This window comes from Papio anubis, chromosome X, assembly GCF_008728515.1.
Source record: "Papio anubis isolate 15944 chromosome X, Panubis1.0, whole genome shotgun sequence".
NCBI classification, from domain to species: domain Eukaryota; kingdom Metazoa; phylum Chordata; class Mammalia; order Primates; family Cercopithecidae; genus Papio; species Papio anubis.
This window is the reverse complement of record NC_044996.1, coordinates 119969681-120041769: the sequence shown is the minus strand read 5'-3', so window position 1 is coordinate 120041769 and position 72089 is coordinate 119969681.

The following is a 72089-nucleotide window of genomic DNA, read 5'->3' as shown; positions in this document are numbered from 1 at the left end:
AAAATTCATTGTGTCATTCTTATGCCTTTGCATCCTCACAGCTTAACTTCCACTTATGAATGAGAGGATACGATGTTTGGTTTTCCATTTCTGAGTTATTTCACTTAGAATAGTAGTCTCCAATCTCATCCAGGTCACTGCAAATGCTGTTAATTCATTCCTTTTTATGACTGAGTCGTATTCCAACATATATATATATATATACACACACACACACACATATCTATATATATATGTATATATAGATATATATCTCTCACAGTTTCTTTATCCACTCATTGATTGATGGGCATTTGGGTTGGTTCCACGTTTTTGCAGTTGTGAACTGTGCTGCTATAAACATGCATGTGCAAGTATCTTGTTCGTATAATGACTTCTTTTCCTCTGGTTAGATACCCAGTAGTGAGATTGCTGGATCAAATGCTAGTTCTGCTTTTGGTTCTTTAAGGAGTCTTCACACTGTTTTCCATAGTGGTTGTACTAGTTTACATTCCCACCAGCAATGTAGAAGTGTTCCTTGTTCACCGCATCCATGCCAACATCTACGATTTTTGGACTTTTTGATTGTGGCCATTCTTGCAGGAGTAAGGTGGCATCACATTGTGGTTTTGATTTGCATTTCCCTGATCATTAGTGATTTTGAGCATTTTTTCATGTTTGTTGGCCATTAGTATATCTTCTTTTGAGAATTGTTTATTCAGGTCCTTAGCCCACTTCTTGATGAGATTATTTGTTTTTTTCTTGCTAATTTGTTTGCGTTTGTTGTAGATTCTGGATATTAGTCCTTTGTCAGATGTATAGATTGTGAAGACTTTTTCCCTCTCTGTAGGTTGTCTGTTTACTCTGCTGACTGTTCCTTTTGCTGTGTACAAGTTTTTTAGTTTAATTAAGTCCCAGCAATTTATCTTTGTTTTTATTGCATTTGCTTTTGGGTTCTTGGTCAATAAATCCTTGCCTAAGCCAATGTCTAGAAGAGTTATTCCAATGTTATCTTCTAGAATTTCTGTAGTTTCAGGTGTTATATTTAAGTCCTTGATCTATCTTGAGTTGATTTTTGTATAAGGTGAGAAATGAAGATCCAGTTTCATTCTCCTACATGTGGTTAGCCAAGTATCCCAGCACCATTTGTTGAAAAGGGTGTCCTGGCCGGGTGTGGTGACTCATACCTGTAATCCCAGCACTTTGGGAGGCTGAGGCGGGCGGATCATGATGTCAGGAGTTTGAGGCCAGCCTGGCCAACGTCGTGAAACCACATCTTTACTAAAAATACAAAAAATTAGCTGGGCGTGGTGGCAGGCACCTGTAATCCCAGCTACCCAGGAGGCTGAGGCAGGAGAATTGCTTGAATCTGGGAGGTGGAGGTTGCAGTGAGCCGAGGTTGCACCACTGCACTCCAGCCTGGGTGACAGAGCAAGACATTGTCTCAAAAAAAAAAAAAAAAGATAGAAAAGGGTGTCCTTTCCCCACTTTATGTTTTTGTTTGCTTTGTCAAGGATCAGTTGGCTATAAGTATTTGAGTTTATTTCTGGGTTCTCTATTCTTTTCCATTGGTCTATATGCCTGTTTTTTGTACCAGTACCATGATGTTTTGGTGACTATGGCCTTATAGTATAGTTTGAAATCAGGTAATGTGATGCCTCCAGATTTGTTCTTTTTGCTTAGTCTCGCTTTGGCTATGTGGGCTCTTTTTTGATTCCATATGAATTTTAGATTTTGTTTTAAATTCTGAGAAGAATGATGATGTTAGTTTGATGGGAATTGCACTGAATGTGTAGATAGCTTTTGGCAGTATGGTCATTGTCACAATATTGACTCTACCCATCCATGGGATGGTGATGGGTTCTATCAATGGATAGAATCAATGGCATGGGATGTGTTTCCGTTTGTTTGTGTCGTCTATGATTTCTTTCAGCAGTGTTTTGTAGTTTTCCTTCTAGAGGTCTTTCACCTCCTTGTTTAGGTATATTCCTAAGTATTTTATTTTTTATTTTTTGCAGCTATTTTAAAAGGGGTTGAGTTCTTGATTTAATTCTCTGCTTGATCGTTGTTGGTGTATAGAAGAGCTACTGATTTGTGTACGTTAATCTCGTATCTGGAAACTTTGCTGAATTCTTTTATCAGTTCTAGGAGCTTTCTTGAGGAGTCTTTGGGATTTTCTAGGTAAACAGTCATATCATCAGTAAACAGTGACAGTTTGACTTCCTCTTTACTGATTTGGATGCCCTTTATTTCTTTCTCTTGTCTGATTGCTCTGGCTAGGACTTCCAGTACTATATTGAATAGGAGTGGTGAGAGTGGGCATCTTTGTCTTTTTCTAGTTCTCAGAGGGAATGCTTTCAACTTTTCCCCATGCAGTATTATGTTGTCTGTGGGTTTGTCATAGATGGCTTTTACTATATTGGGGTATATCCCTTGTACGCTGGTTGTGCTGAGGGTTTTAATCATAAAGAGATGCTGGATTTTGTCGAATGATTTTTCAGCACTTATTGAGATGATCGTGTGATTTTTGTTTTAAATTCTGTTTATGTGGTATATCACATTTATTGACTTGCATATGTTAAGCCATCCCTGTATCCCTGGTATGAAAGCCACTTGATCATTGTGAATTATCTTTTTGATATGTTGTTGGATTCGGTTAGCTAGTATTTTGTTAAGGATTTTAGCATCTAAGTTCATCAGGGATATTGGTCTATAGTTTTCTTTTTTGGTTATATCCTTTCTTGGTTTTGGTATTAGGGTGATGCTGGCTTCATAGAATGAATTAGGGAAGGTTCCCTCTTTCTCTATCTTGTGTAATAGTGTCAATAGGATTGGTACCACTTCTTATTTGAATGTCTGGTAGAATTCTGCTGTGAATTTGTCTGGTTCTGGACTTTTTTGTTGGTAATTTTGTAATTACCATCTCAATCTCATGGCTTGTTATTGGTCTGTTAAGGGTATCTAATTCTTCCTGATTTAAGCTAGGAGGATTGTATCTTTCCAGTTATTTATCCATCTCTTCTAGGTTTTCTAGTTTATGTACACGAAGGTGTTCATAGTAGCCTTGAATGATCTTTTGTATTTCTGTGGTGTCAGTTGTAATATCTCCCATTTCATTTCTTATAGAGCTCATTTGGATTTTCTCTCTTCTTTTGTTGGTTAATCTTGCTAATGGTCTATCAATTTTATTATCTTTTCAAAGAACCAGCTTTTTGTTTCATTTATCTTTTGTGTTCCTCTTTTTTTGTTTGTTTCAATTTCATTTAGTTCTGATGTTGGTTATTTCCTTTCTTCTGCTGGGTTTGGGTTTGGTTTGTTTGTGTTTCTCTAGTTCCCTGAGGTATGACCTTAGATTGTCTGTGCTCTTTCAGACTTTTCAATGTAGGCATTTAGGACAATTAACTTTCCTCTTAACACCACCTTTGCTTTTTCCCAGAGGTTTTGATAGGTTGTGTCACTGTTGTTCAATTTGAAGAATTTTTAAATTTCCATCTTGATTTCATTTTTGACCCAATGCTCATTCAGGAGTAGGTTATTTAATTTCCATTTATTTGATGGTTTTGAAAGTTCCTTTTGGAGTTGATTTCCAGTTTTATTCCACTGTGGTCTGAGTAAGTGCTTAATATATTTTCAATTTTTAAAAAAAATTATTGAGACTAGTTTTGTGGCCTATCATATGGTCTCTCTTAGGGAAAGTTCCATGCACTCTTGGATGTATATTCTGCGGTTGTTGGATGGAATGTTCTGTATATATCTGTTAAGTCCATTTGTTTCAGGGTATAGTTTAAATCCATTGTTTCCTTGTTGACTTGCTGTCTTGATGACCTGTCTAGTGCTGTCAGTGGAGTATTGAAGTCCCCCACTATTGTTGTGTTGCTGTCCATCTCATTTCTTAGGTCTATTAGTCATTGTTTGATAAATTTGGGAACTCCAGTGTTAGGTACATATATGTTTAGGATTGTGATATTTTCCTGCTAGACAAGGCCTTTTATCATTATGTAATATTCCTCTTTGTCTTTTTAAACTGCTATTGCTTTAAAGTTTGTTTTTTTCTGATATAAGAATAGCTACTCCTGCTCGCTTTTGATGTCCATTTGCCTGAAATGTCTTTTTCCACCCCTTTACCTTAAGTTTGTATGAGTCCTTATGTGTTAGGTGAGTCTCTTGAAGGCAGCAGATAGTTGGTTGGTGAATTCTTATCCATTCTTCAATTCTGTATCTTTTAAGTGGAGCATTTAGGCCATTTACATTCAATGTTAGTATTGAGATGTGAGGTACCATTCCATTCATTGTGCTGTTTGTTGCCCGTATATCTTAGTTTCTTGTTTTTGTCTTTTAAATTGTATTTTTTGTTTTATAGGCCCTGTGAGACTTATGCTTTAAAGAGGTTCTGTTTTGATGTGTTTCCAGGATTTATTTCAATATTTAGAGCTCCTTTTAGCAGTTCTTGTAGTGGTGGGTTGGTAGTGGCAAATTCTCTCAGCATTTGTTTGTCTAAAAAAGACTGTATCTTTCTTTCTTATATGAAGCTTAGTTTCACTGGATACAAAATTCTTGACTGATAATGGTTTTGTTTGAAGAGGCCGAAGATAGGGCCTGAATCCCTTCTAGCTTGTAGGGTTTCTGCCGAGAAATCTGCTGTTAATCTGATAGGTTTTCCTCTGTACGTTGCCTGGTGCTCTTGTCTCACAGCTCTTGAAATTCTTTCCTTTGTCTTAACTTTAGATAACCTGATGACAATGTGCCTATAGGCGATGATCTTTTTGTGTTGAATTTCCCAGGTGTTCTTTTTGCTTCTCGTATTTGGATGTCTAGGTCTCTGGCAAGGCCGGGGAAATTTTCCTCGATTATTCCCCCAAATATGTTTTCCAAACATTCAGATTTTTCTCCTTCCTCAGAAACCCCAATTATTCTTAGGTTTGGTCATTTAACATAATCCTGGACTTCTTGGAGGCTTTGTTCATATTTTCTTATTTTTTTTTCTTTGACTTTGTTGGATTGGGTTAATTCAAATATCTCGTCTTTGTGCTCTGAATTTCTTTCTTCCACTTGTTCAGTTCTATTGCTGAGACTTTCCAGAGCATTTTGCATTTATGTAAGTGTGTCCATTGTTTCCTGAAATGTTGATTGCTTTTTTATTTAAGCTATCTATTTCCTTGAATATTTCTTCCTTCACTTCTTGTATCATTTTTTGTATTTCCCTACATTGGGCTTCACCTTTCTCTGGTGCCTCTCTGATTAGCTTAACAACTAACCTCCTGAATTCTTTTTCAGGTAAATCAGGGGTTTCTTCTTGGTTTGGGTCCATCGCTGGTGAGCTAGTGTGATTTTTTGGGAAGGTGTTAAAAAACCTTGTTTTGTCATATTACCAGAGTTGGTTTTCTGGTTCCTTCTCATTTGGGTAGGCTCTGTCAGAAGGAAGGTCTAGGACCCAAGGCTATTGTTCAGATTCTTTTGTTCCATGGTGTGTTCCCTTGATGTAGTACTTTCTCCCTTTTCCTATGGATGTGGCTTCCTGCGAGCCAAGCTGTATGATTGTTATCTCTCTTCTGGATCTAGCCACTGAGCAAGTCTACCAGGCTCTGGGCCAGTAGTGGGGATTGTCTGCACAGAGTCCTGTGATGTGAACTGTCTGTGGGTCTTTCAGCTGTGGATACCAGCACAGTATTTGGGGTGTCTCCCAGGTCCTGCAGGAGCAATCTGCTTCTTTCATGGGAACTGCGGGTCTTCTCCTCAGCATGTTTTCATATGCTTATTTGCCATTCACACTTCTTCTCAGGCAAAGAGTTCTTAGATTTGACCATAAAAGAAAAAAAAATTGGTAAATTGGGCTATATAAAAATTAGTAAATGTTTAGGTAGATATGAGAGGTGTATAATAGAGTGAGAAAATTTAGATTCTAGTAGCTACATCTATTAAATATTTTGGTGGCAACAGATGTTACCAGAAGGAATCTGCCTTTTCTTAGGACAGCAAAACATTAGACTGGAGAAGTAGGTAAGAAAAAGGAATGTTAGGGGAAACTGAGGGATGTAACAGTTTGAAGGACAGGAAAATGTAGATAGAGAAGGTAGTTACAAAGGTGGCATCAATGAGCTGGAGCAGAGTTCCAAGTGATGCCATTGCCTGTGAAATAGCCATGCTTGGTAGTAAATGCAGGGAAAGGAAGATGTTTTTAAAAATCGATACATCATATCTACACATAATTATGGGGTACATGTGATATTTTGTCACATGCATGGAATATGTAATGATCAAGTCAGGGTATTTAGGGTGTCCATCACTTTGAGTATTCATCACTTCCAGGTGTTGGAATTATTTCGTGTCTTCTAGCTATTTTGCAATATATAATACATTATTGTTAACTATAATCACCCTACTCTGCTACTGAACATTAGAACTTAGTCCTTCTATAAAACTGTATGTGTGTACCTATTAACCAACCTCTCTTCATCTCTCAACATACACACAACCTTCAGAGCCTCAAGTATCTATCATTGATCTCTCTACCCCATGAGATCAACTTTCTAAACTCCTACATATGAGTGAGAACATGCAATATTTGTCTTTCTGTGCTTGGCTTATTTCACTTAAGATAATGGCCTTCAGTCCCTATGTTGCTGCAAATGAAATGATTTCATTCTTTTTTATGGCCAAATAATATGTGTATCTTCATAGATGAAGTGTGTTTCTTGTTGACACAGATCAATGGGTCTCTTTTTTTATCCATTCGGGCAGTGTATGTCTTTTGATTGGAGAGTTTTGTTCGTTTAGATTCACTGTTATTATCGATAATAAGAACTTATGTCTGCCATCTTGTTGTTTGTTTTCTGGTTGTTTTGTGGTCTTCTCTTTCTTCTTTATTTCCTTCCTTTTCCCCAGTGATGGTGTTTTTTTTTTTTTTTTTCTGGTGATATGATTTAGTTTCTTGCTTTTTATTTGTTGTGCATCCATTTTTTTGTTTGAGATTACCATGAGGCTTGCAAATACTATCTTATAATGCATTATTTTAATCTGATAACAACTTATCACTATTTGCATAAATACACAAGCAAGCAAGCAAGCAAAAAAAAAAAAAAAAAAAAAAAAAAAAAAAAAAACTAGTAAAAACTCTACACCTTAACTTGGTTTCCTTGCTTTTGAACTTTCTGTTGTTTCTATTTATATCTTATTGTATTGACTATGTCTTGAAAAGTTGTTGTAGTTATTATTTTTGATTGGTTCATTGTTTAGTCTTTCTACTTAAGATAAGAGTAGTTTATACACCACAGTTACAGTTTTATAATATTCTGTGTTTTTCTGTGTACTTACTATTATCAGTGAGTTTTGTACCCTCTGGTGATTATTTATTGCTCATTAATATTCTTTTCTTTCTGATTGAAGTACTCTGTTTCACAAGGATTGGTCTGTGGTGCCTCATTTAATTCATTTGGTGAGGCCATGTTTTCCTGGATAGTTTTGATACTAGTATGTGAAGTGTATTTCTTGTGGTGTCTGTGCACTGAAGGGTTAGGCATTTATTGTAGTCTTCACTGCCTGGGCTTACTTGTAACCGTCCTTCTTGGCAAGGCTCCCCAGATATTCAAAAGGACTTGGGTGTTGTGATCTAAGCTGTATCTGCTTTAGTGGGCACCCCAAACCCAGTAATGCTTTGGTTTTTGCAGTGTCATAGAGGTACCACCTTGATGGTCTTAGACAAGATGTGGGAGAATTCTCTGGATTACTAGCCAGACTCTTGTTCGTTTACCTTACTTGCTCTTAAACATAGAATCTCTCTGTCTGTTCTGAGCCAACTAAAGCTGGGGGGTGGAGTGACATAAGCACCTCTGTGGCCACCACCACTATGACTGCATTGGGCCACATTGCAGGGTCTTGCCCAAGGCCTGCTATAACCACTGCCTGGCTATTGCCTATGTTTGCTCAAGGCCCTGGGGCTCTACAATCCGCATGTGGCAAAGCCAGCCAGGCCTTTGTCATTCCCTTCAGGGGAGTGAGGTTCCCTAAGCCCCAGGTGGGTCCAGAAGTCAGTGACTGGAGTTGGCGACTGGAGTCAATGGCTAGAGTCAAAAACCATAGAAGTCTAAGTGGGGTTCTATTGTAGTGTAGCTGAGCTGGCAATCAAACCACAGGACACAGTTCTTCCTACTCTTTCTTTTGCATTCCAAAGGCAGAGGAGCCTCACCCTGTAGCTACCACCATCCCCAGACCATGAGGGGTACTGCCAGATTACTGCTGATGTTCCCTTAAGACCCAAGGTCTCTTAAGTCAGCTTTGGCAGGTCCAGAAATATTGTCCAAGAGACAAGTCCTGAGATCGGGGACCCCAAGAGCTTGCTTGTTGCTCTACTCCTCTGTGGCAGTGCTGGTACCTGAGGCACAAGACGAAGTCTCCTTTACTTTTTCCTCTGCTTTTTTCAAGCAGAAGGAGTTTGCCCTGTAGCCACCACAGCTAGTTATGTGCTGAGTATCACCTGAAGCCAGCAAGCCTCAGAGGTTCACCCTAGGCCCTCGATGTGGTACCTGGGTATCACTGCTGGTTATTCAGGGTCCAAGGGCTCTTCAGTTAGCAGGTGACGAATGCTGACAGAAGTTGGTTCTTTCCTTCAAGGCAGTGGACTCCCTTCTGGCGCAAGGTGTGTCTAGAAATGTCTGGGAGTCAGGGCCTGGAACCAGGGCCTCATGACTCTGATCAGTGACCTATACTACTGTGGCTGGCCTGGTATCCTAGATGTAAGACACAGTCCTCCCCAGTCTTCCCTCACTTCTGCTCAAGCAGAAGGAAAGGGTCTCTTTTGGAGCCTAGATCTGTGGAGCCTGTGTTTAGGGGAGAGGTGATGCCAGCACTCTCTTGGCTGCCCCAGCTGGTGTCTAAATATGTTGCACCTGCACTGTACCCCTACCCCCTGCCTTGCCCCCCGACCTCCACCTCAGTTCACTGTCTTGGGCCTAGTTCAGCACTATGGCTCACCTAAGAGTTACAGTCCTTACATCCTAGACTGCCTTTCAAGATTACTTGGAGACCTGGAGAGCTGTAGTCCTTGGTAGTGAGGTTTGCAGGCACCAAGTTTGGACTGTTGGGATTGGCAATTCCCCTCTGGCCAGGGCTGGTTTAAATGCGCCTTCTGTGGCTGAGCACCAACTGAGTTTGATTTGGTTTTCCTTTCTGCTCTAACAGGGCATCATTGAGTTCACTACCTCACAATTGCTGTGTTTCTCCTTCCCTCAGTGCCCAGAGGTGCTCTGGGCACCATGCTGCTGCTGCCAGAGATGGGGGAGGGGTGGCATCCACAATTCAGGAATGTTTTTGTATCTATTCAGTGCCTCTTTCAGCGATATGAAGTTCAAACCTGGTACTATAAGTGCTCACTTGATTTTTGGATCTTATAAAGCTGTTTTTTTTGTTTGTTTTTTTTTTTGTTTGTTTTTTGTTTTTTTTCTGTGTAGATTATTGCTATCTTGGCGATCCTGTGGGGAGAATCATTGGTGGAGCTTTCTATACCACCATGTTGCTCCCTCTGCTCCCTTGATTTTTGTATGTTGATTTTGTATCATACAACTTTACTGAGTTTATCAGATTTAAGAGTTTTTTGGTGGAATCTTTAGGTTTTTCTTAATACAAGATCATGTCATCTGCAAAAAGGGATAATTTGACTTCTTCTTTTCTAATTTGGATGCTTTTTATTTGTTTGTCTTGCCTGATTGCTCTGGCTAGGACTTCTAGTAGTATGTTTAATCGAAATTTTGAAAGTGAACATCCGCCTATAATCCCAGCACTTTGGGAGGCTGAGGTGGGCGGATCACTTGAGGTCCAGAGTTCGAGACCAGCCTGGCCAACACAATGAAACCTAGTCTCTACTAAAAATACAAAAATCAGCTGGGTGTGGTGGTGCACACCTGTAATCTCAGCTACTCCGGAGGCTGAGGCAGGAGAATTGCTTGAACCCAGGAGGTGGAGGTTGCAGTGAGCGAGGTCAGCCACTGCACTCCAGCCTGGAGTGTTAAGTCGAGACTCCATCTAAAAAAAAAAAGAAAAAAAGAAAAAAAAAAGTGGACAACCTTTTTCTAGATCTTAGAGGATAGGCTTTCAGCTTTCTTCTAAACTGTATCTCTGTAGTATCAGTGTAATGTGTCTGTTTTTGTTGCTGATTTTATTTGTCTAGGTCTTCTCTCTTTGGTTAGCCTAGCTAGGAGTTTATTGATTTTGTTTATATTTTCAAAAAATCAACTTTTTGTTTCTTTGATCTTTAGTTTTTTTTTTTTTTTTTTTGAGACAGAGTCTTGCTCTGTTGCCCAGGCTGGAGTGCAGTGGTGCAATCTCAACTCACTGAAACCTCCGCCTTCTGGGTTCAAGTGATTCTCCTGCCTCAGCCTCCCAAGTAGCTGGGACTACAGGCATGTGCCACCACGCCTGGCTAATTTTTCATATTTTTAGTGGAGACAGAGTTTCACTGTGTTAGCCAGGATGGTCTCAATCTCCTGACCTTGTGATCCCCCTGCCTCATCCTCCCAAAGTGCTGAGATTACAGGTGTGAGCCACCGTGCCTGGCCTTGTGGTGTTTTTTAGTCTGTTTTATTTAGTCCTGCTCTGATCTTTGTTACTTCTTTTCTTCTCCTAATTTTGTTTTTTTCTTGCTTTTCTAGTTCCTTGAGGTACCTCTTAGATTGTGCATTAGAAATCTTTCTATTTTTTTTGATGTGGGCATTTGTTGCTATAAACTTTCCTTTGAACACTGCTTTTGCATTTTCACCCATAGGTTTAGGTATGTTGTGTTTTGATTCTCATTTGTTTTGAGAAATTTTTTTATTTCCTCCTTAGTTTTTTTCCTGACCCAGTAGTCATTCTGCACGTGTGGTACAGCAGTCGCCTCTTCTAATTGTTTGAATTTGCTTTTAGAAGGGAGTATTTTTTCCTGAAGCTGTATCTGTGTTGTTGGTTGGGCAGGGTGCTTTAGCTTTGATTCTGGGTTCATGCAGTAGCGTAGTCTTCATATGATTTCTTCAGCTGTAAACAGACTCAGTAGTGTTGGTAATTTCCTTGGGGGATTAGGGTATGCTTGTTAGTAGAGGCTGTGATAAACTTTTGCTGGGGATAGGGAGGCCAGGTGGTCCAGTCCTTTGGTCCTAGTTGTGGTGGTGGCAGGCCAACCATGCTTGTCCTTGAGCCTCAGGGCAACATATACTGGCCCCAGTGTTAATAGGCCTGGGTGGGCTGATTCTTGAGCCTCTAGGCAGCTTGTTTGGGTGCTGGGAATGGCAGAGGTGTGGGCTAGGTGGGTTGGTGGGTCCTTAGGCCCCTGGTCAGTGGGCATGGTTTGGGCAATGGCAGTAGCAGTGGTGGGACCCTGTGACTCCCAAGTGATCTTTGCTCATGTTGGTAGTGGCTATGACAGGCTAGATGGGCCAGTCCCCATGTCCACAAGTGGTGGGTGCAGGTGGGTGCCAGCTGTACTGGTAGCAGCAGGTTTGGTGGGCCTATCCTTAGGCTTCTGGGCTGAGTGCTCAGGTGCTGACGGTGATGGAAGGGGCGGGCAATCCCCAGAGGCTAGATAACATGCTTGAGCGTGGGGGGATGGGTGGAGCCAGGCCGGGGAGTCCTGTCCTCAGGTCCCCTAGTGGTGTGTGGGAGCATTGGCTGTGGTAGGCCAGAGCAGAGTGAGCCCAAGGCCTCTGGCAGAATGCTTAAGTGGGAGAAGCAGTGGCTGCACTGTGGCCCTGCTGTTCCGGAGAGTGAAGTTGCTTTTAGTGGCAGCAGTTGTAAACACGTGGCTAGGGAGTGCTTGCTTCAGCCCCAGGTGGTGTGTATAAACAAGGTAGCCTTTCTTCAGTGCACTTTTAAATGTGTGACAGCCCTGTTATTAGGGTGGCAGGTTTACTGCTAATGGTTCAATGCTTCGGCCCTGGCAACAGCAGCCAGCAGTGATACCTGCATGTGGGCAATGCCAGTGGGGCTCCAGGGATGTGGTGATGCAGGGACTATTGGGCCCCAGAGCAGGATGTAGTCTGCTGGGGGCTTGTCTCTCAAAACGGTGCCTTGCTGCAGCTGCACAGGACTTGGGGTATGTGTGGAACCTGGCATGAGCTCCCCCTTTAGAGTAATGCAGTTGCACAGTGTCCAGGCAGCTCACTATATTAACCTCACAGCCTGCATGTGTTGAGGGTTTTCATGTGGCTAAGATTGCAGGAGTCCAAGGTGGGAATGTGGACCACAGTGGTGGGGAGGTCACTCACTTACCCTTTCCCCAGATTGTGGAGCCTCTCCAGGCTCACAGCTGATTCCAGCCTAGCAGGTTGCCTTGCTTCCCTCTCCTTCCTTGCTTTAGGCATTTCTTTGTTATTTCCCTGTTGAATTCTAGTATTTTCTCTTAGGTGATCTATTTGATGTGTGACTATCTGCTGCTATTTTGGTTCTTCTTTGTGGAGGAAAGGAGTATCAGATATCTCTAGTCAGCCATCTTGAAGCCCCTCTGAGATAAGTAAGTTTAAGACTTAGGAGATCCAGGATTCTAAGGCCAGGGGGTAAAATGGTTAAATAATATGAAGATGAAGAACCCACAGATGTGAGCAGAGAGCAAAGTGGGTAGATTATAAAGCAGATGTTGAACCATTGAGGATGCTGGGTTATTGTTTCTGCCACATGTGGGAGTGAACCACAGATATCCAGTCTGCATACTCCCCTTAACCCGTGCTTGTCTTCTTCCTCAAATGTTCCCTTTTTGTTTATACATATATTTTCACAGAAGCAGAGACACTCAACGCAACAACCCTAGGAAGGATTAATACTTCTATTCCCCATATTTGGCAGTATTCTATACAGTGGAAATTGAAATCTCTTCCAAGACTGACTCTAGGCAGCATATTGAAAATTGAATATTGATATTCATATCATTGAACACCAGACATCTGTACCAGAAAAGCTTGACATTATTGTTCTCCCAGCCTTACTGCCTTAGGTTGTCCTGTCTCTTGTTTTTTTAAGAGCTGGATGTCTGTACAGAGAATGTTATTTATCATATTACTGTGATCAATATTATCATCAGACATATAAACACCTAAATGAATCAACTGGAAGATGCATTTAAAGATGTATATTTTGTAAAACTTTGCGATACATATTTTTTCATTTTATACTTTATCATCCTGAAACAACATGTCACAATCCATCAGTAAACTGATTCTGCACTGTATTAATGTTTTGTTTTATAAAGTGAAGTTTATCTTGTGTGATTCTGTTTGGCAGCCATTTTTATTAAGGAGAGATGTCACCTTTCATGTATGTTTGTCTATAGTTTGTCCAGATCTGTGCCAGGTAGTGTGAAGGGATACAATACACTGTTCTTGGAGGATTGCAGTCTAGTTGGGGAGAAATAATAGATGCTGGAGGCAGCTAGATTTAGTACCATAGGTTTTAAACATTAATTATACACTGTCATATCATTTTTAATCATTTTGTGGGTGTTGGAGGCAGTGTATGAACTGGACAAACACTGAAGTATCTGTGGAAAGTTTCTCGTGGAACTTTGATGTAAATAACTTGGGACAAGGGAGAAGTTCTTAGGATGGAAGAACTAAAAAGAAAACACATAAAGAAAAATATGTGTGTTTACGGAGGAAGCAAGTGAGAAAGTAATGGCAGAAGGGGTAGAAGAGAAAGGATTTGAGAGCCTGGATGTCATAAAGAGTTTCAGCGCAAGTTCAGTGGGAAGGAGGGTGAGGTGAGGAGAGAGAAAGTTTAATTTAAAGGAAGTATTTTGTTGTTCAGGATAAAATCCTGAGAGAAACAGTGATTTGTATTGAGGAAGTCCAAGCTCACATTTATAAGCTCACATTACAAGCTCAAATGTTACAAGCTCACATTTCCTTCATGGCTAGCTCACAGGTTTACCTCCTTTAACATATCTTCAGATCAAGCTCTGGATGTTCCCTTTTTCTGAATGGTGTTTATGTTTGAGTGTACATTGACTTAGCATCCAGTGATTTAAAGTATGTTTATTTCTGCTGGGTGCAGTGGCTAGTGCCTGTAATCCCAGCACTTTGGGAGGCCGAGGCGGATGGATCACCTGATGTCAGGAGTTCCACACCAGCTGGCCAACATGGCGAAACCCCGTCTCTACTAAAGATACAAAAGTAGCCAGGTGCAATCCCAGCTACTGGGGAGGCTGAGGCAGGAGAATCGCTTGAACCTGGAAGGCGGAGGTTGCAATGAGCTGAGATCGCACCATTGCACTCCAGCCAGGGCAACAAGAGTGAAACTCTGTCTCGGGGGGAAAAAAAAAAAAAAAAAGTTTATTTCATCTCTCCAAATATATTTAAGGATTATATGTTCTATTTTAAGTACAGCAGACTACTATTGAAATTTGATTCAGAAAACTGATTTAGAAGCCATCTAGTCCAGTATCTTCCTCTGTAGTGGCTACTGATCTCTACCCAGAATGGTGTCTCTTCCACAGTTTGGGTGTCTTTGTGATTTTCAAAGCCTCCACTTGTGATTTTCTTTAGAGGAAAGGCCTTGGGCTACTAGTCACTTTGTCCAGACATAGAGAGCTGGAAGCGCCTGGGAGTATAGTGTTACCGTCTCCAGCCCTGTCCTTGTACCAACCAATGACTGACAGGTGTGAGTATGAAAGCACAACTCCTTTGACTCAAGTTGGGACAGTGTTGAGGCTAGGCTTTATATGTGTGATCCAGATCCTGATCAGGCTCAGGCTGGGACTTCAGCTGAAATCACACCCTTGTTTGGCTTTCTCTCTCTCTGTCTTCCCTCCCCCTCACCCACACTCTCTCTGTTCTTTCTTTACTTAATAAACCAGTTGCACATGAATCCTCATCTTAAGGTTCATTGAGATTACTGACCTACAACATCCTCATTTTACTATGGGGAAACTGAGGCCTACTGTGGTTCACCCATTTGTCTAGTCATGCAGAGCCTAATTTTCAATCCAAATCTCTTGATTTCCATTTCTATGCTCTTTTAGCTTCTCCTTAGTAGTTCTATGTATTCAGTAGACATAGAATAATTGTCTATTGAGTTGGTGAATAAATGATGAATGCATAGGCATTTTACTGGATACTGGAGGTATGAATTTAAGATGTAATTCTTACTCTCCAGAAACTTAAAAACAAGAGAAGGGATATGACTAATATTTATTAAACCAAATAAGAAGGCAAGTTGCTATTAGATTTAGAAGAACAAGGGACAAACAGAGAATGCATGATTAGAGAAGGCAGAGAGAGAGAGAGAGAGAGAGAGAGAGAGAGAGAGAGAGAGAGAGAGTCAGCTTCAAAAACAGTGTAGCATCTGCATTGCGGCTGAGAATGGTTAAATTTAAACAAAATTTGTTTCAAAGTTGTTGGCATTTTAAAACCTGGTATAGCTTTGTGTCCTAATGTTTTCATCGCACTTTGGGTACATTTCCATATTATCATGAATTGGGCTTTAAAATCACTCTTTAAGAGAGACCCAGAATTTAATGGCATATAGATATGTTGAATATATTTAACGATGCTCTTATTTTTGAATACTTAGATTTCTGATAATGGAATGACACTGCACTGAAGATCTTTGTAGGTAAATATTAGTCTACATTCTGAGATTATACATGGAGAGTAAATTACTATGTAACTACTGGGTTAGAGGGTAGAAAGTTTTTTAAGCATTTCTGAGACATATTGCCAAACTGCTTTCCAGAAAAGATTTCCAATGCTAGTACTTCACTTCTCAATGGCACATGGCTGTGGCTTCTCCAGAAGCTCTAGTCATTTCTTTATTTATTTATTAATTCACTAAATATTTGTTGAGCTCTGACTACATGGGAAACCACATGCTAAGTTGTTCTACATTATTATGTTCTACCTGATAATGTAGAATCTTTATTGAGTTTTCCTCTTCTACTCTACCTTTTTTCCTCCACTTACAATATTCATAGCCCAGAATTGAGCATAAAGTAGGTGCTCAATATGTGCTTGTTCATTGATTGAAATGTGAACAATAGTCAAATTTTGCTATTTCTGTGCCGTACCAGACCACGAACACATTGGTTTCCTTTTTCTATTATTTTCTGAGATCTAGCCAGGAATTATTTCATTATATGTTGTCCTATTATCATTGTTCATCCTATTCTTTTTCAAGGTTGCACTATCTTCTCTTATCCCTCTGAGGATATTAATGACAATTTTGAGGATTTTTTTCTTTTTCACCCTTCACACTTTCTGTTTCTCCCAGCAACTATTTTCCTGTTTGTTTTGATTTCTATCTTTAATATTAAGACTTACCTTAACCACTTAGTTTTTCTTGTCTGATTACATTCAAGGATGGGCATACATAATAATAACAGTTAACAACTATATGAAGCTTACTCTATGCCAAGCTTTGTTCTAAGAGGTTTACATTTAATTCTCACAGTAACCCCATAAAACAGGTTCTCTTATTATTTCCATTTGGTAGATTAAGTAGAAAAGGTTAATAACTTGCCAAAGGCTTCACGTCTAATAAATAGCAGAGCTAGCATTGCACCTGAGAGAGTTTGGATCCATAGTCTGTGCATATTACCATCATGCCGTAGCGTCTGCTTACAGACTTTATGCAGAGTGGTTGCAGGTCAGGCTGGTTCTTGATGTCTTTTTATCTTGGTTTGATTAGACTTTCCTATGCAGATCCCACCTGGCAGCCAGGGTTCTGGAATCTAAAGGGGAAAGAAGGCTGAGTGTCTTAACATACAGAACATGAATTTTCCCTTAATCCAATCCCCCTGTTTTCACTACAACACTTGCCTTTGGTTGACTGTTCAGAGGCCTGCAGGTATATCCTCACCAAAGAACATGTCTCTGATCTTTTGAAGAGGTGGAAAGGGGTCAGTGGACTGCGTGTGTTGAGTAGAGGAGGATATCTGGGAATGTAACTCTTTTTTTTTTTTTTTTTAAGTAGCTTCATTGAGATATACTGGTTTCAAAAGTAAAACTCAATGGTTTCTAGTATATTCAAAGAATTGTGCAAACACCACCACAATCAATTTTAGAACCTTTTGTTTCCCTCAAACAAAATCCTGTACCCATTAACAGACATTCCTCATGTTTGTGGGAATTGGGGTAATTCTTTGATTTCTAATACTTTTCTGTTTTGCTTGTTTTTTAGAAAAATAATAAGCACAGGTCATTTTTGTAAAAATTATAAAATCGTTATGTAAACAGCCCAATGTCTTAAAAGTTAAAGGAGTAGGATGTCTCAAAGAGAGCATGAATAATAACATCAAATAGAAAGAAGTTGAAGGGGACAAAGATGGAAAGGGATCATTCTTCCTCCAGTTGTGGGCACTGCATTCTTGTTTTCATTTGGCAGCTTTAATTTTGAACTCAGAGGATGATGTAGTTTGGCTCTGTGTCCCCACCCAAATCTTACCTGGAATTGTCATCCCCATAATCCCCATGTGTCAAGGGTGGGACCAGGTGGAGGTAATTGAATCACGGGGGGTGGCTTCCCCCATGCCGTTCTTATGATAATGAGTGAGTCTCACGAGATCTGGTCATTTTATAAGCATCTGGCATTTCCCCTGCTTGCACTCATTCTCTCTCCTGCCACCCTGTGAAGAGGTGCCTTCCATCATGATTGTAAGTTTCCTGAGGCCTCCCCAGCCATGTGGAACCGTGAGTCAATTAAACTTCTTTTCTTTATAAATTACCCAGTCTCGGGTATTTCTTTATAGCAACATGAGGACGGACTAATACAGTAAATTGGTACCCAGAATGGGGTACTGCCATAAAGATACCCGAAAATGTGGAAGCGACTTTGGAACTGGGTAACAGGCAGAAGTTGGAACAGTTTGGAGGGCTCAGAAGAAGACAGGAAAATGTGGGAAAGTTTGGAACTTCCTAGAGACTTGGAGGGTTCAGAAGACAGGAAGATGTGGGCAAGTTTGGAACTTCCTAGAGACTGTTGAATGCCTTTGACCAAAATGCTGATAATGATAAGGACAATGAAGTCCAGGCTGAGGTCATCTCAGATGGAGATGAGGAACTTGTTGGGAACTGGAGTAGAGGTCACTCTTGCTATGTTTTAGCAAAGAGATTGGTGACATTTTGCCCCTGCCCTAGAGACCTATAGAACTTTGACCTTGAGAGAGATAATTTAGGGTATCTGGCAGAAGAAATTTCTAAGTGGCAAAGTATTCAAGAGGAAGCAGAGCATAAAACTTTGGAAAATTTGCAGCCTGACAATGTGATAGAAAAGAAAAAACAATTTTCTGGGGAGGAATTCAAGCCAGCTGTAGGAATTTGCATAAGTAATGAGGAGCTGAATGTTAATCACCAAGACAGTGGGGAAAAATGTCTCCAGGGCATGTCAGGGACCTTCAAGGCAGCCCCTACCATCACAAGCCTAGAGGCCTAGGAGAAAAAAGTGGTTTTGTGGGCCAGGCCCAGGCCCTCATACCCCCTGTTGTGTGTATCCTAGGGACTTGGTGCTCTGCGTCCCAGCCATTCCAGCTGTGGCTAAAAGGGGCTAAGATATAGCTTGGGCCGTGGCTTCAGAGGATGCAAGCCCCAAGCCTTGGTAGCTTCCTCATGGTGTTGAGCCTGTGCGTGCACAGAAGTCAAGAATTGAGGTTTGGGAACCTCTGCCTAGATTTCAGAGGCTGTATGGAAACTCCTGGATGTCTAGGCAGAAGTTTGCTGCAGGGGCAAAGCCTTCATGGAAAACCTCTGCTAGGGCAGTGCAGGAGGGAAATGTGGGATTAGAGCCCTCACACAGAGTCCCCACTGCCTAGTGGTGCTGTGAGAAGAGGGCCACCATCCTCCAGACCCCAGAATGGTAGATCCACTGACAGCTTGCATCATGCACGTGGAAAAGCCACAGGCATTCAATGCCAGCCTGTGAAGGCAGCTGGGAGGGGGGCTGCACCCTGCAAAGCCACAGGGGCAGAGCTGCCCAAGGTTGTGGGAGCCCACCTCTTGCATCAGCATAACCTGAATGTGAGACACGGAGTCAAAGGAGACCATTTTGGAACTTTAAGGTTTAATGACTGCCCTATTGGATTTCAGACTTGCATGGGGCCTGTGGCCCCTTTGTTTTGGCCAATTTCTCCCATTTGGAAAGGGCGTATTTTCCCAATGCCTGTACCTCCATCATGTCTAGGAAGTAACTAACTTGCTTTTGATTTTACAGGCTCATAGGCAGAAGGGACTTGCTTTGTCTCACATGGGACTTTGGACTTGGACTTTTGAGTTAATGGTGGAATGAGTTAAGACTTTGGGGGACTGTTGGGAAAGCATGATTGTGTTTTGAAATGTGAGGACATGAGATTTGGGAGGCGCTAGGGGTGGAATGATATGGTTTGGCTGTGTCCCCACTCAAATCTCATCTTGAATTGTAGTTCTCATAATCCCCATGTGTTGTGGGAGGGACCTGGTAGGAGGTAATCGAATCATGGGGGCAGTTACCTCCATGCTGTTCTTGTGATAGTGAGTGAGTTCTCATGAGATCTGATGGTTTTTTAAGGGACTTTCCCCACCTTTGCTCTGCACTTCTCCTTGCTGCCATCATGTGAAGAAGGACGTGTTAGCTTCCCTTTCCAACACGATTGTAAGTTTCCTGAGACCCACCTAGCCCTGTGGAACTATGAGTCAATTAAACCTCTCTCCTTTATAAATTACCAGTCTTGGGTATTTCTTCATAGCAGCATGAAAACAGACTAACATACAGGGCAACAAATTTATAACATATACCATGTCATGCTTAAAAAATAATAATTAGATACATATTGATATCTCTAGAGACACATGTGCAACTCTCTCTGAGGTTAATGAGAACTGTATTTTAAAAACTAAAGCTATAATTTGGCCTAATTTCTCAGGATAGCATAAAAATCACAGAGAAAAATTTCTCACCTAAAACTCTCGGTATTGTCAATATGACAAATCTCAGTATGTAAACATGCATGTGTTGAACATACTATGTCAACAGATAAATGTTACTTGGGAGGAGAAATCTATTACTACCCATTCATGAAGCTTTCTGTGTCCCAAGGGCAGGGTGAACTGGAGTTTAATAAGAGAAGGAAATAAATGAGTACAGAGACATTTTGTTAAGGATACATTTCACCCTTTAAATTGGGCTAGTGTGTAGAATCACAACTCCCTAGTTCTGAGTCTTAGGCCTAGGAAGCAAATAATCTCATCACCTCCCAGTGGAAAGTCAAAGGTAGAAATTCCTTGCCATGTACACAGCCTGAGATCCAAATCCTTATATTGTTCACCCTGAATAAGAGCAAACCAACTTCTCTCTTCTTTTCTTCCTTCCATTTTTCTTTCTTTGTTTTCTTCATGTGGGCTTCATCACCATCTTTCCTTACAATTATAATTCCAATTCCTACACATCAGTTAAATAAGTTGTCATCTATGACAGTGCAGAAAGGGAGATGCAGGAATACCAGAATCAACTTCACTTGGGACCTTTAAGAAATACATATTGTCGGGCTTCACTCCAGACCTACTAAATCAAATCTCTGAGGTGGGGCTCAGGAATATGCATGTTTATTAGTTCTCCAGATGAGAACCAGCAGTCTATAAGACATTTGGGGTCTCTGGTGAAAATATTTTCCTGAATAACATTGGGAGAAAATTTTCCGGTGAGTCTCTTGCATTTTTGTACATCTTGTGAGCAGAGGCACTGATTGGCCTTTGTTCTGGATTATTTTCTAAGGTATGTATATGCCAAATGGTCTTGGAAGATAGAGATTCAAAGCCTCTTGAGAGGAAGGCATATATGCTTACTGTCCAGTATAATAACTTCACCCAATAGGGCAAAGGGCAGGCATGCTAACTGCCTACTATAGAAGATTCAGATTCCCTAAGCTCGTGGTTTCTTAGCTGTGATGCACACCCACTGAAGGTGCAGTATCCACTGGGGCCCCACTTGGTCACCCTAAGGGACACGTGGGGTAAGTGAAAATTGACACAAACATGGTACTCATGCTGCTGACTGTCCTGAGAGTAACAGTCATTTGTCTCTGATCCAGGAGTCTCCTGTTCTCTGCCAGCATCTGTGAAACTATGGCAGGCTAGTTTGTCAGCTTGTAAGCAGGGTAAGAGTTCAGACTCTTCACAGTTCTTGATAAATAGTTCTTCACTGACCTGAGTGGTACAAGGCATTTTTTTTTGTTTTGGAAACCTATTGCTTTAGGTTAGGATATTCAATCTCCAGAGGTTCTCTGTTGAAATATACCAGCCGGGAAGTATGGCCTTAGCCATCTGTCTTACTTAATTTTATCAGATGAACTAGCAGGTCTTGAGAAAATGAAACACGATTTGAAAGAGTTGAGAAGCTTACATGTCTTGAACAGATGTGTAAAGGAGATGGTTAGCCTCAAAGAGATGGCCTAGAGTGGGAAAGGCCCAGAAGATACAGTTTTGTGCTCCGAAATTTTGCCTGGAGCCTGCTCTGCCAGTATCCATCTCAGCTGGACATACAATGCACAGTGATTTCCTGTAATTCCCTTCCTCATTCACAGTGAATCAAGGGCATCTGCTGGCAACACTGTGGATTCTGTTGTTTGCAAACAGCAAGTAAACATCATCCATTGTCTGAGCTTTTTGGAATGGAAGTTGTTATAACATAGGCAAAAGAAGGTTTACCATGCAGTGAGAGAAGTAGAAGAAAAATGAGCTAATAAAACTGAGAAAAGAACAATAGGGGAATTTCTGCCATTGCCAACTTGTGCTGAAGCAAAGTTGGACCAAATCCATTCTTGGGAATTCCCTCATTTTGTTTGACAAATCCACATATTAAGTGATACACAGGTGATACAGAAATATTTATTTTAAAGCACAAATCAGATACTTAAGTTTAGAAGTACAATCTCAATGACAGAGAATGGAGCTTCAAGTTCATTGCACATTTTAACTAACTGAAGATTCACAATTAAATATAAAGACCAAAATCTTTGCATCCTAAATTGGGATATATGGTTTGAAAAATACATGCCTACTTATATAATTATTGGAAATATAAAATTGAGATAGTCCTGGGAAAGCCAGAATGGTTACTATACAGTTAAATTATACACACTTTAACAATGTTAACAGCATTAGATAAAATGTATTTAGTATTAAAATACAGAACACAATTTATCTGTTGATTCAAATACCTCAGGGTCATAGGAACACCAATTAAAATTTTTTTGGAATCTTAAGCTCTTTTACTTTATATCAATTCAGGATAAATGTTTCTTCATACTTGCTGTCTGAATGATTCTCTGAGAAATGATAAAGATTTTCATTGGAAAGCTTTCTACTACATTTAAGGGGTTAGTCTCACATTCTTATTTCTAATTAGGAGTCTGTAGCACATGGATTTCCAAGGTAACCTGTATAATAATAGTAGTGATAATAATAATAGTAAAAATAATACAGGATTGATTGTCAGTGAGAATAGAGATGAAAGTATCCTGTCTACATATTCTCTCTCCATTTTGTCCACCTGTTGTCCAGCCCTACAGTAGTTACACTCACCAAACTTGGGCTTTTTGGGGGAAGTTATCAAGTAGCAAAATTCCTGACTTATTATAATTACCCTGGTGGTAGTAAACATGGAAAACTTCAACAGGATCCTTCTGACTGAATTCATTCGGTCCACAGAGGACTCTACGGGAAGCCTAATAGCCCAGGAAAAAAGCTTCAGATATGTGTAAAGTTTAAAAGCAACACCTTTTATTATGTTTAAGGTTCATGAGTTTCTAAGGTTGGTATTCTGAACTTCAGAGGACTGTGGTATTTCAGAATAATGCTTAAATGTTTATGTATTTATATACACATCAATAAATTTATTCATTTGCCTAGTCAACAAATATTTATTAGATTCCTACTATGTGCAACACTTGATCGACATTAGAGACAAAAGGATTAATAAGACAAAAATTCCTGCTTCTTAGTAGCTCAAAAATTTGTCGGGAAAACAATTATATAAAGAAATTATTACTATACACAATGGTAAATGCTACAATAATAATATAGACAAAGTTCTGTGAAACTAAAGAGAGGATGATTAATTCAGCCTAGAGGTAGGATTCACAGAGGAAGTGACATCTGATGTCTGAAAAGGGAACAATGTTCAGGATCATCCTACGAAGTGTAAATTACTCCTTCTTGTAGCAGCAGGAGTAAAAGTAGCAAGAATATCAAGAGTAGCTATTAGTTACAGGGCATTTACTAACTGCCAGGCAAAACACCAAACAATGGATATGGATTATCTTCTCATATCTACCAACCAAAATACTAAATCTTGTTATTACCATTTTTCAGAGGAACAGACCAAAACTTTAGGAAGTGAAATAATCTGCCCAAGATTACAGAGATAGGAAACAGGACATTTTTGATGAATGAGTGAATGAAATCATACATATTAATAAATCTAGAATTGAATTATCTAACCATCAAATTATAATATCCTAAGAGAGATTATGTGAGTGGTATAACATTGTCTAAACAACTGTCATGCCATAAGCAATTTCAACTTTCCTTTGGAAGGAATCAGGAGCTCTTCATCCTGGTCTTCCTTCAGGAAAGTTAGCATTTAGCATTATAAAGCATTCATTTCTATCCATTACACCAACTTCTCCTCACAAGGCCCTAATCTCTTGCATGGGATGAAGACACCTTCACTTACCTACATTGCTCAAATAAAAATAGGCTTTGTTCTCTTGGACCTGAATATCACTTTTCTACTTTTGAGAATAGGGTTTTGAATGTAAATAACCCCTCTTTTTTGCACATAGGCTAGTTCCATAAACATTATAAAATGGCCACTTCCTATTTCCTTACTTTGTAAATTTCATTCCTGGCAGTATTACATTTTTACAACTCATATTTCATTAAATGTTTGGTTATGTCCCATGTACCTCATTCAGTAGACATATGTTGAACTCTTAGATTGTCACATCTATTATAATTCTCTTTTGTTCTTTAAAATAACTTTCTGGGATGTGTATCTTGTTTACTGTGTGGGATACCTGGGCTTGGTCAGTTTGGCGTATGGTTCAAGGTCACATTTGTCCAAGGTCATAGAGTCAGCAGAGCAAATATGAGAATTCAACTACTTTGACACCATGTCTCTTGTTTGTTCCACAAGACCAGAGGGTTTCTTTATAAATGGATGAAACTATCCCTCCTGTGGCATGGTCAACATAAAACTGGAACACATTAAACAATTCAAGATAGGCAATATCTTACTGTGTCAAAAGGATTGGCTTAGCAAAGAAGTGTTATAGGGGTAAAGTGAATGTGGGATATAGTAATCTAGGATTGAATTTGACTAGGGGAGTGGAATGAGAGGAAAAGGGAGGCTTGCTTGACTGGAGGAAAAGCATCAGCAAATATGTTGAGTTGTGGCTAAGCATGTGATCTGGGGACAAATAAGAAATCTTCCTAATGTAAATCATTGGAATTATTTCATAGATAAGTTTTTCAATGCTTTTAGCATTGCCTTGAATACTTTCTGGACTAAGATGGCATGCAAATAACCAAACAAAGCCTATAATGGAAACCTGAAGACATTTAAAAAATCGTGTTAATGTGCAGAAAACCAGGATGTTGCTACTTGACAGTTGACTATGTACATATAAAAACACAGAGTTATGGACTTAATGCAGGTTAAGCAAGGTGTATTTGATGGCATGTATACATCATAAAATATGATCTTACCTTGTTTTTAATTCTATCTTGGTGAATACAAGCATAAATATTCCACTTGCAATCATTTTTCTCAGCAGTTCATCCATTGACATGCACACACACGCATGTGAGCAGATGTTTTCTAGTACCTTTGGCAGAAGAATTTAGTGCCTTGTACACATCACACCTGCCATGTCATGCTTATTGATTGAGTGATTCAGCTCACTGAAAGGTACTGGGTTAGATATTAATTTTAAAATGAAAGCCTTCACATCTGCTAATGCCTGCCAGTCTCTGGAGTGAATGTGCCATTGAAGCCAACGGAAGTGGGCAGAAGCAGCCTTCATGGGTAGGGCTGTCAAGTTATTTTGAGTCTACTGAATTACCTTTATTGTTGCCCCATACTTATAGGCAGACCTCTCCTTCCATTAAACTCCTTCATTCACAGTACTTCTGAAAATAGCTCTGGTGGTTTGGAACTGGTCTTCCTGGATTTTCACGCAAATGGAATATTTGTGGTAGTTGAGTGATAAATGGTGAGATAATGGTGTTTTACAGGCAGTGAAATGACAAGGTCAGTTTTAATTAAGCTGAGATCAACCTCAGTCTGTATTGCACACTTCTGATTAGGTTATTTCAAATTAACATAAGTTTTTGGAGACTTCGCTGAAGTCAGTGGTGTTAAACACCAGCTGTGCTGGCAGAGAAGCGTGGGATATGAGAAGGAGATAGCATTCACATTGAAATTAGCACTTGGCACAATATAATTCTCTGATTGCAAACTATGTGGAGTTGCCTGTGCTAATTGGTTGATTTTATTTGAAGCAGATGTTGTTAGCTTTCCCACTAATGATCTGGAGAGAAATTCTTTTGAAAGACATGCCATGTTAGGATCTCTGCAGTATAATAAGCTAATTACAACTTTAAGTACTTGCAGTAATTAGCACAATGTGTATAAAGTGTTCCTGATCTTTTCACCCTGCCGCATTATTGTCAGGGCAGCTTGAAAAACAAAAAGGAATGCTAGCTGGATTGAGTCTCCCTGGTCTAGCCTCTTCGTTTCCCAGACTTCTGCACTAAAGAGATAATGAACTCGACTTAAATCCTTCTCTTTCAAGCATGCCAAAAAAGGTTTAGGACCAACCCCCACCCTACAATGCCCAAAAAATGGAGAGTGAAATTTGCCAAACTAAATGTTGCTTCAAACACATATGCCTTTAAGAGGCAGTGAAGTCTTCAAACATTAGCAAACCGAGACCGTTAGCATATTTATTTCATGTTCACTTATTTTATTGTTTACCAATTTGGTCCAGGGATCAAACCTATATTTTATTTGGGAACATTATACCATCACACCTCCAAGTTAAACCTCTAACTTTCCTGTATAGATACCTTCAAGTGTTTCTGTAAGCCTAAAATTCAGTCTCTCCATACTTTTAGACACCAAGTCGTTACAGATACATATTTTGCTTATGCTAATTATGAGAGTGAAGACATGGGAGTAGATGTGGCTCCCCACATCTTCCTATGTGAGAAAAATGGAGAAAAAAATGAATGGGGAAGAAAATAAGTGATAGAGACAAATTCTTTTTTATTATTATTATTATACTTTAAGTTCTAGGGTACATGTGCACAACGTGCAGGTTTGTTACATATGTATACATGTGCCATGTTGGTGTGCTGTACCCATTAACTCATCATTTACATTAGGTATATCTCCTAATGCTATCCTTCCCCCCTCCCCACTCCCCACAATAGGACCCTGTGTGTGATGTTCCCCTTCCTGTGTCCAAGTGATCTCATTGTTCAATTCCCACCTATGAGTGAGAACATGCGGTATTTGGTTTTCTGTTCTTGCGATAGTTTGCTGAGAATGATGGTTTCCAGCTGCATAGCAAGCAAAGTCCACAAAGGGTAAGTGCTATTGTAGAAGTGAATCTTGACAGTTGAGGCTGATGACTACAATTCTAGTACCTCTAAAAAGAGGCTAAGCTGATCAGTAGAAAATAATTTAAAGTAAAATGTCACAATTTCAATAATTCTTTGTGACCTTTTAAAGGTAGTTTGAAATTTGGAATTTGAAGACCTAATATTCAAGACAGACATTTAAGAGTAAAAACGCAGTCATTCATAACAAAGTCTACTGGAACAGGTGAATGTATCGAGCTTTTATATTTTCTCATGACTTCTTTGGTTTCAAGATAGTTCTGGAAGAGGCAGAGACTGGACAAATTCTCTTTTTAAAGTACCTTAGAAGATGTGGGCTGGCTCTTGCCCCTTGGCTCTGATTTCCAAAAGTAGGCAGCCTGATCTCATATTCTGAACTGCTTGCAGAAACATGGTAGAAAATTCTCTTATCTGCATCTCTTGTGCTGTTGTGTCTTTGGTTGTTCTGGAATGGAAAGCTGGGATTTCTGTGGTTGCTGGATTTATATCTATTTGTAGAATTTCTCGAGGTAAAAATGAGACTTCTGATAACTTCAACTGGTTATATCTTAAAGTGAGGAGGAGTCAAAAATATCACACTTATTTTAGAAAAGCAAAGATAGGGCTGATAGAGATTTGCCCTCTCAAATTATTAAAAGAAAGGAAGGTTGTAGGTTTGAGGGGGATCCCAATACTTGAAACATTCTTTGTAAATAAACACTTTATGGTTATGAAAATTTATTGATACAAGTAATGAAAATTAAGCAGAAAATACTTTGTGTTTTCTTACATCTACAGAGCTTCAAATGCTCAATGGAACTCAATAAGAAGAGTAATTATGTTCAAGCAAAACATTCAAAGATAGAGTTTAGACCTAGCGCTGACATTTTACGCCTGAGAACGTGTCTGCCATGTGTTAGGCATGTGATAAATGGTGAATGGATGAATGTGTTTTGGTTAAAAGTTAATAACGAATTCTCTGTCACTTCCATGAGGTTTGGTGTATTTCCACACCTCTGGAAGTATCATGAATGGAAACTACTCAAAGTGCCATATATCATTATTTGTCTAAACAGTCTCAAGAGGCTTATGGTGCTTTAGTATGAAAGATTAAAGGCACACACTGAACATTTGGAGTTTTGACATCTAGCATCCTTATTGATATAATTTAAAAGTTTTATTTGGATACAGAAAGGATTCACCCACCTGGTAATGGAGCATCTGTTAGAGTAACATACACTTGTTTGACAGTAAACTAATAGATTTACATTGTTTTGTCAATAAGAATCCTTTGATGTTGTTTTTGTTTACTTAAACTCAAAGTTTCTATAACTTACTCTTAATATAATAACTTGGTCATAGAATTATAAACTAGATTCCTAATGGTATTTTTTTGTTCTCACTATAAATAGTCTGCACTTTCCTAAGTTTGAGAAAACTAGAAGTTGTCAAGCTATTGCTTGATGCTTGAGATATAATACTATATATGATGAATATTATATTAGATATTATGTTAGATATAAAAGTATGTATAACATATATATACCATGATATATTATGCTATAAATTATCATATAAGTTTTTAATATTCATCTGTGTACATATCTGTCATCTTTCAAGAGAGGTCACTGTTGAAAAGACTATAACCAAATGATAACTTTTATAATCTTATTATGTTCTGATAACAGTTATTTGGAAAGAGTTAATAGCTAATCCATTATTTTTTTTCTCTATACTTTTTCTTGAAAAGAAAATAGTCTGACATACATAAAGACAAACTAACTTTTTAAACCTTTTAGCTTTCTACGGCTGAAAAATTTTCCTAAAGCGAAGGTCCCCAGCTTTCTGGGGAATCAGCAGATTGAGAGATGACCTTTTGTAATGCATCTGCCCACTGCCAGTCCTCTCTGTTCCAACACGGCACTCTTGTGTCCTGTCAGGGTCTGATGAAGCATGCAATCCCATGTGCCTTCTTCCTGAGATGCCAGCAGAAATAATCATTTCTTTTACTTCCAAATGTGCAAAGTGGGGATAAGAGACCCTTCTTTGATTGTTGGAAAAAATTAAAAACTATAGATTTTTACATCAAAGAACTGGGGTTTGATCTTTAGAGCATACAGCAATTACATTTGAAAATCTCTTTTATATAAGATTAAAAAAATTCAATCTCATGCCTTCATTTTTGTATGCCATAGATTTCTGGACTAGGGGTAAATAATATCATTTTGAAGAACAGATCTTTTCTCCATTTTCCAATACATGTTTCTTTTACCATAAAAAGCTTGAAAAACAAACTCCCTGAGGTACCAGAAGCAGGAGCAAGCAGGGTGGTTTGGCTGCAGACCAGAGCAGCACAATGGGTTTCTGCTTCCTTTCTGTTCATCGCTTCCCCTGTCCCTCCAAAGCACACACAAAGCTCTGCATGACTCTCTGGTTTCAGGCTCCAGTTTGGCAATTTTTTCCACTGTGTGTTGGGAAGAAATTGAAATGCAAAATTATATCCTCTGAAACAATCATATTGTTTTGGGAGCATAGGAAGAAGGAGAGATATAGGGATGAAGTTTTTTTCTTAAGAAGGGGGTTGGGAGGCTGCTATGAGCCACAATACCCATTGTTTGCTGCTCTATGAACCTTTCAGATTTTTTTATAGCTCTTACTTAATTTTGCAAAAGAGTATCTTAACCACTGAGAAAATTGTGCAGAGGAAGAAAATTTCTTCCTGATGAGGGATTATGCTCAGCAGAGATGCAGTAGTGTACTGTGTCGCTTGCTTCTGTTTGCTATTTTCTCTCCTCTGGGCACACCTCATTTCACATATACAACCAGTAAGTCATTGGGTTCAGAGTTTAGCAGACCCAGAAGTGCAGAAGGGGTGATTTCAGTTCTAGCCATGGCAGGTAATGGAGCTGGGAAAGAAGGCTTCAATATTGCTTCAAGAAAGTTGAAAATGACTAATGTGATGACTAACAGTAATATCTAAAACAAAAGTATAGCTCTGCACTACAGTAAGAATGAGTGACCTTGGCTTGGAGGAAGAGTCAAGAGGGCGGAGGAATATTTAGGAGAAACAAATAGACCTATAATGTTGGTATTTAAATGCAATTTACTCACTCGCTTCAGCAGATAAAATCTTAATATGTATGTCATCTGTGGGCAGAGCCTGAAGAATTATAAGTATTTGTTTAATTTGAAAAAGAACAGTTTTATTAAACACTACAGTCATCTAAGTAAAATTTTAAAATAAATCTCTTTATCTCTCATAAAGTATTTTGTGCCTACAGATTTATTTACTTATTTTATAGGGTTTATGTTTTAAAGCAGTTTTAGGTTCACAGCAAAATTGAGTGGAAGGCACAGAGGTTTTCCAATGACTCCTTGCCCCCACATGCAGACTCTCCCACTGTCAACACTCGCGACTGGAGTGGTACATTTGTTACAGCTGATGAAGCTATATGAATGCATCATTATCACCCAAAGCTCACAGTTTACATTGGGGTTCACTCTTGGGTTATACGTTTTATGGGTTTAGACAAATGCATGACATGTATCCACCATTATAGTATCACACCCAATATTTTCACTGCCCTAAACATCTTCTGTGCAGCAATGGTTGCCTCAACATCAACTATGCTTCTTCAAATGCTGGAGCCAAGGGAACTGTGTTCCTTAAGTCTGGATATGCTCCCACCCAAGTGCCTGCCCCTATGTTATAGGTTTGCAATGTAGATCTCAAATGAGCTAGGTATGATATAAAAATCCCTATGGACCCACATTTTTCTATGATTCTGTCTAGTGTCAGGCCTTCTATGAGACGAAATAGACTCATTATTTGGATGTATCAATGTTTTGCTCTGTTTTCCTGGAAACTTACTTCAGTGAAACCGTGTCATCTCTAGTATAAGAATTAACGTTTTACGACTATCAGTTTAGAGCAGGCATTCTTATTAGAGATTCAAAGATGAAAATTTCTAATAATTGTTGATACTTTGTTAATGTAATGTGCATAATTATGGGAATAGGGTCAGTCCATAACTTTTCCTCAACATTTATGCATTAAGAAGCATAGTATTTGATTCTGATAATAAATCTGAGACAAAGGTAAATTTTCAGTACTATTTTATACCTGACTTCACTGAGGTTCATCAAAATGTAGTCACAAGTCACAGGTATTTAAGCCGGTTACTTTTCTCTAGGTGATCAAGCTTACTACTTTCATTGTTTGTTTTTTAACCTAAAAAGAATTTTTATTTTATTCAGGTTTGTTGAGGTATAATTTATATGCAATAAAATTCACCAATTGCAAGTGTATAATTGATAAGATGGATTTTGACCATGAAGTTATCATTATCATAATCATATATAGACCATTTTCATGACCTCAGAAAGTTGGGTCCCTTTCCTGCCCCTGGCCGCAGGCAACCACTGATCTGATTTCTGTTGCTATAGCTTTGTTTTTTCTACAATTTCATATAAATAGAATTATTCAGCATGTGGCTTTTTGTATCTGGCTGCTTTCATTTAGCACAATGCACTGAAATTCATTCAGGTTAGTACATGTTTGTTCCTTTATATTCATATATCATATGAATATAGTGTTATTTCATCATATGAATATACCACAATTTGTTTATGTATTCATCAATCAATAGATGTTTGGGTAGTTCCCAGTTTTAAGATAGGAATAAAGCTCCTATGAACGTGTGAGTACAAGTTTTTATGTGAAAATACGTTTTCATTTCTCTTGATAAACACCTAGGAGTGGAATGCCTTGGTTATATGTTAAAGGTAGTTTTATAAGAAACTGCCAAAGTGCTTCCCAAAGTAGTTGTACTATTTTTCATTCCTAACAGCAGTTTATGGGAGTGCCAGTTGCTCCACATTTTTTTTTTTTTTTTAGTTATTATTATACTTTAAGTTCTAGGGTACATGTGCACAACGTGCAGGTTTGTTACATATGTATACATGTGCCATGTTGGTGTGCTGCACCCATTAACTCGTCATTTACATTAGGTATATCTCCTAATGCTATCCCTCCCCTCTCCCCCTACCCCACGAAAGGCCCCAGTGTGTGATGTTCCCCTTCCTGTGTCCAAGTATTCTCACTGTTCAATTCCCACCTATGAGTGAGAACATGCAGTGTTTGGTTTTCTGTCCTTGTGATAGTTTGCTGAGAATGATTTTTTCCAGCTTCATCCATGTCCCTTCAAAGGACATGAACTCATCCTTCTTTATGGCTGCATAGTATTCCATGGTGTAAATATTATCTTAATCCAGTCTATCATTCATGGGCATTTGGGTTGGTTCCAACTCTTTGCTATTGTGAATAGTGCTGCAATAAACATACGTGTGCATGTGTCTTTAGAGTAGCATGATTTATAATCCTTTGGGTATATAGCCAGTAATGGGATGGCTGGGTCAAATGGTATTTCTAGTTCTAGATCCTTGAGGAATCGCCACACTGTCTTCCACAATGATTGAACTAGTTTACAGTCCCACCAACAGTGTAAAAGTGTTCCTATTTCTCCACATTCTCTCAGCATCTGTTGTTTCCTGACTTTTTAATGATCGTCATTCTAACTGGTGTGAGATGGTATCTCATTGTGGTTTTGATTTGTGCTTCTCTAATGGCCAGTGATGATGAGCATTTTTTCTTATGTTTGTTGGCTGCATAAATGTCTTCTTTTGAGAACTGTCTGTTTACATCTTTTGCCCAATTTTGATGGGGTTGTTTGATTTTTTCTTGTAAATTTGTTTAAGTTCTTTGTAGATTCTGGATATTAGCCCTTTGTTAGATGGGTAGATTGTAAAATTTTTCTTCCATTCTGTAGGCTGCCTGCTCACTCTGATGGTAGTTTCTTTTGCTGTGCAGAAGCTCTTTAGTTTAATTAGATCCCATTGGTCAATTTTGGCTTTTATTGCCATTGCTTTTGGTGTTTTAGACATGAAGTCCTTGACCATGCCTATGTCCTGAATGGTATTGCCTAGGTTTTCTTCTAGGGTTTTTAAGGTTTTAGGTCTAACATTTAAGTCTTTAATACAACTTGAATTAATTTTTGTATAAGGAGTAAGGAAGGGATCCACTTTCAGCTTTCTATGTATGGCTAGCCAGTTTTCCCAGCACCATTTATTAAATAGGGATTCCTTTCCCCATTTCTTGTTTTTGTCAGGTTTGTCAAAGATCAGATGGTTGTAGATATGTGGTATTATTTCTGAGGGCTCTGCTCTGTTCCATTGGTCTATATCTCTGTTTTGATACCAGTAACATGCTGTTTTGGTACCAGTACCATGCTGTTTTGGTTACTGTAGCCTTGTAGTATAGTTTGAAGTCAGGTAGCGTGATGCCTCTAGCTTTGTTCTTTTGGCTTAGGATTGTCTTGACAATGCGGACTCTTTTTTGTTTCCATATGAACTTTAAAGTAGTTTTTTCCAATTCTGTGAAGAAATTCATTGGTAGCTTGATGGGGATGGCATTGAATCTATAAATTACCTTGGGCAGTATGGCCATTTTCATGATATTGATTCTTCCTATCCATGAGCATGGAATGTTGTTCCATTTGTTTGTGTCCTCTTTTATTTCGTTGAGCAGTGGTTTGTAGTTCTCCTTGAAGAGGTCCTTCACATCCCTTGTAAGTTGGATTCCTAGGTATATTTATTCCTAGGTATATTCTGTTGATTTGGGGTGGAGAGTTCTTTAGATGTCTATTAGGTCCGCTTGGGGCAAAGGTGAGTTCAATTCCTGGATATCCTTGTTAATTTTCTGTCTCGTGGATCTGTCTAATGTTGACAATGGGGTGTTAAAGTCTCCTATTATTATTGTGTGGGATTCTAAGTCTCTTTGTAGGTCTCTAAGAACTTGCTTTATGAATCTGGGTGCTCCTGTATTGGGTGCATATATATTTAGGATAGTTAGCTCTTCTTGTTGAATTGATTCCTTTACCATTATGTAACGGCCTTCTTTGTCTCTTTTGATCTTTGTTGGTTTAAAGTCTATTTTATCAGAGACTAGAATTGCAACACCTGCTTTTTTGCTTTCCATTTGCTTTGTAGATCTTCCTCCATCCCTTTATTTTGAGCCTATGTGTGTGTCTGCATGTGAGATGGGTCTCCTGAATACAGCACACTGATGGGTCTTGACTCTTTATCCAATTTGCCAGTTTGTGTCTTTTAATTGGAGCATTAGCCCATTTACATTTAAGGTTAATATTGTTATGTGTGAATTTGATCCTGTCATTATGATGTTACCTGGTTATTTTGCTCGTTAGTTGATGCAGTTTCTTCCTAGCATCAGTGGTCTTTACAATTTGGCATGTTTTTGCAGTGGCTGGTACTGATTCTTCCTTTTTATGTTTAGTGCTTCCTTCAGGAGCTCTTGTAAGGCAGGCCTAGTGGTGACAAAATCTCTAAGCATTTGCTTGTCTGTAAAGGATTTTATTTCTCCTTCACTTATAAAGCTTAGTTTGGCTGGATATGAAATTCCTGGTTGAAAATTCTTTTCTTTAAGAATATAGAATATTGACCCCCACTCTCTTCTTGCTTTTAGGGTTTCTGCCATGAGATCTGCTGTAGTCTGATGGGCTTCCCTTTGTGGGTAACCCGGCCTTTCTCTCTGGCTGCCCTTAACATTTTTTCCTTCATTTCAACCTTGGTGAATCTGACAATTATGTGTCTTGGGGTTGCTCTTTTCAAGGAGTATCTTTGTGGCATTCTCTGTATTTCCTGAATTTGAATGTTGGCTTGCCTTGCTAGGTTGGGGAAGTTCTCCTGGATAATATCCTAAAGAGTGTTTTCCAACTTGGTTCCATTCTCCCCGTCACTTTCAGGTACACCAATCAGACGTAGATTTGGTCTTTTCACATAGTCCCATATTTCTTGGAGGCTTTGTTCATTTCTTTTTACTGTTTTTTCTCTAAACTTCTCTTCTCGCTTCATTTCATTCATTTGATCTTCAATCACTGATACCCTTTCTTCCAGTTGATCAAATTGGCTACTGAAGCTTGTGCATGCATCACGTAGTTCTTGTGCCATGGTTTTCAGCTCCATCAGGTCATTTATGGAGTTCTCTATGCTGTTTATTCTAGTTAGCCATTCATCTAATCTTTTTTCAAGGTTTTTAGCTTCTTTGCAATGGGTTCGAACATCCTCCTTTAGCTCAGGGAAGTTTGATTGTCTGAAACCTTTTTCTCTCAACTTGTCAAAGTCATTCTCCATCCAGCTTTATTCTGTTGCTGGTGAGGAGCTGCGTTCCTTTGGAGGAGAAGAGGCACTCTGATTTTTAGAATTTTCAGCTTTTCTCCTCTCTCCCCATCTTTGTGGTTTTATCTACCTTTGTTCTTCGATGATAGGGATGTACAGATGGGGTTTTGGTGTGGATGTCCTTTCTGTTTGTTAGTTTTCCTTCTAACAGTCAGCACCCTCAGCTGCAGGTTTATTGGAGTTTGCTGGAGGTCCACTCCAGACACTGTTTGCCTGGGTATCACCAGCGGAGGCTGCAGAACAGTGAATATTGCAGAACAGCAAATGTTGCTCCCTAATCGTTCCTCTGGAGACTTCGTCTCAGAGAGGTACCTATCTGTGTTAGGTGTCAGTCGGCCTCTACTGGGAGGCACCTACCAGTTAGGCTACTTGGGGGTCAGGGACCCACTTGAGGAGGCAGTCTGTCTGTTCTCAGATTTCAAACTGCATGCTAAGAGAACCACTACTCTCTTCAAAGCTGTCCAACAGGGACATTTAAGTCTGCAGAAATTTCTGCTGCATTTTGTTCAGCCATGCCCTGACCCCAGAGGTGGAGTCTACAGAGGCAGGCAGGCCTCCTTGAGCTGGGTTGGGCTCCACCCAGTTGGAGCTTCCTGGCGGCTTTGTTTACCTACTCAATCCTCAGCAATGGTGGGTGCCCCTCCCCCAACCTTGCTGCTGCCTTGCAGTTTGATCTCAGACTGTTGTGCTAGCAATGAGCGAGGCTCCATGGGTGTGGGACCCTCTGAGCCAGGCGTGGGATATAATCTCCTGGTGTGCCATTTGCTAAGACTGTTGGAAAAGCACAGTATTAGGGTGGGAGTGACCCGATTTTCCAGGTGCCATCTGTGACAGCTTTCCTTGGCTAGGAAAGGGAATTCCCTGACACTGTGGGCTTCCCAGGTGAGGCAATGCCTCGCCCTGCTTCGACTCTCACTTGTTGGGCTGCCCCCACTGTCCTGCACCCACTATCCAACAAGCCCCAGTGAGTTGAACCCGGTACTTCAGGTGGAAATGCAGAAATCACCCATCTTCTGCGTCGCTCACGCTGGGAGCTGTAGACTGGAGCTGTTCCTATTTGGCCATCTTGGAAACTCCCCCTCTACTTTCATTGGTTTTAAAACAAGTTGGTTGTAATATATGCAGGTACTCCTCCCCCACTACCAGGAAGTGGAGCTTAATCCGTTTCCCCCAATGTGGGCTAGACTTAGTGACTTACTTCCAAAGCACAAATCAGAGAAAGAGAAATATAGTAACTTTACAGTGGAGAAGCCTGGCTAATACTGCATTAATCAAGTGATGAAAGTTAATATCACCAGTGATGTCAGGGGGATATCATGTATCCTCTAATGTGATGTGATGAGAAGGGCACTTCACCTCTATGATATTCTTCCCTTGAACCCCTCACTTTAGTCTAATTGTGAGAGAAACATCATACAGTTCTAGACTGAGAGACTTTCTGCAGGATGCCAGGTTAGTATTCTTCAAGACTTCAAGGTTATGAAAAATAAGGGAAGTCTAATAGACTGTCACAGACCAGAAAAGACTGGGGAGACAGGACAACTATTTGGCAAAAACTGCAATTATTTTTGCACCAACCTAATAAATTCAATGTGATATCCTGGATTGGATGCTGGAATATAAAGAGGACATAATGGAAAGAGTAGTGAACTCTAAAGCCTAAAGTTTAGTTAATAGCAATGTACTAACATTGGTGTTGGGGAAAACCCCACCCCCGATATTTAATGTGAGTTTTTTTCTATTTCTCTAAGTGTCTTGGCTGGTTTGAGAAATAAAGGGAAAGAGTACAAGAGAGAGAAATTTCAAAGCTGAGTGTCTGGGGAAGACATCACATGTCGACAGGTTCCATGATGCTCCCTGAGCCATAAAACCAGCAAGTTTTTATTAGCAATTTTCAAAGGGGAGGGAGTGCACGAATAGGGTGTGGGTCACAGAGATCACATACTTCACAAGGTAATAAAATATCACAAAGCAAGTGGAGGCAGGGCAAGATCACAGGACCACAGGACGGGGCGAAATTAAAATTGCTAATGAAGTTTCGGGCACACATTGTCATTGATAACATCTTATCAGGAGACAGGGTTTGAGAGCAGACAACCTGTCTGACCAAAAATTATTAGGTGGGAATTTCCTCATCCTAATAAGCCTGGGAGTGCTACAGAAGACCGGGGCTTATTTCATCCCTTCAGCTTCAACCGTAAAAGGTGACCGCCTCAAGGGGACCGTCTATAGACTTACCCTCAGGGCGCATTCTCTTTCTCTGGGATGTTCCTTGCTGAGAAAAAGAATTCAGTGATATTTCTCCTATTTGCTTTTGAAAGAAGAGAAATATGGCTCTGTTCCGCCTGGCTCACCGGCAGTCAGAGTCCAAGGCCATCTCCCTTGTTCCCTGAACATTGCTGTTATCCTGTTTCTTTTTTCAAGGCACCAAGATTTCATATTGTTCAAGCACACATGCTCTACAAACAATTTGTGCAGTTAATGCAATCATCACAGAGTCCTGAGGTGACATTCATCCTCCTCAGTTTACGAAGATGATGGGATTAAGAGATTAAAGTAAAGACAGGCATAGGAAATCAGAAGGGTATTGTCTGGGGAAGTGATAAGTGTCCATGAAATCTTCACAATTTATGTTCTTCTGCCACAGCCTCAGCTGGTCCCTCCATTCGGGGTCCCTGACTTCCCGCAACACATTGGTTTCTTAGTTTTGACAAATATATCATGGAGGTGTAAGATGTTAGCACAGGAGTAAATTGAGTGAAGGAATATAAGAGAACTCTATTGTCTGCATTATCTATAATCATTCCAAAATAAAAAGTTAATTTTTAAGAAGTTGGTTGAATCTAAAAAGATGCCCAAAGTCTCAACTCACATTGTGTTGCTGGGTTAACCAGAACAGATGACACCTTCTCTGGAAATCTGTCCTTGTGATCTTACATACTAAACCACTAACAGAATTAATGGTACTCTCCTGTGGGTTATGAAATGAATTATTACCTAGTGGATATGAGTTTGGACTACTTGTTCCAGACTGCTGGGGTTTGAAGCTGGGCTCTACCAATTACCAGTTAGGTGACTTTCAGCACATTACCTGATCTTTTCATGCTCCAATTCCCTCATCTGTAAAATATTAACCTACCTCATAGGGCTGTTGCGAGCAAAGTAGTTTAAAGTCACACATGCAAAGTCCTTAGGATAGTGTCTGGTACATCGAAAGAACTCGAAAAGTGATAGCAGTGGTGATGATGGTGATGTCTCCAAATAATTATTTATGTAACACTTACATAAATATCTCATTGCTTATCCCAACTTCTGTTTTAGATGATGAGATCTTTGAGGATAAAACAATGTTTTATTTATCTTTGTATTGCCATGCCTGATAAATAGTAAGTACATTGTTGATTGAATGTATGCTTGGTTTCTTGAGTCCTAACTTGTCTTATCCAGGATATGGGTATAAATATGCCTACTGCCAAATTACAGGCTTAGGTAGGAGACAGTGATAAATTAGTGATAAATAAATCAGCATTGCCTGATGCTCTAAGTTCAGTTAGGGATGCAAATACATGTTTCTGACATCTCTCTATTCTCCTCACTGCTGCTGAAACTCACCAGCATATATGCTCCAATATATATTTGCATTTATCTGAAAATGATAAAACTCTACATTAAATACAGCTGAAGACAAGTACTTGGATTCTAAGAAGGTAGGGATTATAGCAAGACAGGACAATGTAAGAGAATGTGGGATACTCCACTTATGTGGAACATTCAACGTGTCTATCTTCCCTGAAGGCTTGAGAGAAGATTCACTAAATTTAAAAAATACAAACCAAAGTCTGTAAAATGTTCTTGGGCATTCTAGAAGGACAGGGTTTCCATTTTAGATTTATTATGGTGTTATTTTACTATTGAGAGGGAACATAAATAATTTAAGACATTTACTAACACGGGCAAGGACTTAATTTTTAAAGACAGTGTGTTGAAAGTTGGGCACGATGGCATGTTCCTGTAGTTCTAGCTGTTTGGGAGGCTGAAATGGGAGGATCACTTGAGCACAGAAGTTTGAATCCAGCCTGGACAACATAGTGAGATCTCTTGTCTAAAAATAAAATAAAATAAAGATAATGTGTTGAGAAATGAGCTGTAGTGGTATTGATGGTAATGAGTGGAACTGAATTTCATTCTGAAATGAATATGACATTGTTACTATAAAATGTGCTGGAAATGAATTTATTTGGGGCTCTTGTTCTCTTTTGACAATGCCAAGTTGCACCCTTTGAGTTGCCCCTTGCCCAGTATCCATAGGAAAGATTTAAAAATCACTGTATATTCATCGAATTGACAAATCCTTTTCCAAATTACTCTCTCAGTAACTAGAAGGTTATTTACATTGTGAACAGCAATAGAAAGGGTGTTCAAAATGACTGAAGCTACCTGGCCAGAGGACGTTGCCATATGTTTGATAACTCAACCTTCCCCTTCCCCTTCTTTTTCCAAGACAAGCCAAAAGCCCAGCTTACATCCTGGCTACACATTTGTAAGTCCAAATTCTACCCACATAATTTAGGCACCTGAATTATAGCATTCTATCTTTATAGTCTTTGAATAAAAGGAGTGTTAAAGTAACTCTCATAAGCACTGTTGCCATTCCATCCAAGGCTGTGAATTACCACATGGTCTGGAAGAGAGGGTGGAAACATCATCCTAATTTGGGGGACCAAGCTACCTGGCAGTAGTTGATACAGCTAATTCTTGAACCCTGCTTTTCAGATGGAATTGCCCAGTGTTGTAATTGACTAGATTTGGCTCATGGAATTCCAGATGCTCTTCTGGTAATTATAGTGCAAGGCTAAATTTTCTGTTCTCATTTGTCCTTTTAAACTACTTTATTCCTCATTTGGTCTCTTTCACCCAGTGTTTAGGGGTTACAACTTTTATGAGTAAAATTTAGTTTTAAGTGGAAGAAAAGTTAGCTCCTGCTACCATGGTACTAGTTAATCATAAGTTCATAAAAAAAGCTAACATACTGGGTCAGAGAGCCAGCATTAAAATTTGATGTGTATGGGGAAAATAAATTAAAAAGGTCTGGTAAAAAGCTTGCACTCTGAAGCTTTTTATCTGCCATCTGTCATCTGAGGCATAAACCTGTGCCCTCATGTGTACCCAACTGCAATGTATCTCTTCTATGGAAAGCCAGATAATTACAAGGTTCCATAGTCCCTTGGCAGATTGAATAAAGGGTTACTTTAATTTCTTTTCATAGGCTCTAGATGTATATTGTGTTCTGTAAAGATACTGTACAGAGTTCTGTCATAAGGCTGACTATAAGCATTGTATAAATTAGTATCTCTGTTTAGCAAGTAGTAACCTGAGATCAGCTCAAGAGCACATAACGTGTAGTTATCTTTAGGATGTGAGGATGACTTTGATTTTGTTTATCATCATCTTGGTTAAGAAGTAACATGTACAAATCAAGTAGTAGACATTCATCAGATGCTTCTAGCTCAACATAAGGGACATATATTCATCTATTCAACCATTCAATGAGAAGACCAATAACTCATTATCATTATTTATGTGCAAAAGAGAAATATGTTGTAGAGCAGTGATAAATGTAGGGGCAAGTAGAGAAAATAGTTTATTTAGTTAAGGGACATTTAATGTCACAGCTCTAATTAATCAGGGAATAGATTGGGAACAGATTTAGGTTTCAAAAGGGAAGAGGAAGAATTTGTGAGCATATATATGTGTGTGTGTGTGTGTGTGTGTGTGTGTGTGTATCAGAAATAGGAAGGAAGGAGTCATTTAGCAAGTTTCTGTAGGGGAGGCTTGGAAGATGAGGGCCAGGTAATTTCACAAGAACTTTGAGGTTTAACATGAAAGTAAAACAATACATTTCTTTAGGTATGACAAAGAACACTATATTATCTGCCTTTTGGCCTTTTTACATGTAATTCAAGATCAGTTTTAAAAAATAAAGAAGGTATAATAAATTTATTTAAATAAACAAACAGTTTTAAATAATATGGAGAGGACTAAATGTACTTGGATGAATGCAGAAGAATAAAGAGGAGTTTGCAAAGCACTCTGTGGATGGTCAACAAATTATAATTTATTGTGGTAATAGGAAGAGAACAATTAAAATAATTTAAGGGCTGGCAAATGTAAGGAGTGACAAGGATTAATGTAATTTTATTGTTTTTCTTCGAGAAGAAAAGGATGTGGGATGACAGGGTTGCTGGCTTCAAGTTTGGAGATTAGTCAGGTGAGCAGAGGTGAGCATTAGTGATGGGTATTGTTTTTTTAGTTTTGCTGAAGAAAATAAAGGATGGAAATTCTTACTCTGTAGAATAAGTACCTTAAAAAGATTTTTTAAAAAATTGGAACCCATATACACCTACTTTACATGTTCATTTTTGATGAATTTTGACAAATGTGTACTCCCATATATTTACTACCACAATCAAGCTATAGAACATTTCAGTGACTGAAAAATGTTTCTTTGTGCTTTTTTCCTAGTCAGTTGTCTTCTCTGCTTCTGTCCACAGGTAATCCCTTGCCCACTTTCTGTCACTATGGATTGGACATACCATTTAAAAGAGTTTCACATAAATGCAGCCATATAGTATGTACTCTTTTTTGTCTGGATTCTTTTGCTCAGCATAAAGTTTTTGAGATTTATCCATGTGTTAGTGGTTTATTCCTTATTATGGCTGAGTAGTATTCCATTGCATAGATATACCACAATTTATCCATTCACCTGCTGATGAACATTTGGGTTCTATAGTAGTATAATTAAATATAAATTATTTCATGGTCCTGTTCCTCTGGACTGTGAACTTCTCTAGTGGTGTAGCTTTTTAGAAAATTTTCCCTTAAATGAGGCAGTCATGCTTTAAGGAGCTGGAATAGGAGAAAAGCCCCTTTCCCCAGCTGTGATAAAGCTCTGGAGAGGTCTTTTCCTCTGGAGATTAGGATTTTGGTTATTGAGAAAATTCTAAGCCTATTTCACAGTGATTACTCTTCCCTCACCTTTGCCAGAGCCATGACTGGACCTATTTTGGATCTTCACTATGAGAACCTGGTGGGATTCCTGGAGGTCAAGGCCATGAGAGTATGTGTTCCCCTTAAGACTTGACCCCAAGGCATTTTTTGCTCTTACTCCAGTCCACATTCAGCCTCCAGCAATTAGTCAAACTACCATTAAGTGTTCCTACTAGTTTATGGCTCCAGCATCTTTTCCCTCAGGTAAGTACGTCTTGGCTGTGTCTCCCTGGATGGTGCCTATCTCTTCAAATTTCAAGGTGATAGGCTCTCTGTGATCTCAGTTATCTAACAGGTCCAAGAAGAGCCTTGATTTTCAGTTTGCCCGGGATTTTCCTTGTTGTAAGGGTTAGGGTGACAACTTCTAAGATCTTTATAAGTTGGAGCTAAAACCAGAAGTCTCCCTCACCTTTATTTTTGAAAGATATTTTCACTGGGTGTACAATTCTAGGTTGACAGCTGTTTTTATTTCAAGATGTATTTTCTTTTTTTTTTTTGTATATGCTATAATTTTATTCAACTGGAAGTGCAGTGGGTGTGTTTTCTTTTTTTCATACTTTATGTTCTAGGGTACATGTGCACAACATGCAGGTTTGTTACATATGTATACATGTGCCATGTTGGTATGCTGCACCCATTAACTCGTCATTTACATTAGGTATATCTCCTAATGCTAACCCTCCCCCCTCCCCATGATAGGCCCCGGTGTGTGATGTTCCCCTTCCCGAGTCCAAGCGATCTCATTGTTCAGTTCCCACCTATGAGTGAGAACATGCGGTGTTTGGTTTTCTGTTCTTGTGATAGTTTGCTAAGAATGATGGTTTCCAGCTGCATCCATGTCCCTACAAAGGACACAAACTCATCCTTTTTTATGGCTGCATAGTATTCCATGGTGTATATGTGCCACATTTTCTTAATCCAGTCTGTCACTGATGGACATTTGGGTTGATTCCAAGTCTTTGCTATTGTGAATAGTGCCGTAATAAACATACGTGTGCATGTGTCTTTATAGCAGCATGATTTATAATCCTTTGGGTATATACCCAGTAATGGGATGGCTGGGTCAAATGGTATTTCTAGTTCTAGATCCTTGAGAAATCGCCATACTGTCTTCCACAATGGTTGAACTAATTTACACTCCCACCAACAGTGTAAAAGTGTTCCTATTTCTCCACATCCTTTCCAGCACCTGTTGTTTCCTGACTTTTTAATGATTGTCATTCTAACTGGTGTGAGATGGTATCTCATTGTGGTTTTGATTTGCATTTCTCTGATGGCTAGTGATAATGAGCTTTTTTTCATGTGTCTGTTGGCTGCATAAATGCCTTCTTTTGAGAAGTGTCTGTTCATATCCTTTGCCCACTTTTTAATGGGCTGCTAGCAAGACTAATAAAGAAGAAAAGAGAGAAGAATCAAATAGATGCAATAAAAAATGATAAAGGGGATACCACCACCGACCCCACAGAAATACAAACTACCATCAGAGAATACTATAAACACCTCTATGCAAATAAACTAGAAAACCTAGAAGAAATGGATAAATTCCTGGACACATACAGCCTCCCAAGACGAAACCAGGAAGAAGTTGAATCCCTGAATAGACCAATAGTAGGCTCTGAAATTGCTGAAATTGAGGCAATAGTTAATAGCCTACCAACCAAAAAAAGTCCAGGACCAGATGGATTCACAGCTGAATTCTACCAGAGGTACAAGGAGGAGCTGGTACCATTCCTTCTGAAACTATTCCAATCAATATAAAAAGAAGGAATCCTCCCTAACTCATTTTATGAGGCCAACATCATCCTGATACCAAAGCTTGGCAGAGACACAACAAAAAAAGAGAATTTTAGACCAATATCCCTGATGAACATTGATGCAAAAATCCTCAATAAAATACTGGTAAACTGAATCCAGCAGCACATCAAAAAGCTTATCCACCATGATCAAGTGGGCTTCATCCCTGGGATGCAAGGCTGGTTCAATATACGTAATCCAGCGTATAAACGTAATCCAGCATATAAACAGAACCAAAGACAAAAACCACATGATTATCTCAATAGATGCAGAAAAGGCCTTTGACAAAATTCAACAGCCCTTCATGCTAAAAACTCTCAATAAATTCGGTATTGATGGGACCTATCTCAAAATAATAAGAGCTATTTATAACAAACCCACAGCCAATATTATACTGAATGGGCAAAAACTGGAAGCATTCACTCTGAAAACTGGCACAAGACAGGGATGCCCTCTCTCACCACTCCTATTCAACACAGTGTTGGAAGTTCTGACCAGTGCAATCAGGCAGGAGAAAGAAATAAAGGGTATTAAATTAGGAAAAGAGGAAGTCAAATTGTCCCTGTTTGCAGAAGTCAAGATGTATTTTCATTTCTTTAGGATTGAATGCTTTCTAACAAGAGATCTGAAGTGTTCTTTTTTTTAGTTCCTCTGTACATAATTCTCTTTTCCTCTACTCTCCTCTGGCTGCATTTAATATTTTTTCTTTATTGTTTCTTTTTGACAATTTGATTAGGCTATGCCTTTGTATGGTTTTCTTTATGTTTATCTTCCTTTCAATTTGTTGATATTCTTGCTTCTGTGGGTTTACAGTTTGCATGATTTTGGACATTTTTTACTATTATCTCTTTGAATAATTTTTATATTCCTCCCTCTATCTCCTTTCTTTCTGGAACTCCAATTAATGAATGCTATCCCGTTAGGCCACTTAGTATTGTACAATGGGTCACGGAGTTTCTGTTCATTGTTTTCAGACTTTTTTTTTCCTGCTTGTCTCAGGTTGGATAGTTTTGATTGCTGTCTTCAAGTTTACTAATCTGTTCTGCTGTGAATCCTGTTCAGTGAGTTTCTTATTCCATGTATTGTGTTTTTCATTTCTAAACATTTCACTTGGCTTTTACCTATATTTTTCATTATCTCCTCATTATGTTTGTATTTTTCCTTAAAAATTTTAGCATACTGAGCATCTTTTTCGTTGCTATTTTTAATGTATTTGTTTGCTAATTCAATCATTGCTGTGATTTCTTGATCTCTTTTAACTGATTACTTTTTCCTGGTTATCTGTCAGAATTTCGTGCTTCTTAACATGCGTGATAATCTTTTAATTGGATGATGTACAGTGTGAAGTTTACATTGTTGAGTGTGGATTTTAGTTGTATTCCTTTAAAGATTGTTGGGCTTTGTTCCATAGGCAGTTAATGTACTTGTGGATCAGTTTGATCCTTTTAAAGCTTGTTTTAAAGCTTCTTAAGGACAGATCTAGATGCAGGTTTAGCCTTGTTATTAAGAAATGATCATGCTGACATCTTTATTGAATGATCCTTCTGTTCTCTGAAGTCTGTTGGTAGTGGCTGGTGGAAGCACTAATGATTCCTAGCCACATGTGAGTTCTAGGATTTTTTGTCTCACCACTCTCTGATATGACCAGAAGGAATAAATTCAGTGGAAAGAAAGGAGAATTGTGGAGGGGAAGAGAGAGAGAGAAAAAGAGGGAAGAGGGAGAGAGAGAGAGAAAGAGAGAGAGAACTAAATAGAATGGGAACTAGGGTATGAGGGTAATTTGCATTTGCCTAACTTGAGAACTCTTTTTCCACTTTTGACTCCCAGAGGGCTCCAATAAGTGTGGGTATGATCCTTACTTCCTCACTGCATACTTTTTCTTAATTGTGAGTGGATTAACCTGGGAATTACCCCTAATAATGAGGATGAATCTGTATCTACCTTTTGTCCCCTGAAGCTTACTCCTAATATAGCCAGTAAACCAGGAAATTAGACACAATTGTCTCAATTTAATGAATCCTGGACGGACTATCCTTAGATTCTTGACCACCTTCTCTATGTAGAGAGATTTGAGAATATTGCTGACCAGAAAAAGCACTACATTAGGTAGAGGCCTCCAAATATCAAGGTTCTAGAACTGATTCTTCTTTGTTGGACTGGAAACTCACTTGATCCTTCTAGTTCTCATTGAGTTATATGATCTGCAGTCCCTTTCCTCTCAGATAGTATATGATTCTAATATGGAGCAGGTCATATTCCTGGTATCCTCAATGACACCAAATTGGAAAGCAATAAGAAAATATTCTGGGCAGTGTGAATCAGGTAGAAGACCACAATTCCCTCTTGTTGTAAGCTACCAGTGAGCTCAGATATCAATTGGCTTCTCTGTTCTATAAACTTTAGCATAGTCTCCCATGGGTGGCATATCTGTATCCTGGATTGCTCACTGGGGTTTATCTATCAACTGTAATTTATGTTTTACCTGGTCTTATTACTGTGTCTTTTGTCTTCCTCAATTTTGTTTTTTTTCTTTAACATACTTTTGTCTTTAACATACAGCATACTTTGCTGTATGCATTCCTGTATGTTACTTCAAAATCTTTGTAGAATATGGTACTGGTAGTAAGATATTTAAAAACCTTTATCTAAGGAAACAAATAAATAAGGAAAAGAAATAAAATAATATCAAATTAAAAATACATCACTTATTCAGATATTTATGTATTTAAATATGTATTTTAAACAAGTTTCTTTATATGTTTTTCTCTGAAGACAGCAAATGAAAATCTTAAACTAGAAGGTGAATGGAAGGCTTATAAAGACAGGAAAAAATGACAGCTAACAAGAGGTAACCATTTATTTTCCATATTAAAGGGAGAAGACAGATTCCAAAAGAGATAGAAAATTACCTTGTGTTTTATAGCACATTATATAAGTTGATATTCAGAATGAAGGCAACTCATTACCAAGACTAGGTTAAATAGTTTTCCCTGATGTTTTACTTGAGAAGGCAGGGCAAAGTACCTTTTTGTTTGGAATTGAAATTGCCAAAAGGGTTTAATCACTTTTACTGTGGTGTGAGTTCATGTCTTACCAAAAACATGAGAAATACGTTCTCTTGATTTGCATGGTAGATGCATTTCTAATGCCATTGGGAGGCTATGGTAACAGAAATACCTTTAATGTTCCATTCTCTTTTAGGGTTCTACAAAAAGTGCATTCTAATGTCACAGGTCCTGGAGGAAGGAGTTCTCATAGCAGTCCACCTGATGGTTGAGGTGTGATCTTTTCATCTATTCTCCTGGTGTGACATGCATATTGGTGTACATGGGTTTTCTACCATTCGGCATGGTTCAAGTACTTGCTTTTATTCATTCTTTCTTCTTGAATTTGACAGACTTTTATCATGATAAGACTAAGTTACCTTCCTCTATGTTATCTTCTGTTCTCCCCACCTTTTACAGCTCTGTGCCATGTGTCTGATTAGATACCCTCATCACTGGTGACAGGTTATCATCATCAACATATCTAGAGATTTCATCAGAAGCTAGGTCTCTGGGTCACTTCCCAAAGTGACATCTCTATTCTGAGGGCTTACCTGAGATGAGAGAGCCCTTTTATTTTTACAAAGTCCTTTTTCTGTTCACTGTTCAAAGACATTGGCTCTAATAGTTCAACATAAATCCTGCCAAAAGAAGTGCATAGGGTTATAGAAGCAAAGCCAAAAGACCCTATCCAACAATCTCTAGAACCATACCACCTGGGAGAGGGGGTAGGAAAATGAAATAAAAAAAATACCACAGGGAAAGAAAGAAAAAGAAAAAAAATTCTACCCACAAGAAAATAATTACAAAAATTAGAAGTGCCAGCATCTCCAGACGAGAAGGGACTAGTGCAATAATTTTGGTACCGTGAAAAATCTGGATGTAATGACACCACCAAAAGACCACAGTAGCTTTCCAGCAATGACCCTTAACCAAAATGGAAACTCAGAAACGACAGATACATAATTAAGAGCATAGATTGCAAGGAAGCTCAATGAGATCCAAGACAAGATTAAAAATAAACACAAAGAAACTTCTAAATCAATCCAGGAAATGAAGGAAGAGATAAATATCTTAAAAAGAAATCAATCAGAGCTTCTGGAATTTAAAAACTCACTTAAGGAATTTCAAAATTCAATTGAAAACTTTATCAGTGGACTAGACAAAGCAGAAGAATCTCAGAACTTGAAGACAAGTCTTTCAAACTAGCCCAGTCAGACAAAAGCAAAGAAAGAAATTTTTAAGAAAATGAACAAAGTTGTTGAGAGATGTGGGATTATGTAACGTGACCAAAAATTCAAATTATTGGCATTCCAGAGAGAGGAAAAAAAGTAAACAACCTAGAAAACATATGTGAGGGAATAATTAAAGAAATTTTTCATAATTTTGCTAGAGTGGTAGACTAGATACAAAAAATGTAGAGAACACCTGCAAGATACAATGCAAAATGAACATCACCAAAGCATAGCGTCACCGGACTGTCCAAGGTCAATGCTAAAGAAAAAAATCTTAAAGGCAGCTAGAGAAGAAGGTCAGATCACTTATAAAGGAAATCTCATCAAGCTAATAGTGGACTTCTCAGCAGAAACCTTACAAGCTAGGAGAGATTAGGGGCCTATTTTCAGCACTGTTAAAGAAAATAATTATTTTTTGAGATGGAGTTTTGCTCTTGTCACCCAGGCTGGAGTGCAATGGTGTGATCTTGGCTCACTGCAACCTCTGCCTCCTGGGTTCAAGCAATTCTCCTGCCATAGCCTCCCGAGTAGCTGGGATTACAGGCATGTGCTACCACACCCAGGTAATTTTTGTATTTTTAGAAAGAGACAGGCTTTTACTATGTTGACCAGGCTGATCTTGAACTCCTGACCTTAGGTGATCCACCCACCTTGGCCTCCCAAAGTGCTGGGATTACAGGCGTGAACCACTATGCTCAGACAAAAAGAAATTGTAACCAAGAATTTCATATCCCATCAAACTAAGCTTCATAAGCAAAGGAAAAATAAAATCTTTTCATACAAGCAAGCACTAAGGGAATTCATTACCATTAGACCAGCTTTACAAGAGCTTCTTAAGGGAGTTCTAAACATGGAAACAAAAGAATATAACCTGCTACTGCAATAACACACTTAAGTACATAGTAATTAAGACAAAGGTCTAATATCCAGAGCCTATAGGGAACTTAAACAAATCAACAAGTGAAAAACAACCCCATTAAAATGGTTAAAGGACATGAACAGACCCTTCTTAAAAGAAGACATACAGGTGGCCAACAAACATGAAAAAATAATCCACGTCATTAATTATCAGATAGATACAAATACAACTCACAATGAAATACTATCTCACGCTAGTCATAATGGCTATTATTAAAAAGTTAAGCAGTTTGGAGATTTATCTAAGATATTGAAACAGGGGTACCATTTGACCCAGCAATCTCACTCCTGGGTGTATATCCAAAAAATAAACCATTCTATTAAAAGGCATGCACTCATATGTTCATTGCAGTGCTATTCGCAATATCAAAAACATGGAATCCATTAGGTGCCCAAAGATAGTGGACTGGATAAAGAAAATATGGTACATATTCACCATGGAATACTACGCAGTCACAAAAAGAATGGAATAATGCCCTTTGCAGCAACATGGACGCAACTCGAGGCCATTATCCTAAGCAAATTAATGTAGGAACAGAAAGCCAAATACCACATGTTCTCACTTATAATCAGGAGCTAAACACTGGATACTTATGAACATAAAGATGGCAACAATGGAGACAGAGGACTACTAGAAGGCAGAGGGAGGAAGTGGGGCGAGTGTTGAAAAACTAACTGTTGGGTGATAAGATCACTAGTATCCCAAATCTCAGCATCATGCAATATACCCATATAACATACCTGCACACGTACCCCCTGAATCTAAAATGAAACTTCAAGGCTGGGTGCAGTGGCTCATGCCTGTAATCCCAGCACTTTGGGAGGCTGGGGTGGAAGGATTGCTTGAGCCCAGGAGGTTGAGGCTGTTGTGAGCCATGATCATGGCACTGCCCTCCAGCCTAGGTGACAGAGTGAGACATTGTTTCAATAAATAAAGTAAAATGAAATGAAATGAAATAAAAGTTGAAATTAATACCCCCCCCGAAAGAAACAAAAACTACCACCACAACAAAAGAAAGACATTAACTCTTTACACATTAGGATGCCCTATTCCTTATCTGAGCCATAAGATCTTGTCAGTCTTACTCAGGAGAAGGAGGGATACTCTCAGGATGGAACCATCATCCTGCCTAAATTTTTATAAATATTAAACTCTTAACTCTTAAACTCTTCTTGCATTATTATAATCTGATTGCCTCATCTCTGGGCCCTTGGCTGAGATAAAACCTGATAACAGTGAATTAGAGTTTTTTTGATTTAACTTAATGAGTGTTTGGATTCTGAGATCTGTTTTAGATTTATTCTTCTTTGTCTCAAACTCGAGTCCTTCAGTGATTTTTCCATGTTGCATTTATTAGCCAAGTCAATTAAAATTTTCCTGTATAATTTAAAGTTACTATAGGATTTTTTTCATTACCAAGGACATTTTAAACATCATTTATCATGGAATTATTGGGATAGTTTTATGTTCTGGTTAAGAGATTTGGAGGAATAATATAATCTTTTTTTAAAATGTTATGTGTTCTGACATTGTTTTGGTTGGAATACCTTTCTGGGTAGATATATGAGAAATAGGGAGAAAAGAATGCACTCGGTTGGCATTTGGGGAATAAATTATTTCCTTTTCCTTTCTCCATGGGCAAGGAGCATGAGATAAAAATAATCAGAATAAGGTCCTTAGGTATCGAGAATTTATTAGAATCAGAGCACTTACTAATTCAGAGCAAATGAGATCTATAGATTGTTAATTGCAGCTTGGTGTCTTTTATAAGAATGCCTCATGTAGTGAGCACATTGTCCCTTCACTAAATGAGTAGTGATTATCAGGGAGATTACTGTGATTTATAAGCTCATTTTCTTCATTTTACTTTACATGTGCCAGACACTGACTCATACAATAGAAAAACAAAACAAGCCTGATTTTAGAAATTAAATGCTTTATTGATTGTTTTATTGTTGCTCACAACAGAAAGTTATAATATATGGAATTTTTGAATATATGGTATATAAGTTAAAAAATACATGGTGGTGGGGGGGGGGACAACTTTATTGCAAGCTTTAGATTATAAACTAATTTTGGTGTACTACATTTCTGCCAGAATCGAAAGAGTGCCACCCAAATGGAGAAGAAATAATATGAATTATTGTTATGGAAGAAGAAATTATTTTCTTGGGAAAAGATTCTACTTTATTCTGGAATGTGCCCTTTTCAGGTAAGTGTGACTTCTATAGTAAGTAACATGCAGAATTTTCTCTTTAATCTTTATGGAGAAAAAGAGCCAGTGTGATGAATAATCAGACAGTCTGATCTGCAAGCAACATGCTACTCCTTATTTTTCAGTAAATGGTTTTTTGTAGCTTCAGATATCAGAGGAATTGATTGGATTCTTAAGTTATTTATACATGCAAGGTTAAGTGGAGAATTTGATACAATTATTGTGATTGTTGAGAGTTAGTAAAACACAGTAAAAGAGCTTGATCTCTGCAGTTAGACTCCCTAATATTCTGATCAGAGATCTGCCAGTGTGATCTTGGGCAATTTACTTAGCCTTTCTGTGCTTGAATTCTTCAACTATAAAATAGGGATGTTGATTAAAATTAAATGAGCGAATATACGTAAATTGAACAGTGTCAAACACATAATAAACACTAAATAAATGCTAACTATTGCTATCATTCAGACTAAATAAGCATGGGTAAAGATCTAGGGGCTGATTTTCACTAAACAACTGAAAGAAATGACTTAGAATTTCAACATTTAACAAACATTTTGAAGCAGTCCATTAATGTATATGTAATGTTTTAGTGTGAGAAATGTAGTATAATGAAAAAGGAATCCACCATTTTTGAAGAAATGTTATAGACTTTGAAGTCAGATGAACAAAATCATATTCCAGCTCTGTTCCTTGCTGGTGTGTGAACCTAGGGACATTATTTCACCTTATAGAGTCTCAGTTTCCACATCTGTAAAATGCTACCTTGCAATGTTGTGAGGATTTGTGTTACTGTTAATAGATACAGAGTTCTTAGCATAATGCTGGTACATAATAGGAACCAAACAGTAATTTAGTAGTTCTCTTCTGCCAGCTTGATAGCTAGAATCCTGTCTCTTCCAAGTCTGTCTTTCTGGGTCAAAGTAAGGGAAGAGAACTGGGGGAAAGTGAATCCACTGTTTTTTAAAATAGATTTTTTTTTGGAGCAGTTTTAGGTTCACAGCAAAATTAAGTGGAAGGTACAGAGATTTTCCATATATTCCCTGCCCCCACTCATGCGTAGACTTTCCCATTATCAACATCCCCCACCAGAGTAGTACATTTGTTACAACTGATGAGCCTACATTGACATATCTCAGTCACCCAAGGCCGATAGTTTACATTAGGCTTCACTCTTGGTGTTATGCTTTTCATAGATTTGGTCAAATGTATAACAACATGTATCTACCATTATAGTATCAAACAAAGTAGTTTCACTGTCCTAAAAGTCCTTTGTGCTCCGCAGATTTGTTTTTCATTTTCTTGTTTTGATATATGAACCCTTGTGATATATGAGTGTGAGATGGCATCCTGTGGGTAGACCAAGTCATCTCAGGAAGATTTTAGAGAAGGTTCTCGGTAGAGTCAATCAGTGTGTTAGTGGCAGGCACTGGGGTACAAATGCAGGATCCCCTGACATGGAGCTGGTGGGCCAGGAGGGAGCATGGTATCCTGAGGGTACACTGAGAGAGAAAAATACATCAGCCATGTATCTCACCAGGAGCAAGAGTCTCATGGAGGTCAATATTAGGCAAAGTCAGAGATTTGAGTGGGCAAAAGATGTTGCTGACTTGTATCAGCAGGAATAGGGCACAGGATAGCATGTAGATTTGGAAGAGCAAGGCAGATTCCCAATTTTTGAGGTTCTAATACACTGCTCAGATTATAAAAGAAAAATCCACTAGAAGATGTGTGTGGTAGGAATTAACATTTATTCAGCATCTACTATGTGCCATATACAGTGATATATTTTCTATATGGTAGGTGTTATTATTCTGCATTTTAAAGATAATAAAATTGGGATTTGGAGAAACTAAGAAACTTGCCCAAAATCATAGAGCAAGCAAGTGGTGAAGCTGAGATCCAAACCAGACTGTCTTGTTGTTTAGAGAGCTAGCTGCTAAATCAAGGATACTAGTAGAAACTTGATCTCATGAAAATGGAAGAAACCCACATGTTATACTAGGCACACTGTTCAAGCCCAAGGTGTAGGGAAACTTGATCCTGAGTCATGCTGATGTGCTATATAGCACCTTAAATTTCCACAGACTAAGGTCGGGAGAGGGCAAGTGATCTCAGCAAGAGAGGAGGAAGGCTGCAGGGAAGCAACCTCACAATTCATTGCCATGGTATCCCCCGCCACTGCAGTACTTTAAATGGTCCCCTGGAGTCTGTAAAGTGCAAGCATTAATGTACAGCTCTAAGTGCTTTTGCTGTCTAATTTGTTATCATGGAGTGACCAAGTAATATGCGTATTTATGGTGAGCAACAGGGATTCTTCAGTTAGGGGTATAGAGGTATATTGGCAGTGTTTTATGTGGAAACTTTTTCTCTTCTCTGAATTTTCTTAAAATAAATCATGGTCAGAACCTCCTGTTTCTAAGGGAACTAGGAAAGCAAAGGCAAATATTATCATCACATTGGAAACAGGGTAAAAAGAGAGATGTCTTTATCACTAAGTTGTGCCAAAAGTTTAATATTTAACCACTTTTTTATAAAAGACCATAGAACAGAAACTGTATCTTGCATACTTAAGTTACCATATGAAGGTTGGATTTTTGAGGATGGTAAAGACAGGAATTGATTTCATCAAACTGATTACTCTAAGAGGCTGCCTCAGGCAAATCATTTTATATCACAGTCAATTATTTGATTTCTAACATTTAAAAAATTTGCATCAGAGGATATCAGGAAAAATGGAGAACAGTTTAGAAACAATTATATATTCTCTTTTATCATGCAGTAAGCGATCTGATTGGTTAAAACATTCCTCTTACATACTCTGGGAAGGCTTGCTTGGACACAGAAATATTCCTAGGTCAGCCGAGTATCTTATTAGATTGTCAAAATTTGTAGATGGGAATATAGATAAATTGAAATTTTAAATATCCCAAGGGCATATTTACCCTTTTTCTAGATTGTGAAAATGACATATTTTGGAATGGAAGAAGATTTGCTCATTTGTCACCCCCTCTAACTTGTTTCCAAAATCCCACATTTGCAAATATTTAAGTGTCTCATTGGGTTGGATCAGCCATACAAACCCAGCTCCTATAAAACCTTAGAATATATTATTAAATGCCTGGGATCACACCACCTTAAAACAAACAAAAACAAACATAAAATTGTTTTTTGTTTTTTTATTTTTATTTTTTAATTATACTTTAAGTTCTAGGGTACATGTGCACAACGTGCAGGTTTGTTACGTATGTATACATGTGCCACGTTGGTGTGCTGCATCAACTGCCTGAGTCTACACAGGCGGGCAGGCCTCCTTGAGCTGTGGTGGGCTCCATCCAGTTCAAGCTTCCTGGCTGCTTTGTTTACCTACTCAAGCCTCAGCAACCGCGGACGCCCCTTCCCCAACCTCACTGCTGCCTTGCAGTTCGATCTCAGACTGTTGTGCTAGCAGTGAGCGAGGCTCCGTGGGTGTAGGACCCTAAGAGCAAGGTGCGGGATATAATCTCCTGGTGTGCCTAAGACTGTTGGAAAAGCACAGTATTAGGGTGGGAGTGTCCCGATTTTCAAGGTACCGTCTGTCACGGCTTCCCTTGGCTAGGAAAGGGAATTACCCAACCCCTTGCACTTCCTGGGTGAGGCAACGCCCCACCCTGCTTCAGCTCACGCTCTGTGGGCTGCACCCACTGTCCGACAAGCCCCAGTGAGATGAACCCGGTACCTCAGTTGGAAATGCAGAAATCACCCTTCTGCGTTGCTCAAGCTGGGATCTGTAGAGTGGAGCTGTTCCTATTCGGCCATCTTGGAACCTCTCTAAAATTGTTTTTATCTTTGATTTTTTTTCCTTCTTTTTAGGTTCTGTCGACATGCGTATATTATCTTTACATTTTAATTGGTTAATTTTAATTACACAATTACAGAAATACACTCTCTTTGCAGAAATTCCAACCCGGAAGTATAAAAAGCGAAAGTTACCTTTCAATTACCCCTCTCTCTTGAAATCCCAGAATCTTTATTAGGTCATCAGGAACCATTATTAGAGTCTTAGTATGCATCAATTCATCTTTTTCAATGTAATTTATTGTATGCATGTACACACACAAATACATATGTATTTTTAAACTGTATCACTTGTGAAACAAATTTTCTTCACGTAATGATGTTTTTGACATATCTTTCCACTGAAATCCACCTCATTTAAAAATTACTGCATAGTATCTCAAAATGCGGATGGAATATAACATAGCCATTTCCTTATTGATGGACATTTAGATTGCTTTTCATTTTCTACTTTTATGAATCATGTTGAAATGTGTATTCTTGCACATACACATTCATCCAAATAGGCAAGCATGCAATGTGAAATAATCATATCATGGAGAATGGGGTATTCATCCCCTTGGGCATTTATTGTTATAATTATTTCATCCTTTTTTTTTTAAAGCATCTTGGGGTGATGTTATTTTCAAAATTTTTGGTTTTCTAATAAGTACTGTTAAGGTAATGACTTTTTCTCTGGGTATCACATGGCCTGCAGCAGAATGATTGATATCTGGTACTGATTATCATTCATTTCTAGAGGATTTTAAGATATGGTTAAAAAATACTCCATAGCACAAGAAAGGTGGTTTTAAAGTTAAAATTTTTTTTTTTTTGAATTGGAGTTTTGCTCTTGTTGCCCAGGCTGGAGTGCAATGGCGTGATCTCAGGTCACCACAACCTCTGCCTTCTGGGTTCAAGCGATTATCTTGCCTCCGCCTCCTGAGTAGCTGGGATTATAGGCATGCACCATCACACCTGGCTAATTTTGTATTTTTAGTAGAGATGGGATTTCTCCATATTGGTCAGGCTGGTCTCAAACTCCCGACCTCAGGTGATCCACACACCTCAGCCTCCCAAAGTGCTGGGATTACAGGTGTGAGCCACTGCGTCCGGCCCCTAAAGTTAAACTTTTAATGAATCAGCATATAGTGAAATTGACTTTTTTTGTTACATATCTATAAATGTGCTAAAATTCATAGAAAGATATTTTTAAATACTTAGAAATTTTAAGTTTCTATTTTTGCCACTGTTTTCAGACAATTTGGCCCTCAATTTAAAGTAATATTTTGAAAACTTTCATATAGTTTACTATACAGTAATTTGTAACTATTTTAGTGGATATTTTAAAAGGTATATTTTCTGCCTGTTGGCCATCAACAATATTCTAATATAGCTAGTATATGCAGCTTCCACTGGTATTCAATTCGTCACTCTTCTGAGGGTGTACTGAGTTTCTGAGAACAGTGATTAGAGTGTTCCACTGAGATTCATGACGTATAATTTATCAGTTTTGTTTTTGTTTAATTTAAAGCAGTTCTTAAATATTTTGAAGCCATGTTGTTAGATTAATAAAAGTTTGTGACATATGTATCTTCTTGTTGGATTGTACTATTCATCAATTTGAAAATCAATATAAAATATTTTTGTCCATTTCTATGTCTCACCCTGAATTCTATTCCGTTTTTCATTTAGCTAATATTGGCCAGGGTATTGTTTTCCATCTTTTTATTTTAAAGTCCTATTTTTCATTTGAAAATGTCTTTTGTAAACAACACATATCTGGAATTTATTTTATTTTTGTTTTTGCCCTACCTGAGAGTCTTTGTCTTCCAACATGGCTATTGAACCACTTTTACATTTATTGTTATTACTGGTATCTTAGATGCATTCTTGCTATCTGATTTTGTATTTTCTGTTAGCCATGATTTCTCTTTTTTTCATTTCTACCATTTTGTTGTACTCACTGACTTTTATTTGATTCAGTTTCTATCTCTAATAGTTTGATAATTGCATATGCTATTTGTGTTCTTTATTTTTTATTTTTCAAAAACAATTTTAAATTAAAAAAATTTTGTGGGTACATAGTATGTGTATAATTTACGGTATACGTGTGATGTTTTGATATAGCCTTACAATGTGCTCTTTTCTTAGCTACCTTTAAAATTTATCACACATTTAAATTTATTTTTCTACCACTCCTTGAGTCAATAGTATCATTATCCCCTTACTACAATATTTTCATAGCTATAATAAAGTCAGAGAAATATTTTCATGACAGAATTAAAACTTAATATTACATATGTGTATTTATTATTAAGCAGCTTTCATAATTATTATCTTAATAGTTGTTTAATACTCTATTGAATTGTTATATACAATTATATCTCTATTTATTGATTTCTATTCCCCTATTGTGGCTATTTCTGAATATTTAAATCATTGATTATGATATCCAGTGCAATAAAAATTAATCTTTTTGTGCCTATAGATTTTCTATTCCAGCATATAAGTTTATAACAAATTCTTTGGATTGAGTTAATGGGACAGTGCAACCTTCTTATGAATATTAAAAGTTTTATCTCCATTGGATAATATTCTTTTTAGCACATAGTATAAGGGATTATACAGACAATATTTTGAGTTAACTAAGTAATAAAGGATAGTAGAATAGATAAGTGACAGGTAAAAAGAAGAGAAGGCTTCCAAGTGAGATCTAGGGAGACAAACAATGGAAGGATCAGTTAGAATGTATCCAAAAGCATCAGGGGAATTAAGTAGAAACAGAAGTGCATGGAAAAGGTTAAAAGGTAAGTAATGTCTTTTCTCCATTTACTGTGGAGGGCAGGTAATAACACTTACAGGGGAGTAAAAACTGCTGAATGCAAAAAAGGATTGCCCCAATTGTCATCCCAGGTAGTAACCAAGTGTCTGGAGCTTGTATAAACTCAAAGATGGGTTGACTTCCCCATTATGTAAGTTACAAGAGGATATTTATTTATTTATTTATTTATTCTAATTATACTTTTAAGTTCTAGGGTATACGTGCACTATGTGCAGGTTTGCTACATAAGTATACATGTGCCATGTTGGTTTGCTGCACCCATCTACTCATCATTTACATTAGGTATTTCTCCTAATGCTATTCCTCCCCTAGTCCCCCAAACCCCAGACAGGCCCTGGTGTGTGATGTTCCCCACCCTGAGTCCAAGTGTTGTCATTGTTCAGTTCCCACCTATGAGAGAGAACATGTGGTGTTTGGTTTTCTGTCCTTGTGATAGTTTGCTCAGAATAATGGTTTCCAGCTTCATCCATGTCCCTGCAAAGGACATGAACTCATCCTTGTTTATGGCTGCATAGTATTCCATGGTATATATGTGCCACATTTTCTTAATCCAGTCTATCATTGATGGACATTTGGGTTGGTTCCAAGTCTGCTATTGTGAATAGTGCCGCAATGAACATACATATGCACGTGTCTTTACAGTAGCATGATTTATAATACTTTGGGTATATACCCAGTAATGGGATGGCTGGGTCAAATGGTATTTCTAGTTCTAGATCCTTGAGGAATTGCCACACTGTCCTCCACAATGGTTGAACTAATTTACACTCCCACCAACAATGTTCCTAGCTCTCCACATCCTCTCCAGCATCTGTTGTTTCCTGACTTTTTAATGATTGCCATTCTAACTGGTGTGAGATGGTATCTCATTGTGGTTTGATTTGCATTTCTCTGACCAATGATGATGAGCAATTTTACATGTGTCTGTTGGCTGCATAAATGTCTTCTTTTGAGAAGTGTCCGTTCATATCCTTTGCCCACTTTTTGATGGGGTTGTTTGTCTTTTTCTTGTAAATTTGTTTAAGTTCTTTGTAGATTCTGGATATTAGCCCTTTGTCAGATGGGTATATTGCAAAATTTTTTTCCCATTCTGCAGGCTGCCTGTTCACTCTGATGGTAGTTTCTTTTGCTGTGCAGAAGCTCTTTAGTTTAATTAGATCCCATTTGTCTATTTTGGCTTTTATTGCTATTGCTTTTGGTGTTTTAGACATGAAGTCTTTGCCCATGCCTATGTCCTAAATGGTATTGCCTAGGTTTTCTTCTAGGGTTTTAATGGTTTTAGGTCTAACATTTAAGTCTTTAATCCATCTTGAATTAGTTTTTGTATAAGGTGTAAGGAAGAGATCCACTTTCAGCTTTCTACATACAGCTAGCCAGTTTTCCCGGTATCATTTATTAAATAGGGAATCCTTTCCCCATTTCTTGCTTTTTGTCAGGTTTGTCAAAGATCAGATGGTTGTAGCTGTGTGGTGGTGTTATTTCTGAGGCCTGTGTTCTGTTCCATTGGTCTGTGTATCTGTTTTGGTACCAGTACCATGCTGTTTTGGTTACTGTAGCCTTGTAGTATAGTTTGAAGTCAGGTAGCATGATTCCTCCAGCTTTGTTCTTTTTGCTTAGGATTGTCTTGGCAATGTGGGCTCTTTAAAGTTCCATATGAACTTTAAAGTAGATTTTTCCAATTCTGTGAAGAAAGTCACTAGTAGCTTGATGGGGATGGCATTGAATCTGTAAATTACCTTGGGCAGTATGGCCATTTTCACAATGTTGATTCTTCCTATCCATGAGCATGGAATGTTCTTCCATTTGTTTGTGTCCTCTTTTATTTTTTTGAGTAGTGGTTTGTAGTTCTCATTGAAGAGGTCCTTCACATGCCTTGTAAGTTGGATTCCTAGGTATTTTATTCTCTTTATAGCAATTTTGAATGGGAATTCACTCATGATTTGGCTCTCTGTTTGTCTGTTATTGGTGTATAGGAATGCTTGTGATTTTTGCACATCGATTTTGTATCCTGAGACTTTGCTGAAGTTGCTTATCAGCTTCTGGAGATTTTGGGCTGAGACAATGGGGTTTTCTAAATATACAATCATGTCATCTGCAAACAGGGTCAATTTGACTTCCTCTTTTCCTAATTGAATATCCTTTATTTCTTTCTCCTGCCTGATTGCCCTGGCCAGAACTTCCAACACTATGTTGAGTAGGAGTGGTAAGAGAGGGCATCCTTGTCTTGTGCCAGTTTTCAGGGGGAATTTTTCCAGTTTTTGCCCATTCGGTATGATATTGGCCGTGGGTTTGTCATAAATAGCTCTATTATTTTGAGATACGTTCCATCAATACTGAATTTATTGAGAGTTTTTAGCATGAAGGGCTGTTGAATTTTGTCAAAGGCCTTTTCTGCATCTATTGAGATAATCATGTGGTTTTTGTCTTTGGTTCTGTTTATATACTGGATTAAGTTTATTGATTTGCGTATGTTGAACCAGCCTTGCATCCCAGGGATGAAGCCGACTTGATCATGGTGGATAAACTTTTGATGTGCTGCTGGATTTGGTTTCCCAGTATTTTATTGAGGATTTTTGCATTGATGTTCATCAGGCATATTGGTATAAAATTCTCTTTTTCTGTTGTGTCTCTGCCAGGTTTTGGTATCAGGATGATGCTGGCCTCATAAAATGAGTTAGGGAGAATTCCCTCTTTTTCTGTTGATTGGAATAGTTTCAGAAGGAATGGTACCAGCTCCTCTTTGTACCTGTGGTAGAATTTGGCTGTGAATCTATCTGGTCCTAGATTTTTTTGGTTGGTAGGCTATTGATTATTGCCTCAATTTCAGAGCCTGTTATTGGTCTATTCAGAGATTCAACTTCTTCCTGGTTTCGTCTTGGGAGGGTGTATGTGTCCAGGAATTTATCCATTTCTTCTAGATATTCTAGTTTATTTGTGTAGAGGTGTTTATAGTATTCTCTGTTGGTAGTTTTTATTTTTATGGGATCAGTGGTGATATTCCCTTTATCATTTTTTATTGCATCTATTTGATTCTTCTCTCTTTTCTTCTTTATTAGTCTTGCTAGTGGTCTATCAATTTTGTTGATCTTTTCAAAAAATCAGGTCCTGGATTCATTGATTTTTTTTGAAGGGTTCTTTGTGTCTCTGTCTCCTTCAGTTCTGTTCTGATCTTAGTTATTTCTTGCCTTGCCTTCTGCTAGCTTTTGAATGTGGTTGCTCTTGCTTCTCTAGTTCTTTTAATTGTGACGTTAGGGTGTTGATTTTAGATCTTTCCTGCTTTCTCCTGTGGACATTTAGTGCTATAAGTTTCCCTCTACACACTGCTTGAAATATGTCCCAGAGATTCTGGTATGTTATGTCTTTGTTCTCATTGTTTTCAAAGAACATCTTTATTTCTGCTTTCATTTCGTTATTTACCCAGTAGTCATTCAGGAGCAGGTTGTTTAGTTTCCATGTAGTTGTGCGGTTTTGAGTGAGTTTCTTAATCCTGAGTTCTAATTTGATTGCACTGTGGTCTGAGACACAGTTTGTTGTGATTTCTCTTCTTTTATATTTGCTGAGGAGTGCTTTACTTCCGATTATGTGTGGTCAATTTTAGAATGAGTGCAATGTGGTGCTGAGAAGAATGTATATTCTGTTGATTTGGTGGGGAGAGTTCTTTAGATGTCTATCAGGGCGGCTTGGTGCAGAGCTGAGTTCAAGTCCTGGATATCCTTGTTAACTTTCTGTTTCATTGATCTGTCTAATATTGACAGTGGGATGTTGAAGTCTCCCATTATTATTATATGGGAGTCTAAGTCTCTTTGTAGGTCTCTAAGGACTTGGTTCATGAATCTGGGTGCTCCTGTATTGGGTGCATATATATTTAGGATAGTTAGCTCTTCTTGTTGAATTGATCCCTTTACCATTATGTAATGGCCTTCTTTGTCTCTTTTGATCTTTGATGGTTTAAAGTCTGTTTTATCAGAGACTAGGATTGCCACCCCTGCTTTTTTTTTTGCTTTCCATTTGCTTGGTAGATCTTCCTCCATCCCTTTATTTTGAGCCTATGTGTGTCTCTGCACCTGAGATGAGTCTCCTGAATACAGCACACTGATGGGTCTTGACTCTTTATCCAATTTGCCAGTCTGTGTCTTATAATTGGGGCATTTAGCCCATTTACATTTAAGGTTAATATTGTTATGTGTGAATTTGATCCTGTCATTATGATGTTACCTGGTTATTTTGCCTGTTAATTGATGCAGTTTCTTCCTAGCATCAATGGTCTTTACAATTTGGCATGTTTTTGCAATGGCTGGTACTGGTTGTTCCTTTTTATGTTTAGTGTTTCCTTCAGGATCTCTTGTAAGGCAGGCCTGGTGGTGACAAAATCTCTCAGCATTTGCTTGTCTGTGAAGGATTTTATTTCTCCTTCACTTATGAAACTTAGTTTGGCTGGATATGAAATTCTGGGTTTAAAATTCTTTTCTTTAAGAATGTTGAATATTGGCCCCCACTCTTTTCTGGCTTTTATGGTTTCTTCCAAGAGATCTCCTGTTAGTCTGATGGGTTTCCCTTTGTGGGTAACCTGACCTTTCTCTCTGGCTGCCCTTAACGTTTTTTCCTTCATTTCAACCTTGGTGAAACTGAAAATTATGTGTCTTTGAGTTGCTCTTCTCGAGGAGTATCTTTGTGGTGTTCTCTGTATTTCCTAAATTTGAATGTTGGCCTGCCTTGCTAGTTTGGGGAAGTTCTCCTGGATAATATCCTGAAAGAGTGTTTTCCAATTTGGTTCCATTCTCCCCATCACTTTCAGGTACACCAATCAGATGTAGATTTGGTCTTTCCACATAGTCCCATATTTCTTGGAAGCTTTGTTCATTTCCTTTTACTCTTTTTTCTCTAAACATGTCTTCTTGCTTTATTTCATTCATTTGATCTTCAATCACTGATATCCTTTCTTTCACTTGATTGAATTGGCTATTGAAGCTTGTGCATATGTCACGAAGTTCTCATGCCATGGTTTTCAGCTCCATCAGGTCATTTAAGGTCTTCTCTACACTGTTTACTCTAGTTAGCCATTCGTCTAACCTTTTTTCAAGGTTTTTCGCTTCCTTGCGATGGGTTAGAACATGCTCCATTAGCTTGGGGAAGTTTGTGATTACTGACCTTCTGAAGCCTACTTCTGTCAACTTGTCCAAGTCATTCTCCATCCAGCTTTGTTCCATTGCTGGCAAAGAGCTGCGATTTTTTGGAGGAGAAGAGGTGCTCTGGTTTTTAGAATTTTCAGCTTTTCTGCTCTGGTTTCTCCCCATCTTTGTGGTTTTATCTACCTTTGGTCTTTGATGTTGGTGATGTACAGATGGGATTTTGATGTAGATGTCCTTTTTGTTGATGTTGATGCTATTCCTTTCTTTTTGTTAGTTTTCCTTCTAAGAGTCAGGTCCCTCAGCTGTAGGTCTGTTAGCGTTTGCTGGAGGTCCACTCCAGACCCTGTTTGCCTGGAGGCTGCAGAACAGCAAACATTGCAGAATCTGCAGCAGAGGCTGCAGAACAGCAAATATTGCAGAACAGCCAATATTGCTGACTGATCCTTTCTCTAGAAGCTTTGTCCCAGAGGAGCAACCATTTGTATGAGGTTTCTGTCAGCCCCTACTGGGAGGTTTCTCCCAGTTAGGGCACATGGGGGTCAGGGACCCACTTGAGGAGGCAGTCTGTCCATTCTCAGAGCTCAAAGGCAGTGCTGGGGGAACCACTGCTCTCTTCAGAGCTGTCAGACAGGGATGTTTAAGTCTGCAGAAGTTGTCTGCTGCCTTTTGTTTGGCTATGCCCTGCCCACAGAAGTGGAGTCTATAGAGGCAGTAGGCCTTGCTGAGCTGTGGTGGGTTCCGTCCATTTTGAGCTTCCCGGCCACTTTGTTTACCTACTCAAGCCTCAGCAATGGCAGATGCCCCTCCCCCAGCCAGGCTGCCACCTCACAGTTTGATCTCAGACTGCTGCACTAGCAGTGAGCAAGGCTCCATGGGTATGGGAACTGTTGAGCCAGGCACGGGAAAGAATCTCCTTATTTGCTGGTTGCTAAGACCTTGAAAAAAGTGCAGTATTTGGGCAGAAGTGTCCCATTTTTCCAGGTACAGTCTGTCACAGCTTCTCTTGGCTAGGAAAGGGAAATCTTCTGACCCCTTGCACTTCTTGGGTGAGGCGATACCCCATCCTGCTTCGGCTCGCCCTCCATGGGCTGCACCCACTGTCCAACCAGTCCCAATGAGATGAACCAGGTACCTCAGTTGGAACTGCAGAAATCACCTGTCTTCCACGTCAGTCACGCTGAGAACTACAGACCGGAGCTGTTCATATTCGGCCATCTTGGAACGGAATCCTACAAGAGGATATTTAAACTGACCATATGTATAAGATTATGGGTTAAGTTAATAACAGTTCTGAAGGCTACTGAATAATGACTGCATGCTTGCTTACTTTAAATGCTTACTATATATCTATTACATCAAATTGTATAATTTTTAAAAGTTCAATTATTTATATATCTATCTTTATAAATTTAATGATTTAAATGATTTAAATTTAAATTTAAAGCGATGATTTAAATATAAAAATCTTCAAATAACTGAACTTTTATATATAACAACTTTTAGGAATGAACCTGAGTGCTGTGGCTTGAACTGTGCGCCCAAAAAGAGTATGTTGAAACCCTGACATCCAGCATCTCAAAACGTGACCTTATTTGGAAATGAGATAATCACAGATGTAATTAGTTAAGATGAGGTTATACCAGAACAGATTGGGCCCTTAATCCAATATGAGTGATGTCCTTATAAAAAGAGAAGAGACATAGGCACAGACACACAAGTAGGGAATGCTATGTGACAATGGAGGCAAAGACTGAAGTGCTGCAGCTGAAAGTCAAGAATTGTCAACAGCAACCATGAGAAGCTAGGAAGAAGCAAGGAAGGATTATTTCCAGAGTCTCAGAGAAACCATGGCCCTGCTAATACCTGGATTTCAAACTTAGAACCCCAGAACTGTGAAATAGTAAATTTCTGATGTTTTAAGCCACTCAGTTTGTGGTATCTTGTTATAGTAGTCCGGTAAACTAATACAGAACCTATTAATTTTGCCAGAGGGCTATAACTGAAGAATCATAGCTAACTGGGGCAACCTATCCTAAGTGAAGCAGGAAATAGCCTTCAGTGTGGAAGTGCTAACTAATGTGACTACCAACCCAAGATTGTGAAAAGTCCTGAAAAGTCAAGCTGGAGAGAAATTTCTCTACCTTTGCAGTAGTAAGTTACTGTTTGCCAACTTACTTATCTAGCTTACAAATAAAGATAGCAAGGAAAATTGTATCAAATAGAGTAGCATATCCTTTATGTGCAGCATATTCTAGGAACCCTAGAACACAAAGATTTCACATTTATTATGCTGAACCATATAAAATTGCTATTTTGTGATTTTTTTTTGTTGGTAAAAGTTTGGTTAAATATTGGCAATTCCATATGGTTCAACCAAATAGGTTACAGTGGAATTCAGAAGGTGACGATATAGATTTCCAACAATTATAAGGAGCATACAATGCACTTCAAGTGAGAATTATTAAATTTGAAAGGATGGGAGAAGATTCAGGAAAAGCCTGGAAAGTGATGGGTGTTTGATGGGGAGGGGAGACAGAGAAGGGAACAATTTCACTGGAGATGGAAGTTCATCTATAGGGAGGGAAAAGTCTGGAAAAGTATTTTGGAGAGATATTAAAGATCTTCAATGCCAACATAAGGGATTTCAACTTATTCTTATAAAATAGGGGAGTGAATTGTCAAAGATTGTCCACAGGGGAAGAATTGAAGTAGTGAAAGTGGTGATTTAGGAAACTTAATTTGGCATGCATTTATTACATTTAGCAAATATTTATTGAGGCCACAGCTTTGCATACAGACAGGTTGGAGAGCTACAGCATTGAAGACCTGGAAACCAATGAAGAGGTTATTGCTACAGTGTAACTATAATGTTATATGTGCTTGAACTGGAATGGTAGGTGTGGTTTGGCAAAGATCAGAGAGAGCTTGGTGATATGTTTAAGTGTGTAGAAAGAAGGTGGAGTCAAAGTTGACTCCAAAGTTTTGCATTTAAGTGAATTTAAGAATGGCATTAATAACAAAAATGCAGAAGGTAAGAAAAGAAGCTTGTTCAGGGATTGAGATGATAATTTTTTATTATGATAAATTTGAGGTGAAAGACCTCTTAGTAGAACTGTCCAACATAAGGCAAAGAATAAGGATAATTCAGGGTCCCCTAGATGAAGGTGATATGGTCAAGATCATGAAAGTCAACCATATCTCCAAGGGAGAAATCATATCAGAGAAAATCAGAAGACCATGTTTTGTAGGATGACCATGATTAAATTTAAACTATGCATATTGTTTCTGATTTTACAGATTTTAATAATAATCTCTCTCTGATATTGTCTTTCCAGGCTCAAAGATCATACTGGCTTCTATCTCAGGTCAAATAGTGTCTCTACTTCACCCGATTTTTAAAAAATATTTTTTAAGTTTTGTGGATTCATAGTAGGTGTATGTAAATATATCCCATATGGGGTATATGAGATATTTTGACACATGCATACACTGTACAACAATCATATCAGGGTAAATGGGTTATCCATCCCCTCAAGCATTTATCCTTTGTGTTACAATCCAATTATACTCTTTTAGTTGTTTAAAATGTACAATTAAATTATTATTGACCGCAGTCACCCTCTTATCCTATTGATTATAATTTTTGTACTTATTAAACCTCTCCCCCCACCAACCCCACTATACTTCTCATACTCTGGTAACCATCCTTCCACTCACTATCTGAATGAGTTCAATTGTTTTGATTTTTAGATCCCATAAATAAGTGAGAATGTGTGATGTTGGTCTTTCTGTGCCTGGCTGATTTCATTTAAAATAATAATCTTCAATTCCATCCATGTTATTGTAAATGACAGGATCTCATTTTTTTGGCTGAATAGCACTCCATTGTGTATATGTACCACATTTTCTTTATCCACTCATCTGTTGATGGACACTTAGGTTGCTTCTAAACCTTGGCTATTGTGAATAGTGCTGCAACAAACATGAGACTGCAGGTATCTCTTTGATATACTGACTTCCTTTCTTTTGGGTATATACCCAGCAGTGGGATTGCTGGACCATATGGTAGCTCAATTTTTAGCTTTTTGAGGAACCTCCAAATTGTTCTCCATAGTGGTTGTACTAATTTACATTCCCACCAACAGTGTACTAGGATTCCCTTTTCTCTACATTCTCGCCAGCATTTGTTATTGCCTGTCTTTTGGATGTAAGCCATTTTAACTGGGGTAAGATGATATTTCATTGTGATTTGCATTTCTCTGATGATCAGTGATGTCAAACACCTTTTCATATGCCTGTTTGCCATTTATGTCTTCTTTTTGAGAAATGTCTAGTCAAATCTTTTGCCTATGTTTTGATCCAATTATTAGTATTTTTCCTATAGAATTGTTTGAGCTCCTTATATATTCTGGCTTTTAATCCCTTGACAGATGGGGAGATTAAAAATATTTCCTCCCATTCTGTGGGTTGTCTCTTCACTTTGTTGATTGTATCCTTTGCTGTGTAGAAGCTTTTTAACTTAATGTGGTCCCATCTGTCCATTTTTGCTTTGGTTGCCTGTTTGCAGGGTATTACTCAAGAAATCTTTGCCCAGACCAATGTCCTGGAGAATTTCCCCAATGTTTTCTTGTAGTAGTTTCATAGTTTGCATTCTGAGATTTAAGTTTTTAATCCATTTTGATTTGCTTTTTGTATATGGCATGAGATAGAGGTCTGGTTTCATTCTTCTGCATATGAATATCCAGTTTCTCCAGGAACATTTATTGAAGAGACCCTCTTTTCCCCAGTGTATGTTCTTGGCACCTTTGACAAAAATGAGTTCACTGTAGGTCTGTGAATTTATTTCAGAGTTCTCTATTCCGTTCTGTTGGTCTATGTGTCTGTTATTATGGAAGTACCATTCTGTTTTCATTACTATAGCTCTTGTGTATAATTTGGAGTCAGATATTGTAATTCCTCCAGTTTTGTTCTTCTTCTTAGGATAGCTTTGGCTATTTTGGGTCTTTTCTGGTTTTATATAAATTTTAGGATTGTTTTTCTGTTTCTGTGAAGAATATCATTGGTATTTTGACAGTGATTGCATTGAATCTGTAGATTGCTTTGGGTAGTATGGACATTTTAAAATTATTAATTTTTCCAATCTATAAATATGGAATATCCTTCCATTAGTTGGTGTCCCCTCCAATTTCTTTCATTCGTGTTTCACTATAGAGATCTTTCACTTCTTTGGTTAAACTAATTCCTAAGTATTTAATTTTATTTGTGGCTACTGTAAAGGGGATTACTTTTTTTATTTTTCAGATTGTTCACTGTTGGTATATGGAAATGATAACTGATTTTTGTATGTTGATTTTGTATCCTACAACTTTACTGAATTTGTTTATCAGTTCTAATAGTTTTGTTATGGAGTCTTAAGATTTCTCTAAATATGAGATCATATCATCTACAAACAAGGATAATTTGACTTCTTCCTTTCTAATTTGGATGCCCTTTATATCTTTCTCTTGTCTGATTGCTCTAGCTGTACTAGACTTCCAGTACTATGGTGAATAAAAGTGATGACAGTGGACATTCTTGTGATGTTCCAGATCTTAGAGGAAACGTTTTCAGTTTTTCCTCATTCAGCATGACATTAGCTGTGGTTCTGTCATATATAGCTTTTATTATATTGAGGTATGTTCCCTCTAGATCCAGTTTTTCAAGAGTTTTTATTGTGAAAGGATGTTGAACTTGGTCAAATGCTTTTTCAACACCAGTTGAAATGATCATATGAATTTTGTCCTTCATTTTGTTGATATCATGTGTCACATTGATTGATTTGCATATGTTGAGCCATCCTTGCATCCCAGGGACAAATCCCACTTGGTCACAATGAATGATCTTTCTAATGTATTGTTGAATTCAATTTGCTACTAATTTGTTGAGGATTTTTGCATCAGTATTCATCAGAGATATTGGCCTGTAGTTTTCTTTGTTTGCTGCATCTTTGGTTTTGCAATCAGGGTAATTTTGGCCTGTTAGAATGAGTTTGGAAGTATTTCTTCCTCCTCTATTATTTGGAATAATTTGACTAGTATTGGTATTCTTTAAATATTGGATAGAATTCACCAGCAAAACCATTGGGTCCTGGGCTTTTCTTGACTGGGAGACTTTTTTTTTTTTTCTTTTGTGGCGTCAGTCTTATTTGGTCTGTTCAGGCTTTGGATTTCTTTATGGTTCAATAATGGCAGGTTGTATGTGTCTAAGAATTGTCCATTTCTTCTAGGTTTCCAAATAAACTTCTGGGTTTATTGGCATATAGTTGCTCATAGTAGCCACTAATGATCCTTTGAATTTCTGCAGTATTAATTCTGCAGTTGTTTTGTTTCCTTTTTCATTTCTGATTTTATTTATTTGGGTTATCTCTCTGTTTTTCTTAATCTAGCTAAAGTTTTGTCAATTTTGTTTAACTTTTCAAAAAAATAGCTTTTTGTTTCATTGATTTTTGTATTTTTTTTTCATTTCAAATTCATTTTTTTTCTGATCTGATCTTTATTATTTCTTTTCTTCTGCTAATTTTGGACTTGGTTTACCCTTGCTTTTCTAGTTTTTCAAGATGCATCATTAGGTTGATTATTTGGAGTTTTTTTTTTTTATGTAGGCACTTATGACTATAAACTTCCCTCTTAGTACTGCTTTTTCTGTATCTCAAAGGTTTTGGTATGTTGTGTTTCTAATATCATTTGTTTCAAGAAATTTTTGAATTTCCTTCCTAATTTCTTCATTGATCCACCAGTTTTTCAGGAGCATATTTTTAATTTCCATGTGTTTGTATGATTTCTAGAATTTCTCTTATTATTGATTTCTAGTTTTCTTCCATTGTGGTCAGAAAAGATGCTTGATATAATTTTATTTTTGGGGATATTTTAAGATTTGTTTTGTGTCTGATATGGTTTGGATCTCTGTCCCCCGCAAAATTGCATGTCAAACTTTAATTCCTGAAGTTGGACGTGGGGCCAGGTAGGAGGCGATTGGTTCATGGGGGTGAGTTTTTCATGAATGGTTTAACACCATACTCCTGGTGCTGTTCTCATGATAGTGAATGAGTTCTCATGAGATCTGGTTGTTTAAAAGTATGTAGCACCTTTCCCCTTGCTGTATCTCTTGCTCCTGCTGCTGCCATGTAAGATGTGCATGCTTTCAGTTCGCCTTTCACCATGATTGTAACATTTCTGAGTCTTCCCAGAGGCCTGGTAGATACCAATATCATGCTTCCTGTACAGCCTGCAGAACCATGAACCAATTAAACCTCTTTTCTTTATAAATGCCCAGTCTCAGGTATTTTTTTATAGCAGTGTGAAAATGAACTAATACAGTGATTTAACATATGGTCTATCCTTGAGCATGATCCATGTACTGAGGAGAAGAATTTATATTTAGCCATTGGATGAAATATTCTGTAAATATATGTTAGGTCCATTTGTTCTATTTTTTCCGTAAGTTATTGGGGGTACAGGTTGTATTTGGTTACATGAGTAAGTTCTTTAGTGGTGATTTATGAGATTTTGGTGCACCCATCACCCGAGCAGTATACACTACAGCATATTTGTAGTCTTTTATCCCTTGTCCCTCCCACTGTTCTGCCCAAGTCCCCAAAATCCATTGTATCATTCTTATGTCTTTGTGCCCTTATAGCTTAGATCCCACATATCAGTGAGAACATATGATGTTTGAGTTTCCATTCCTGAGCTACTTCACTTAGAATAATAGTCTCCAATCTCATCCAGGTCACTGGAAATGCTGTTAATTCATTCCTTTCTATGGCTGCATAGTATTTCACTGTATATATATATATGTATACACACACACACACACACACATGTGTGTGTGTTTCTTAATCTATTTCTTAATGTATTCATTGATTGATGGGCATTTGGGTTGGTTCCATGATTTTGCAATTGTGAATTGTGCTACTGTAAACATGTATGTGCAAGTGTCTTTCTCAAATAATGACTTCTTTTCCTCTGGTTAGATACCCAGTAGTGGGATTGCTGGATCAAACGGTAGTTCTAATTTTAATTCTTTAAGGAATCTCTGCACTGTTTTCCATAGTGGCTATACTAGTTTGCATTCCCACCAGCAGTGTAGAAGTGTTCCCTGTCCACTGCATCCACGCCAACAGCTACTGTTTTTTGATTTTTTGATTATGGACATTCTTGCAGGAGTAAGAATGTGGTATTACATGGCAGTTTTGATTTTCATTTCTCTGATCATTAGTGATGTTGAACATTTTTTCGTATGTTTTTAGGCCATTTGTATATCTCCTTTTGAGAATTGTCTATTCATACCCTTAGCCCACTTTTTGATGGGATTGTTTGTTTTTTCTTACTGATTTGTTTGATTTTGTTGTAGATTCTGGATATTAGTCCTTTGTCAGATGTATAGACTGTGATGATTTACTACCACTCTGTGGATTGTCTGTTTACTCTGCTGACTGTTCCTTTTGCCATGCAAAAGCTCTTTAGTTTAATTAGGTCCCAGCTATTTATCTTTGTTTTTATTGTATTTGCTTTTGGGTTCTTTGTCATGAAATCCTTGCCTAAGCCAATGTCTAGAAGGGTTATTCCAATGTTATCTTCTAGAATTTTTGTAGTTTCAGGTCTTAGATTTAAGTCCTTAATCCATCTTGAGTTAATTTTTATATAAGGTGAGAGATGAGGATCCAGTTTCATTCTCGTACATGTGGCTAGCCAATAATCCCAGCACCATTTGTCGAAAAGCATGTCCTTTCCCCACTTTATGTTTTTGATTGCTTTGTTGAAGATCAGTTGGCTGTAAGTATTTGGGTTTATTTCAGGGTTCTCTATTGTGTTCCATTGTTCTACGTGCCTAATTTTGTACCAGTACCATGCTGTTTTGGTGACTATGGCCTTATAGTATAGTTTGAAATCAGGTAATGTGATGACTCCAGATTTGTTGTTTTTGTTTAGTCTTTCTTTGGCTATGCAAGCTCTTTTTTGGTTCCATATGAATTTTAGAATTGTTTTTTCTAATTCTGTGAAGAATGATGGTGATATTTTGATGAGAATTGCATTGAATTTTTAGATTGCTTTTGGCAGTATGGTCATTGTCACAGTATTGACTCTACCTATCCATGAGCATGGGATATGTTTCCGTTTCTTTGTATCATCTATGATTTCTTTCAGCAGTGCTTTGTAGTTTTCCTTGTAGAGGTCTTTTGACTCCTTGTTTAGGTGT